Source organism: Manacus candei, unplaced genomic scaffold, assembly GCF_025592945.1.
Source record: "Manacus candei isolate 608988 ecotype Guabito, Panama unplaced genomic scaffold, ASM2559294v1 h1tg000014l, whole genome shotgun sequence".
In the NCBI taxonomy this organism is placed as follows: Eukaryota; Metazoa; Chordata; class Aves; order Passeriformes; family Pipridae; genus Manacus; species Manacus candei.
In genome coordinates, this window is record NW_026138062.1 from 25,552,844 (window position 1) to 25,624,932 (window position 72,089).

The 72,089-nt window shown below is 37.6% G+C and overlaps 1 long non-coding RNA gene across 6 annotated transcripts; it reads left to right on the forward strand.

Annotated features, from left to right (window-relative positions):
* Positions 1-21,394: 21,394 nt before the first annotated feature.
* Positions 21,395-51,292, forward strand: LOC127467201 (uncharacterized). 6 transcript variants are annotated; one of them, XR_007902993.1, is made up of 7 exons: positions 21,395-21,627; positions 21,774-21,861; positions 26,857-26,907; positions 31,497-31,670; positions 46,840-46,927; positions 48,549-48,676; positions 50,543-51,292. It is a non-coding gene; the product is annotated as an uncharacterized LOC127467201 (long non-coding RNA). The 6 variants fall into 6 exon arrangements; XR_007902995.1 differs by lacking the exons at positions 46,840-46,927; positions 48,549-48,676 and adding an exon at positions 48,345-48,487 and having other exon boundaries at positions 21,399-21,627; XR_007902994.1 differs by lacking the exon at positions 46,840-46,927 and having other exon boundaries at positions 21,402-21,627; positions 50,543-51,291.
* The last annotated feature ends 20,797 nt before the right edge of the window (positions 51,293-72,089 follow it).

A 72,089-nucleotide genomic window follows, 5' to 3' on the forward strand; every position in this document is an offset into this window, starting at 1 on the left:
CATAGTTTCTGTAAAACATCTGTAGCTTTATGCTGCAAGATTACTGTGTGTATGTTACATCTAAGGATGATGCTGTCTTGATGGCAGAAAATGTATCTTCTTGAACAGCTACAGTATGCCATAGGTAAGGATAATTTATTTATCTACATTATAGAGAGGACAGGACACAAAGAAGTTGGTGATAAGAAGAAATGAGTGCTGGGAGAAGTAACAGGGTGAGAAACCCATAAATGCTATTCAGCTATTCTTGCTGATGCTGGTGGAGTCTATAAGTAAGTATACAACAGAAACTAGACTACAGTGCTCCGATTAACAGGTATCCTGCTTTCCCCAGAAAGATCACAGAGCAGAGCACATTATTCAGTCTTTTCAACTACAAATCTATGTCTAGCCATTTTTCTTCAGTATAGGTGATCATGCCTATTAGCTTTCTATCAACATTGTGCCATGGCTAGGTTTCTGTGGCCAGATTGTATCCAGAATACCCTCTTGGTGTTACACTTGCGCTAGTACAAGATACATTCATAAACAAAAGGACACAGAAAAAAAAAAAAAAAGGCAGAAAATTGCTTCTGTAACCAGTTGAGGCAAAAAAAATTAAATTTTTAAATTTATCCCTTACTCCATGGTTTGGTCAACATGTCTAAGACTTTCAAAAGTTTCTATTTCTGCTAAGGGACATTGCTCTTTAGATGACATAATTTAAGGAAATACCATTTTTGAGAGCACTGGAGTCAAGTCATTTTAAAAATTCAGTTTTCATTTTCTTAAGTAGGAAAGCAGAGGGTCTGTGATATCCAAATAGCTACTCATTTTGAAAATACTGGACAACACTACTGAATACTGATACTATATATAGAATAGCTACAACATACACTTGCTATTGTGACAATAGACATGAGTATACATTTACAAAGTTTTGTCAAACAAAAAGAAATGCTGTTTATCCAGATTAAAAAAAAAAAAAAAGGCAAAACAAATAAAAACCGAATATTTTTGAGAGCAGAATTCTTTCTACCTATAGAAATTCCTTTTTTTTTAGTATTTTTATCTTAATTTGGAAAAATTCCTTCTTTGTAGACCATATCTTTTCAGTCTTCTTTCACAAATGAAAATGTAAGACAAGTTCTAGATAATTTTCTGGGAAAAAAAAAAAAAAAAAAAGAAAAGAAAAGAAAATTGTGCATACCATAGGACTAATTTAGTATCTAAGTTATTTTCCACAAATTATCAGAATTCAAGTAAATGACCATGTACTAGATTTGTGGATGTGTGTGAGTTGTAACAAAAAGAATATTTATGTTAGTAATTTGCTATAAATTGCTGTGTAGGCATTATGATACTTTTTAAAACTTAAAGTACTGGAGCTAAGGGAAGAAGTTTTCCTTTGTGCCTTATAATGCCTGTTTTACTCTGGACTAGATTGACTCCTGCCCCAGAAGACTTGGCCTTTTCTCAAGAACAACTGAGCAAGTTCCACTGGAAGAAAAATATGAAATACACAGTTGTAATGGGTTGATCCTGGTTGGATGCCAGACACCCACCAAAGCTGTTCTATCACTCCCCTTCTCACCTGGACTGGGGAGAGAAAATATAACAAAGGTTCATGATTTTAGGGCAGAGAGAGATCACTCACCAAATATCGTCACAGGCAAAACAGATTCAAAATGGAAATTGAATTTATTATCAAAAAAATCAGTGCAGGATATTGAGAAGTAAAATAAATCTCAAAAATATCCTCCCCCCACCTCTCCCTTCTTCCCAAGTCAACATCCTCTACCCACAGTAGTGCAGGGAGATGGGGAATGGGAGTTACGGTCAGTTCATTACAGGTTGTTCCTGATACTGCTCAGGGAGAGAAGTCCTTCCCCTGCTCCAGCATGAGGTCCCTCCCACAAGAAACAGTCCTCCATGAACTTCTACGATGTGAGTCCATCCCATGGGCAACAGTTCTCCATGAACTGCTCCGAGGTGGGTTGCTTTTCCACGGCATGCAGTCCTTCAGGCACAGGCTGCTCCGGCGTGGAGCAGCTAGTCCTACCAGTCCACAAGTCCTACCAGGAAATTGTGAGATACTGGAACAGTATTTAATTACTGCATCAGAACCAGCTCAAATGTGTGTGAGTGTGGAAGGGCTAGGCCGTATCCCATATGGCAGCCCTGAGCCCACCCGGCAGGCTCTGCAGTAGCAGCTGTCTGTCAAGGGATCCCTCCCACACCATGCCCCCTGGAACACCCAACTCAGCCTCTGCTTGGCTACGCCACGCCTCACTCTGGCCCGGAGGCACTGCATGGTCAGTGAGCCAGAAATCCCACCTGGGAAGGGTGGCCACAGGTGGCCAAAGCACATAAATACAGGAACACAGGGGTTCTATTTGTTTTTGCTCTCCCGAGACCAGCCTCCACCATGTGAAGCTAAACTACTTGGTGGTAGCTATTTAATAATCTATTTTTCTTTTATTCTCCTGTCTTATCAATCTCTCCTCTTTCTTTACTCCTTTTTCTTCTCTTAATCTCTTTTCTTTATTTATTCTTTTAATCTCTTTTCTTACTTAATATTTTGGCTAACTTAAAACCAGGGGGTTGGATTTCACTAAGTTGTGTGTGTTGGCGAGTCCTGTGTCAGTGCTTCATGGAATGCTCTACCTTGATTGTATGTTACCCCTTTTAAACTTCTGTCAAGATCTCTTATTTTCTCCCTAAAGTTAACAGTAAAAGTATCTCCCGGGAAAATGTGTGCAGCGTTCTCTCTTTATGCTATCTCTAGGTATTAAAGAACCAAAAGCTCTGCACAGTTTCAGTGGATGAAGTTTTGGAGTCTTGAATATCTTTTAAAAGTAATACTCCCAGTTAAGCAGTTGGGCTTCAGGACTGGGGTCTTACAGAAACCTGTTCCAGCATGGGCTTCTCGCTCCATGGCTCAGCAGGTCCCTGCCAGGAGCCTGCTCCAGCACAGGATTCCCATATGTTCACAACCTCCTTCTGGGCATCCACCAGGTCCAGCGTGGGTCTCCTCCACGGCTGCAGGTGGATCTCTGCACTCCTGTTGACCTTCATGAACTGCAGGGCCAAAGTTGGCTCACCATGGTCTGCACCACAGGCTGCAGGGGAACCTCAGCTCCAGCACGTGAAGCATCTCCTACCCTTCCTTCTCCACTGGCCTTGGTATATGCATAGTTGTTCCTTTCACACATTCTCACTCTGCTCTTCTCTGGTTGCAATTACTTTTGCACAATAATGGGTTTTTTCCCTTCGTAAATATGTTATCACAGAAGTGTTACCATCATTCCTGACTGGCTTGGCCTTGGTCAGCAGTGGGTCTATCCTGGAGCTGGCTGGCATTGGCTCTACCAGCCGTGGGGGAACCTTCTGGTAGCTTCTCACAGAAGCCACCCCTGTAGCCCCCCAGCTACCAAAACCTGGCCATGCAAACCCCATACAACAGTGACTCAGGCAGAGAAAGGCACAGAAAATTTAGGATTTTAAATATGAATAGAGCCAAGAGACTTAAAAGAAAAATAAGGAACAAACTTAAAGTGGAGGCGAACAAGTAGGATCCAGACATTATAGAAATTGCTCAATTTAAGTGTTACTGGCTGAAAAGTAAGACCTCGTTTTCTAGTGTGATTTCATTTTGGCATTTTTTGTTTGTTATATTTCTTACAAAACACAGCTTTAAAGACTGAAAGATAAATAGGTTGACTATGCTTTGTTTTAGTTTCCTCTATAGAAAGAATGGACCAGTTCTACTCCATGGCCTTGGCTGCCTAGGGTCCTATCACTTTTGTAAGCTCTTTTTCCAGATACTAAAGCAAGTGCAAAAGAAACTCTGGCATAATATCCACGATCTGATTGTAGACTAAGAAAAAAGAAAAATATAGAAATTATCCACCAGAGAAAAAAATTTGTACTATTTCGTGGTGGTATAAAACAAAAATTGATAACATGGGACAACTCAAAGATACCAAGTAAATGGAAAAAACTACACCTGGTACTAATTCTAGAATTTCTATAGGAAAATTATGGATATGTATTGTTGAATCGTATAATTTAATCAAGAAATAAAATTTATTAGCTGACGAGAAATGTTGAAGAGGTGACAGAATAGCTCTCAGAATAGAACCTGTGTCCTAATCAGATCAGAAACATATATTCTATCAAGCAAATGAGTCAAACTGTAGTTCAATAGCTTTAAAACACCAACCTAGATATTATGAATCACCCTCACAAAAAAAAGGGACATTGTCTACCTCCACATAATAGTGTGGACAGTCTCTTCTATAACTCTTCTTTTGTGTCATAACCCATGTTTTTACAACCTGATGCAATAACAGACTTAAGTCCCTATCTAATGTAGATACACTGTAACATTTAATTTTATGCGTGGTTCCCAGAATGAAATAAAAATCTCAGAGCTAAGCACATACAACCTATGTACAAGGCATGAAGATCATCTCAGAAGGGTAATAAAAATAAACCCCTGTGATGAAAAAGAAGCCAAAAATAAGACCTGAGGAAGTGTTGATCATTAAACTTGCCTGGAATTCAATGCTGTGTCTGGAACTTGAGTCCCAAAAACCTAGGCATCATTCTTCATTTTGGATTCATGTCTGAAATTCATTCCTGGATCTAGACTGCAATAATTGCTTTTTCAAAGAATGAGATATCCCGGATAGGGTTTAAGTTACATTTATATTTTGGAAGAATGAATTGTGCTTTTCATGAGAAAAACATATGGTTAAACCCTCCTACCCCAATGAATTCTCTTTTCTTCATTCAGAATTGTTTGTGGGTTTGCCTGATGACTATTCCACTATGCTGGTTTTGGCTGAGGTAGAGTTAATTTTTTTTTACAGGGGTTAGTATGGGGCTCTGTTTCGGATTTGTGCTGAACACAGTAAGGATAATAGAGATGTTTTTGTTATCTCTGAGCAGCGCTTACACAGAGCCAAGGCCTTTTCCGCTTTTTGTACTGCCATGCTGGCAAGGAAGTTGGAGGTGCATGGGAAACTGGGAAGAGACAGCTGGCCTCAGATGACTGAAGGGATATTCTACACCATATGATATCATGCTCAGTATTTAAGGCTGAGGGAAGAAGGAGGATGGATGGGATGTTTAGATTGATGGCGCTTGTCTTCCCAAGTCGGCGTTGTACATGATGGGCCCTGCTGTCCTGGAAATGGCTGAACACCCGCCTGCCCATGGAAAGAAGTAAATTAATTCCTTGTTTTGCTTTGCTTGCATGCATGGTTTTTACTTTCCCAATTAAACTGTCTTTATGTCAACCTACAAGTTTCCTAGATTTTACCTTTCCAATTCTCTCCTTGATCCTACTGGCAGGGGAGTGAGTGAGTGGCCATGTGGGGCTTAGTTGCCAGCTGGGCTTAAACCACAACATCCACAAATAAACAAGAGCTGGCAGAAAATAATCAGTTATGATCCCCTGGTTCAACAACTGTACTGTGGAGCTATTCTTCCTTAAGAGTGCTTTTCCTGATCCTGCACATCTCCTACAGTTCCACAGTCAACAGGACTGCATCAACAGGATCATGGGTCTATATCTCCATACATCTCCACCTGACTCACCCTTTGTTGCACACTCTGTAAATTGCCAGCAAGTGGCAATACTGGGTTTCATCTCCTTAATGTTAGAAAAATCAGAAAGACTGTGATCCTCTATTTTTTCAGTGATTGCCCTACCTACCAGAGAGAAAAGTGAGGTGGGAAGGAAAAAATTATTCCAGTCAGATTTTAAAAAGAAAGCAGATTCAGCAGCATTTTATTATATTCTTAATTCAACTTCATTGAGTTCCTACATTCTAGATCCCAATAAGGTGTAGGTGGATGATCTTAGCCTGAGCAGTTCTGGGTAAGCACAAAAAGAAGAAATTATAATAATAAGGACATTTCAGGCTGAACATGAACACTGAATTTTAAACATTTTTACATATAGTCAGATACTAAGCAAAGATTTCTTTACATAGTAATCCTGGCTGTAGTGTACATTTGCACTGCTCAGCAGAGAGCAGGTTCACAGGAAGGATAATGCATGTTCCTTGGCGAGCAGCCCATACAGTTTAAATCCATTACACTCTATATGACTTAAAATGAGTCCTAAAGTCCCTACTGATCAGTTCCATATGCATCAAAGCCACCTGCAGCATATGGTATTCAGCTGTACAAAATAGCCCAAACAGACTTATCTGCCCCATATTCACCATAAGGCATCACCCCAAGAACCTTTTGGAATATGCATATAAAACAGACTTTAAACTGGCAAATTCAGGGCCGCATCATCCCCAGGCCCATGACTGCTGCAAGAAGAGGAATGAAATGTCAAGAACACTTCTACTGCTTTTCAGAATCACTCAAAAAATGGAACCATGTGTATTTGGCGAAGGGCCTGGACCCACACTTAAAACCATACACATATTTTTTTGAAACTTCCTGAGTCTTGTTTTGGGTCCCTAGTACCCTTGAAACTGACCTTTGAGGACCCATTTTGAAAGGTTCTCACGGAGAAAAAATCTGTAGCTAAACAGCCATTTAGAATCTACATATAAGCAACACTCAGTTCTTAATTTCATATTCGAGTGGCATTGAAACATTGCTTGAAAAAGCCAGATAAAATTAAAATATTATTTTCATTTAACTGAAATCAGCAAAATTGATCTACAGTTAACTGGATAAAAACAGTTTCACTGTGAAATTACATATTTTTCAATGTATAGCAAATTTACACAGAGCAACAGAAAGGATTAAAAAATTTAAAAACATAATTTAAATGAAACAAATGCAATATAAGTAGATTCACATTCTGAATTATAACAGTTATGTATCATTCAGAAAAAGAAATATATTGACATTACAAAACCAGGTAAAAAATAATTATCCTGGAAAAGTAAGAGTAAAGGAGTTGTGGAGACTGTTAAGTAACATTCTGAAGTTCCTATTACACATAAAATATATTTAAAAATACCTTTACAAAATAATCACAAACTCAGTGAAAGTGCATTTAACAAAATACTGTTAGTCGTCTAGAATCTGCCTGCGGACATGAAATCTACTAATGTAGGAGACCTGTGACTGCTGAATCTCATCCCATGTGCTCACTTGCATTCCCCCCAAAAAATCTGTTCTGATAATAGTTTATGCCTTTTCTGTATGGTTTTTATTTGACTATCATTTGTGTCAAACAATAAAGAATTGGGTCTTGTAACTTCATCAGCTACAGATCATAACCCTTTTTCATTCAAATTAATCTGTTAGACTCAGGAACTGAATAGTGTAGAAATAAGTTTCTTAAATACATCAGTACAATATTAAGGTTTGGATGACAACTAAGGCCCCATTTTGTGTAAAAAGAAAATAATAGTTTTATAAGTGTAATGAGAAGAGAGAGGGATGATTCATTCTAGGATCCTTAGAAAGAAATGAAAAAGAATTATATATTACCAGACAAGAGAATTGTCCACCTCCATGTGATTACTAAGTTAAAAAAGGGAAGAGTAGGGAAAACTATTTTGGACAGAGAAATAACAATGCAAAGTAAAATGACAGATCACTAAATCTTATGGAATGTTTTTAAAGAATATTGAAATATTTTTAAATAATATTGAAATAGAATCATAAGTAGCATCATTTAAAGAAATTAGAAAATAAGCTTTGAGTTTCATTACATATATGTATGTCTATATAAAGGTAAGATACATTAAAAAAATAGTTATGATTAGTTTATTCCTTAGTCAATTGTAAAAAAAAAATCAAAATAGGTGAGTAAATACAACTATGTTACATACTCTATTACCTACCTCATTTGTCAGGAGTCAAACAGAAATGGTCTTCTATAGCAGTAGCAGCAGCCAAACTGTGTGTTTAATATTGAAGCAATCAGATGAGCAACCCACTGAATTAGCCCTGGGAGTCTCAAAACTCACAAGCAATGTTCCAGGTGGATTCATGCACTACTGCTTTATAAAACAGAAGAGGTAAAAATGGAATAGAAAGGACTATTCCTACATGTATAAGGATCAACAGTCATTTTAGGAACCATTTTGAACTGTACTGTTGAGTCCCTTCTGTGCTTTAAACTGGGATAGGTCTGTTAATTCAATTCACTTATTTCATCTGCATTATGCAGGCATCAAAATGAAGAAAACCTGTATTGAGACAGGCAACTATTTCCAAAATTCTTTGGGGATCTCACATATCTATTTACTCCTCTTCCTGTTCCCTCTACTGAACAATCACTGTCATTGTTTTTGTTTTTACTCTTCTCCATCCATGCTTCTGTCTTTGACAAACTCCTTTGGAGTTATACTGCTTCCATTGAGGACAATGCAATGATTTCCATCCATTTTAATGGTCCAATACAAAGGTGCAATGTACTAACTCTTTACAGAATCATAGAATGGTTTGGTTTGGAGGGGATCTTAAAAATCATCTTGTTCCTATCTCCTGTTTTGGGCAGGGACAACTTCCTCTACGCCAGGTTGCTTGGAGGCCCATTCAGCCTGACCTTGAACATTTCTAGGGATGGGGCATTCACAACTTCTCAGGAAAATCTGTTCCAGTGTCTCACTACCCTCACAGTAAAGAATTTCTTCCTAATATCTCATCTAAACCTACCCTCTGTCGGTTTAAAGCCATTAAACTTTAAACAGGTTCATGTTCATCCATACAGGCCTCCTGGTAGTTTTGCCCAGCTTTCTTATTGTTGGGATACATCCCTTCTGAGCTTGGAAGAGGTGACCCCTGAATATTAACCAGTTTTCTCGGGCCTCTGATTCCTCCAGGGCTTTATCCCATGGTAGATCAAGCAGATACCTGGGGAGGCCAAAGTCTGCTCTTCTGAAGTCCAGGGTAGTGAGCTTGCTGTGTACCTTTCTCACTGCCCAAAGGATCTCAAACTCCACCACTTCATGGTCATGGCAGCCCAGGCTGCCCTTGAGCTTCACATTCCCCACCAGCACCTCCTTGTTGGTTAGAATAAGGTCCAGTATAGCACGTCTCCTTAATGGATCCTCTGTCACTTGAAGAAGGAAGTTATTGTTTTTGGAGTAGAAGTTATCATCAATGCATTCCAGGAACCTCCTGGATTACATATGCCCCCTCTTGCTGTCCCTTCAACAGACATGGTTGAAGACCTCCATGAGGACCAGGACTTGTGAACATGCAACTGCTCACGCCTGTCTGTAAAGGCCCTCATCCACTCAGTCTTCCTTATAGGGCAGTCTGTAGCAGACCCCCACTGTGATGACACCTGTCCCTGCCTTCCTTTTAATCCTGACCCAGAGGCTCTCAGTCAGCTCCTCATCGATCCCCAGGCAGAGCTCCATGCACTCCAGCTCATCATTGACATAGGCAGCAACATCCCCACCTTGTTTCCCCTGCCTGTTCTTCCTAAAGAGCCTGTATCCTTCCATTCCAAAATTCAGGTTATAGGAGCCATCCCACCACGCCCTGCAAGTGTGTACATGTTCCCTGACTTCTCTTGTTTATTCCCTGTGCTGCATGTGCTTGCTTAGAGGCTTTTAAATTGGGTTCTGATGAAGCTGACTTGCTGGTTGGAATGGCTGGAATTCCTTTTTGCTGCTCTTCATATGCTCTGCTGACCTGTGATCCCTCTCCAGGCTCTGGGCATCTTTTGCTGGCCCTGGCACCAAACTGGTATAAGTGGAATAGTTTGATGTTCCCATCCCATGGCAACTTTAATTTAAAGCCCTCTTCACCCACTTGCCAAGTTTATGACTGAAGATCCTCTTCTCTGACAAATGGAGCCCATCAGTCCCCAGTAGACCAGGTTTCTCAAACTGAGTCTCATGGTCATCTTTCTCTGAATTTCTAATTTTTTTCACTTTTTGAAATGGCTTATGATTGCGTTCTCTGCCTCCATTAGAAAATTTCTCTATTGCTACTGTATTTCACTTATACTCTATAACATTTATATTATTTAATTATGAGAATAGTTCTGGGAAATAGTATAATGAAAGGCATTATACAAAGCAAATGTACATCCTGTTATAATTTGGTTTGGTTACTGCACTGTGTTTATATGCTTCAAGTCTTTCTTCCCTAATAGTTAAATTCATTTATGTCACAGATGCTTGGTTATTGGTCTCCTGCCTCTTCTTAGAGGTACTGTAATTGAGCACCTGTGTGTGGGGACAGAGGGAATTGGGGGTTCTTGATTAATTTTCTCCAGCTATAAGTTATTTATTGTCTTGTACCAATCTCTTGTCATCCTCTTTGGGACTCCTTTAAACTGTCAGAGATACCTATTTACTTCTAATTGATTGTTACTCTGTGCTCATTGAGTTTTCCTAGATGACAAACACGGAAGAAATATTAAAACTAGCCATATCTATTTGCAATAGGAAGAGGTGGCGTAGTATAAATTATTGCTGACAGTGGAGTCTAATCTTTTGAAGTGCTGAATTCCAGGCAGGAAGATCACACTAGTCTCAAAGAATGGCTAGTGAGTTTAAACTTCCTGGGCAAACTGCTGCAGCTGACCCAGTTTGAGCACAGGGATGGACTATCTGAACTCCAGAGGTCCCTTCCCACCTCAGAAATTCTGTGATTCTGTGGCAGAGCTCGCTAAGCATCGAGTTATCTTTCTCATGAAAAATTAGGAAAGTGAATTTGACTCCTTACCATCTCATGCACAAAACTGGGCAGTCCCACTACTTGTCTGATCTGTTTCTCTGCATGTAAAATGAACCTAATGGTACTTGCCTTCTTCAGTATGGCACTTGATATATATGTTTAAAAAAAATAAATTCTTACTACATTTTATATTAATGTCATATTATAGCTGTCTCTGTTTTAACATACTCTGTCTTCAGAATCTGCCAATCATTTATCTCACAAGATTAATGAGACACTGAAAAAAGAATCCCAGCTCTTCAGATGTTAATTTTGTCATTCTGGCTTACAAAGCCCTTGGATAAGAGGAGGAAAAAAATTATCTTGCTACAGGAAAATATTGTCCACTGTCATGTGGAAAAACACTACCTGAAAATATCCAGAGAACAGCAGTAAGCTGTTGCCTCATGAGAGCAGAATCATTCCCAATCAATAGGAGGTCAAAGGTATGGCACCAGAAAAGTCAGGAAGATGATAACATTTGGAGGAGCCAGTGGAACTGTTAGCAACATAACATTGAACTGAAGGCTCAGTACACTTATAAATGGATTACTGTGAGCCATCATTATTTGTGGAAAACATCAGGATACAGACAACTCGTAACTGGCTACGTAAGTGACTTTAAAAATATTGTAGGGAGCCATGACAGAATCTATAACAATCTACAGGAATATCTTAGTTATACCAAGAGTTGGGGTTTTTTTTAAAGCATTCAAATCAATATAGCTACATTTTACTATATTGAAATTACCAGAGTTGAGAAAAATGTCACCATTCACCATATCATCTCTATTGGAAACTGTGGATCCTCCATCCTGAAAAAATGTTCTTGTTGGAAAGGGAAACTTTGAAAATTAGGACACTCATGTCTGCCTAGAAAATATTTATTTATATAGTACAGGAGGACAACATACTCAAAATACACATTGTCACACAGGATGCGTACAGGGGCTTATCAGCAGGGATCCAAAGCTATACCATCCCATTAGGTTTTAACTGAAAGAAAAAATGATGATACATAACATACTGCTATATCTAAAGCCCCTGTCACAGTGCTGCTGGCATGTCGTTGCTCAGCTTTGATCAAATTACTTTACATCCATATTTTACACATGTGATGAGAGATCCACAAGAAGATAATCAAACTCCTCTTTCCTGAACAGTCAAATAAATCCTTGAATTAAAAAAAGATATCTGCAATGGTATTTGTTCATTCCAATATGTATTCACTCTCTTTTAAGAACAGAACTCTTTCAGAGAGAGATGGCTCTTAATGCCAAACATATTTTTTTAAATTTAAACACAATTACACCAAAAATAAAACCATCATAACAGAGCACTCATGTATACATTGTAATTACTTAAAGGAAGAAGAAGATTCACTCGTTTAAATACAATGCATGAAAGACTGGGGTTTTCATTTTCTAACCAAGTATATTGATAGTATTTTAACTAAGCCATCATCTTTATTACACTTCTGCAAAGACCTTATCATAAACCAGTGGTGCTTAAGGCGTACTAAAATTGTAAGCATTTTCTCTCTCAAAGAATTAGCACAGTGCCCCTCTGGCACTGTTTTGAAATTCTTAATTTGCTCCATAAACATTAAAATGCTGGCAGAGCAGAAGTGTAAAGAGAGAACACCAAATAAGCATTATTTAACAGCATTCAAAATCAGCCTAATTGTTCTAAATGATTTATTGAAGGTTACTATCATGTAAGACAACTAATAATACAAAATAAAAGGACAAGAAGTTTTCAAAATTCATACCAAACTAACAAAAACTGTAGGATAGTAGTGCTTTTGCATCATGACGTAACTACTTTTGATTAGCAAGGCTAAAGTAGCTACAATTCCTATGGATCAGCCCTGTCTTTTCCTCTTCATTTTTCAATTAGTCTGTTGTAGGTAGACAACACGAGTGGTCTTACACCGAGCTGTGCTTGAATCAATGTTGAAGTAAAAAGCACGCCACTTTTCTTCTTATTCAAGTCAGTTTTAGTAATTTCACACCCATCCTTAGAAGGCAGCTTGGAGCTTTTTCAGCAACTTGGTCAAAGGGTATCGAGCTCTTGTTCCAGCTGACTCCCAACTAGGGAGGTTCACACACCATTCAACATAAGTACTGAATCTAGAGTAGATCTCAAAGGGAAAGCATTTTGCACAGATGGGAGCAAGCAAATGTGGAGCAACTATTCCAGCTCAATGGAGACCTCAACCTGGTTGGAACACCTGAGGACGGATGCAACTCTGCAGAACTGGGGACATGATCTTCATAAAATTTTCTTCCCTCTGGCTAATATAAATCTACCCTCCTCCCTCTGGACCTACTCTAAGAGTGTTTTTCCTCTGCTGAGGACTCCAGACCTGGATGCAGTACTCCAGGTGGGGTCTCACAAGAGCAGAACAGAGGAGGAAAATCACCTCCCTCAACCTGCTGGCCACATTTCTTTTGATGCAGCCCAGGATACGGTTAGCTTTCTGGGATGCAAACAAACATTGTCAGCTCACAACCAATTTTTTTTCGCCGATCCTTATCCTCAGGACTTCTCTCAATCCATTCATCCTCAGTTCGTGCTGGTACTAGGGATTGCCCTGACCCAGATGCAGGACCATTCACTTGGCCTTGTTGAGCTCACAAGGTTCACATGGACCCAGTTCTCAATAATGTCAAGGTACCCTGGATGGCATTCTTTATGTATCAACTGCACCACTCAGCTGAGTGTCATCTGTAAACTTGCTGAAGGTGCACTCGACTGCAGTGTGTGACTGCATTGATGAAGATATTATACTTCATTGTCCCAGTACAAACCCTTGAGGGACTCCGTTAATTTTTGATTTCCACCTGGACATTGAGCCCATGATTTTAATTCTTTGCATATGAGCATCCATGTAATTCTTTATGCATATGACAGTTCATCCATTAAATCCTTATCTTCAGTTTAGTGGCAAGAATATTGTGGGAGACCATCTCAAGGGCTTTACAAAAGTCTAGATAAATGACATCTATAGATGACTTCCCTGGTCTACAGATGCAGTTACTCCATCGTAGAAGGCCATTATATTTGTCAGGCGCAATTTGCCCATGATGAAGCCAAACTGGCTGTTTCTAATGACCTCTTTGACTTCCTTATTTTGACACAACTTCCAGGAGATTGTCTTCCATTATCTTAGTAGATACTGAGGTGAAGTTGAGAGGCCAGTAATTCCCAGTGTCCTCCTTTTAACCCTTTTTAAAAATAGGTGTGATATTTCCTTTTTTCCAGTCACTGAGGTCTTTGTCTTTGTAGGATGCACCTACCACAAATTCTGAGGAAACTGTCTGATGTCATCATGATGACAATCTCAATTACTTTCGAAAGGTCATGATGATCAGTGGAGGTTCCTTAGGGGCTTGAAGAAGGCAAAGGTCACTCCTGCCTTCAAGAAAGGCAAGTAGGGTCCAGAGAACTACAATTCAGTCAGCTGCACCTAAGCCTTGGAGAATGTAATGGAGCAAATAGCCCTGGAAACCTTTTCGAAACATGTTAAAGGAAATAAAGTGACTGAACTGGTCAGCATGGATTTACAAAGGGGAGGTCATGCCTGATCAACCTTATAGCCTTCACAACAAAAGGACTAGTTCAGCTGGGCGGGAGTGAGAGAAATGGATGTTGCTTATATCTACTTTGGTAAGGCTCTCAACTGTCTCCCATAATATCTTCATAGACAAACTGAGGAAGGATTGATCAGTGGAAAGTAGTGTAGACTGAAAACTAGCTGAACCACTAGATTCCGAGGGATCTGACCAGTACCATGAAGTCCAGGTGCAAGCCATTCTGCAGTGTGTCCCTAGCTGAATGAAATTTCTATGCCTGAGACACTGGTATGTTTACGTTAAATAATTTCTAATCACAAGTGTTTCAAACACAAGTGTCTCCAAGATCCCTTTAGAAAGAAAAGCACTAGTGCCCAGCAAACATCCATTCAAAACAGTGTAGCTATTTATGTATGGTATTTCTCAGACATTCCTTCAAGTATTTTTTTCAGTTAAAGGTATCTTCATAATAGCATGTAAAAATGAAACTTACACAAAGAGACAGGCATCAGGTTTAGTCTTAAGATTTTCTGTGATTCAGTCTGAAAATAAATGCCATTAGAGAGTCCATATATTTAGAAGTGAGCTTTAACCTTATCTTTTTTATTTGGTTTATCACAAATGGCATAATCCCAAAGGAGGTCTATGTATTATGCTACCCCCAGCAGCATAAATACATGGTTAGTTATAGGAGTTTATACCTACACATAGCTTTCATACATTCTTAAGACATGCAAAGTAAAATAAATTTTAATTTTTTGAAATATAGAGGGTCAAATATGGACCTCTGAGTGAGCTGGTCTAGTGAAAGGTGATTCTATCCACAGCAAGGAGGTTGGAACTACATGATCTTTAAGGTGCCTTCCAACCCAGGCCATTCTATGATTACGATTCTATGAAATAAACCAAAGGCAACTCCCTAGTAACTCCCAGGAAAAGCAGAGTGCATGCTTATGCAAGGCAACTGTAAAATGTAGTTCATTCAAACATTTTCTTTTTTTTAGATACAATTAGGGCAAAAAAATGAGACAAATGCAACCATAAGGAAAAGCAATGCAAAGAATAAGAAGGGTAATACAACTGAGATGCTAAATTGATGAGATCACAAAGACAGGTGGAAAGGAGGAAGAAAGAAAAAGAAAGGGGAAGATGATCTGCATGGGGATTCTGTGAACTAACAGTGTAGAACAGCAACCTAGCAGCTCTGGGCCACTGTCTCTGAGCTCAGCTCTGTCATTCTTCATTAAGGGATTCTGAGATCTGAGTTTCTGCTACAAGTAATTGCTATGTATTTCCAAAATTATGCCAGCCAGTGCTAATTCTCTATGTAGTGAAGATAGCTATTGCCCTTGAGTATGGAATGCTCTGGGAAATGAGTTATCATCATCAGAAGAGGGGACATGATGCTAGTGGAGGAACAGACACTGGTGTATGCAGCAGTCATGGGTAATGCTTCATTTACTTCTATAGCTCTCTTTTTCCCTCTCCTTCTAAGCTCCTTCCCAGTTACTGATTATTGCTGCACTGGGGTGAATTAGTGGTGCTTTGAAAAGAAGGGGGAAATGGCATAATAAAAGAAGATCTGGAATGCAAAATATGTGAGAAACATACTACATTGAAAAATAAAATTCCTAAATTAATAAATAAAGAGCATGAACCTATAATATTACCACTTACTCTTCAGTTACATCTATGACTAGTACTAACAACAGCACATAGCACAGTCCTTGTTTCAAACAAATAATTTAATTAATTACTAATTTAAAAGAATGTCTTGAAAGTGTAAATGTATATATAAAAATAGATTAAGATAGGTAAATTAAAAAAAAATAACATAACCCAAATTAAAGTTTACATTCATAAAATACTTTTGTATCAGTGTGACATCCCTGCCTACAGCAGTGGAGTTGGAACTAGATGATCTTTAAAGTCCCTTCTAATCCAAACCATTCTATGATTCTATAAATGTTTGCATTTATGTAATACCTGCTTTGTTTTGGGTAGAATAGGTACATAAGGGAAATTTGAATATAGAGTGTAAGTCTTAGCCCTGGTGAACAATCTCTTCAAATGGAACTTGACTGCCTTTTCATTTGTTCAAGTATAATTAGGAATAAATTCATTGAAGTTGGAGTTATAATATTACACACACCTTGTGATATATGAAGAATCTACTCTATTGCTATCAACAACAGATTTATTATTTTTTATGAATTTGTTAAATATTAAACAATGATTTTATCAAGTGCTTTGTACTAGAGCAAAATATGTGATTCAGCTCAGAGTAGTTTCAGTCATCTCAAAGCTGATATCTTTAACAGGTATCTAAACACAAAGTGTGACTTCATGTATGCATCAAATGTGTCTCCATGTCATGACAGACAAAAGGATATGAAACACTGACTTGTCCTTTTGACTACTTTGAGCTACACACAGAGCAAAGATGTTCAGTCAAGGAAATCATGCTAAACCCAGTGCAAAGCTAAAACTCCAGACTTCACATATGGCAGACAAAAATGCCAACATGACCTGCTTTGATCTAGTGATCCTTCCCCATTGGATTGCATTACTTATTAATGTAAATTTAGTCCATAACTTCTGGTACTTTACATTCAAATTCCTGCCCTTAATGAGTTTTATATAACTATAACAAGGACTGCTCCACACTAAAATTCTTTCTATCCACAAATTATCCTCCCCCCTAGCTTCCCCAAATCACTTGTTTAACATATCAGATCCACTTTAGAATTTATCTCTGAAAGAATGCGTCTCTTGATTTTTCGTGGCAACAGGCACTAAACACCTTACAATCCTCTGAATGCCAATGTTATATGTCAATAATGTTTACCTCAATGTATCTTCACTGATCCAAGTTGGTTTTGATCAGTCTCACCCTTCAGTGTGTTCTAGGAGATATATCCATTTGTTATACTACCTGGTAGTGCAGTGAATTAATTCCTTAATTTTGACACAACATCCTTGACAGCAGATCCCTTCTATGTGGGGGAATAAGAGAACCTGGGCAGCAGGATCCAGTGCAGTACACTGCAGAGGAATATTTTCCCCAGTTTAGACGGCTTTAGAAATCTAAACTTTTATTTCCTTGCTCTATTAAATCTCCTACAACCATCAGGCTGAATTTGCTGTGTCTGTATACTTCTCCCTAATCTTCTTTGACACAATTCTCTTTCTCTTCCTATCTATTCAATGTTATTCGCCCATCCTTGCTCATATTGTCACCAACAGGTGGGCAAATCAAGTAAGCCTAAGAAACATGTTCAGTGTAGCAGAAAACAAAAGCATCCACATCAAAAAAAGAAAAGGAGAAAAGAAAAAAATGTACATTGATTCACAGTTTCATAAATGCACTCAGCCTTTAGCTGAAATTTCATGAGGTAAATGGCCCAAATCAGGCTACAAAGACATTTGAAAATGCATATATATCTTAGGGCTCTATATGGTATTTGGCTTTAGAACAATTATTGGAGAATTCAATTAATTTTGCAGAGTACTTTATGCTGATCTGTACATGTCATAAAAGAGAACTTCAGGCAAAAATAGTGCTGTCTTTTGGCATGAACATTGCAAAGCAAAGCAACTCCTGGGACACTCTCTATTGCTAGCATTTCCTGTAGGCAGCTTGGGAGATTGGAGAGCAGGCAAAGGAGGGACGGAGTGTGCTGTTAGCACTGAACACCTTTCAGCTTCACAATTACCTTCGGTAATGACTCTTGAGTAGCCATTTTGGGGGGGTGGATCCTTCAGCATAAAGGCAATTTGTGAGCGGTCAGTCTGAAGAAACAAAAAACTGTGTGAGTGCATTCACAAGTCAAAACCATCAAGGCTTTACAATTCAATATTGCAATTTTCTGTATTAGACAAAGTAAAACAACTTTATATAAAATTCCTTTCTGTATGACCTCAGACAAAGGTCATACGGTTCTATTCAAATAATCTGAAGAGAGAGGCAACCTAACTGATATTTCTAAATTACGTTGGTTTGTTCCAGTGAATGCAGTGAAGGAGCAGGGGGTTTGGATCTCAGATTAAAGATATTCTTAAACCTCACTTGTACCCACTGAGTAGAATATAGAGAAGTCCAAGAGCATCAGTAAATCTGCCCAATGGATAAGAGCCTTAACAAGTCCATTCCGCAGCTGGAGGAAGCCATGTCAAAGCAAACCACCAGAACCCAATAATGTCCCTCTTTAAAAAAAAATAACTGCTTGCTTTTCATAAAAAGCAAACCTACAAGGCATTAGTGAGAAGTCTGACTCCATGTTTTTGTGTCTTTCTATAAGCCGTCTTCATTTCAATGTGAGGAGGCATGAGAAAGGAACACTTTGCTCCACAGTTATAAGCATCCCTGATATATGTCTCTTTCTACTTAAGGAATCCATTTTGGGAAGGATACAGTGTCTAATGATTTTTGAGATACCCCAGGGAAGTAAATATGTATATGTAAGGCTGACAGATACCACACAGGACTTAAAAGGGACTTGTACCCTTCAGTAACAACAGCTGGGAGCCAGGAAGCATAACCTACATCATCTCACGAGCAAGAGGTTATTCATACGTGACTCAAGTGCATAGAGCTATCAAGGTATTTATAGATAGCCTGACTCTGTCAGAGACACAGAGCATAATGACAGATCTGATGAGTAGATTTGAAGGACAGTAAGCATGAAATTAGCCCAAAGAAGGAATTTCCTTCCCATCCTTCCTTCTCCTTCATCATTGGGCTGTTGGCACTGTTAAATTCTGTTGATATTTAATAAAAGCTAGCATCTGTGCCTTGCTTGCCTCCAATTACAGAGCTTCATCCTAGGGCTACTTCGGAGCTTCTTGCAGACACTGATGCTTGAAGCACAGCTATAACAAAAGAATGGACTGACAGATTTTTTCTGCCTCTAGCTACTTCTTTGTTCTTTTTGATTTCATTTGCCTCGGTTTTGTTTTTGGTTGGCCACCCTAAATGACCAGCCTGCAGCAATGGCACCCCTGTAGGAGACCATTTGATCAATACTCTCTCTATGCAAGGCCTTCTAGGAACAGAAAATATTAGTGAAGGATGCTTCCATGCCCCAGTTACGTGCAAACACACATCACCACTGCTACAGCACTGTCACAGTTTCTGAACTGACTAGAGAGAATAACAGGGATTCTTTGTGTATAAGCCATGACAGATAATGTGAAAGTACAGTTTATAATTGTTAACAGCGAACTTCATATATGAAGGTTATTTCAGAATTTCCCTATAAAGCTACTTTAGGGATAAAATTCACTTCAGATCATGGTCAGCATCTGTCAGCGAGAAGAAAAAGCTGGAGAAAAAAAACTATTCAATTTTATCCTTACATATCTCACTAAGAGTTTTCTTGGATAGCTAGATGACTAAGAATAACTGGTTTAAAACTTCATATTTATAAAGTAGACAATATGAAATAAGAAAATAGAGGAAAGAAGAGAAAATGTAAAAGGCAAATAACAGTTCAACTGAAATCTGAGTTTTATTGAACCAGGAGTGCCTTCACTATCTTGCACTTGCTACTTACTTAAAGTCAAATGTTACTTGAGTTTTCAGGCTCTAAATATTCCAGTTTTTCTGCAGTGATTATGTTGGCCTTTCTTGAGTCATCACTGCTAGTGCTGATCATTTGTCTAGACCATCAGTAAGTCAGCTATCATGTAAACCACATATTTAGGCCTATTTTCCTACATAATCAATTATACCTATGACATAGAAATTCTTAAAACTGTTGTACATTAAAGGAATCAATATATGTGTCTATTTCTACAACTTTTCTGTGCAATTTGTTAACATACCTATATACTACAGATACTATGTATTTCTTGTAGACATTACATGGGAAATATTAAAATTGGTGTTAACTAAAGTGCAGTTTGGTAGATAAGTTCCTGAAGTTATCTTGAACTGCACTAACACAAACTAAAGAATTTTGTTCTCTCCATTTTTTTCTGTACTATCCAAGATATGATTTTCATAATGCTGTGAAAATTCACATTTTAAAAACAAGGCCTTTCAAAGGTACCCAGGCAGAAAAATAGTGATACATTTGGCAACTCTGAAATTCTTGAATTTGAGTTCTCTTCTATAATCTGGCATGTACAATATCAAGGAGTACTATTGATCCAGCTCAGAAATGTATGTATAATTTTCTGTGCAATCTTACAGATAACTGTTTTTTTTTTTTCTGCTGTACTGCAAAATGTTACTTTGGGGAGATGTTTGATATTCTCATCACACTAGTCAAAGTCAAGTTTAACACAAGGTATTGCAAGAAAGAGAAATAGGCTACTTGCATGCCAAGAATTCAGGTTGAAACCAACACTCTCTTAAACACAGTAGATTTTTCCTCCTTTCCCCTAAGGACCTCCAGGTTATTCAGCAAATGGAGCTGAACCACTCTACCATTTTTCAGTCAGTGTGAAATAGGCCCTAAATGGAAAAGTAGTCTGACTGTGACACACAACTTCAGACACTGATTCATCATCCAGCTCAATGAAATGCTTTACTGGAGAGAACTGAGGAAGTAACTTTCTTTTCATATTCATATCCTCAATTAATTACAGATTCAGTCTCACTACTAAAAAAACCATAATATACAATCACTACTGATGAGCACTGGGTCAAAGAAAAGCTGAGCACACTCTACATTTGTATTATTCTCTTTAATTGAACTTCCTTCTTAATAGCAACAAATAAAATCTCCTTTCTCCGCTCATAAAAAACATATATGTCTGCATCTTCAAACTCTAGTTAGACTCAGAACTACATAAGTAGGTCTACTTTTTATAAATATGAAGTTGATCATAAGATAATTTGGGGGGGAATGCAAAGACTATGAATCCTTGAAAGAATGACTCTAGAAGCGGGTCCATCACAGCAGCAGCTCTCCAGGATCGAGTGGAGTGGAAAAACACCGACTACTTGCATTTTTATTTTACATTTTTCCCCTGAATTATGTAATTCCCCTTACCCATGCGGTCCCCCCGTGCAGTGCCTTGTTGTCTCCCCTCCCTGAACCAGTCCCCGCCCCTGCACAAGCATTATTGGTTGTCTCATCCTCTTCTCCCCAATCCTGGTTTGTTACTGGACTTTGGTCCTCCTGTATCCCCCATTGGTTAGCAGAGCCCTCAAGCCACTCCCTTTCCCCCAGACTTTTGCCCAATCGTGTTCCTTTTTCTAAGCCCTCCCCCTGGAGACCTTAAAAGCCCACGGGAGTTTCAAGTAAACCACTTTTAGCCACTGGAATCCAGAGAAGGAACTTCGTGGCTCTTTTCTCCTAGTGAAGGGGGGTCATGCCACTGAAACTTTCTCTGAGAACCTGCGAGCAAGGAGTCGCTAGCAATCAGCTCTATTAATAATTTATATATCTTTGTGAGTAATTAGTATAGCTTTTATGACCTAGACCGCCTCTTATGAAAATCATAACTATAGAATACCTGTAAAGAACCAATAGGGACTTCTTGTCACTATTTTAAATTGCAACAGGGAGTCATTAATTTTTACTCTTTTTAAACCAGGAATCTTTCTTTAGAAAATATGGCTTCTTCCTAATATACAGAATAAGCTGGACTCAGAAAACCTTTTTTATATCTAAAATGTCAGAAGGTAAGTCCATTTCTTTGAATACTTGTAAGGCTAGAAATTAGAGCTCTATGCTACTGGAAAGAATCAGTTTCCCAGTTTCTAACTGTGGAGTATCCCAAGGTACTGGATGTTAATGTCATGACATTTTAGATATAGAGAAACTCTTTTAAGCTATATTTAGAGATTTCAAAGGCTCCTTCTGAAACTTTCATACAATTGGACCTACAGTAAACAGGGAATCTAACTTTATATTAACACTACAAGAGATAATACATAAACATACTTTAATGCTTTGAAATGCACCTATGTGACATGTATAGAAAATATGATTATACATTAAAGGTTTTCCCACCATAAATATAGGTCATTCAGAACAAACACAACTGACAGCAAAGACTTTGTGAAAAGGTAGCCTAAAGTGAAAAATTTTGGTCCAGGCTCAGAGTTCTAAAGAAGTCAGCCTTTTTATTTATGCAGTTAGTTAGTTAAGTCCACAGAGCCAATATTTGTCTTTAAAGTTGCAGCTTTTTTTCATAGCAAAGAAGAGACTATAAAATGGCATTTGCCATCACCCTCCATCAATCTTTCTTGGTCCTTCCTTCAGCACCAGAGGTTACAGACACACACACACACACGCAAAAAAAAAAGATTGATGAGGGAACATGGAAATTCACATAATTTTTTTATTGTTTCTTCTGCTGTTTAGTTATGTATTTATTCAACAGTATATCTTAAACTGTAAGGAGAAATATACATGCTTTTAGAAGGTGGATAGGCAAGACTCTTGAACACTTTCATGTATAAATTTATTTTTAAAGGCCACTAGTGTTTGATTTTATTTGATAGATAGTCTTCATCATCCTCACCTAACTTATGTAATACCTCTCACCTAGTTATAAAATAATTCCAAGCCACAAACATTGAAATTTAGCCAAATAAAAAAAGTCTAATAGTTAATTTGATTCCAACCTTTCGTAAGGGGATTACATTGACATCAGATTCTCCTGTATTCATCTCCTTATTCCTATGGGACAATCATTTATTCATTTGTCAGACCAGATAGAAACAAATATAATCCTATGCATTTCCCTTAGGCTAATATTATTTCTATGTGATAAATTCTCACCACAAAATATTTGCTCTTAACTTGGTATGCATGGTTCTTTAAAGAATAAACAGTGATCAAATATACCTCTGTTACTGCAGTAAAATCCTGTGCATAGCAGCAGTGCTTTACAGGTGCAATGAAGAGAATTTTCATTAGTTTGAAAGAAAATAGCAAGCATACCTTTTTTTTTTTCGTTTCCCCTACAAATATTATAGGGTCATCAATATGCAAGCCTATCATAAGATACTTGGTAGATTATCCATGTTATTATTCAGCAGAATGCCTAAAATTTAGGAAGCAGACCTCCCAACATGTCAGCAATTTAGAGATTGTCTTACAAAGCACTGTAAAAATAGGTGTTCACACACAGTCAGTTTTCCCATAAATGAGGTTAATTTGTGTTAGCAAACTGTCAAAGAACCTGTCATATTCTATTGTCTTTCCAAGTACAAAAAAGTTAAACAGATTATGAGACTGAAATAATACCCTAAAGGAATCCCAGATAATGAAGAAAATCAGCTGGTTTATAGCTTCTTATTTTGAAATTATACTTACATCTGATTCGAAGGAGTAATTTTTTCCTGATTGTGCATATTGAAGAACACTCTTCTGGATTTCTATTTTCATAATGCTTTCTTTAAAATTTCTGTAATAATAGCAATAGTTCTGGAGAACTATTTGACCTTGTACAAGGGCAGTGTCAAATATTTCACTCCATTATAAACTTGAATAAGTAATTTGATGGTTTTTATTCCCTGCATTTTTAATGAAACAAAAGATAAAATTTCACATTTTTGTGAAAACAACTACATGGTACAATTAGTAATAAGTGTTAATTAAACACAAATTTTAGAACCATAGAAAGAACAACAACGTGTACTGGAAGTGTTCAAGAAAGAATCTATATGTGTTGTAGCTACCACAGGGCTAATACAATTATTGATAATAGTTTTGTGATTTTAGAAGTTTAAAGTATAGACTGTACTTTTAAGAAATTTTAGGAGAAGTTAGCAATGCAAAGACATATTTGGAGTAATTCTAAAGAAATAGGAACCAAAACTAACCTGACACATTAACAAAGGGGAAACAGCTAAAAAAAAGCTTAAGGCCCAAATTCACAATTCACTAGGAAATGCCATACTTAGTGTGATAACATGAAATTCTAAGTATGAGACAAATTCTGGCCTCACACTGGTTTCAGCATGGTTTTCAGAATAATTGCTTTGATTTTCTAGGACTTCAGTGAGCACAGAAACACACAGCACATGGTGAAGTACATACCTGTTCTCTTGAAGGTTAATAAAACCATTCAGTGCATATGTTAAATTTCATATCTATGTTACCTTTTGGCAGATATATATATTATCACAAGTATAAGAAATTGAAGTTTTACCTACTTTTTTCTTTCCCCTTTTTTTTACAAAAAAAAATATTATCCAGTTAAATGCTTGATGGGAATCTAGCACACTGTATAAATAAGTGAATACTTTTCTACTAAAATACTTCAAAATTGCTTCTTTATAAGAAATATCTGAACACAGCAAGTGCATGCTAAAATCATACTGTATTGCTTTTATATCACTGAAAGCAAACAGCTATCTTTATTGTAAAGGTAATGAATCCAAGTAATGAGTCTGTAATACATGGGAGGAGAGACAGCAGAAAATAACACTGAATTCAGCTGGGTTACCACAGGGAAGAAATTGTCTTATAGTGCCTTTAAACTACATTTCTCTCTGATAGCTGCATTACCCAATACTTTAGTTTAGTTCTAGTTTTACAAAAAGACATTTGAAAAGTTTAATAAGAGTGCAGTGTCCTTTCAAGACCAAGTCTTCTAGCATATCAAGCACCAGAAAAATCTTCAAAAATCACAGTGTCTACTGGTTAGCATTCATTAGAGTGACATTTACAATTTCACATGCCCAGGCCTGATTCTTATAATTTCCTATGACGTTCAAGTACCTTGAACTCTTATTGATTACAAGCCATTCAGCATTTTTCAAGAATCAAACAGAGACATGAACATGAAATCAGACGAACTATTTGTCTAGACAATGACTTTAAAGCAGTGCAAACTGTGAATTTGAAATATTTTAGTCATATCTGGAAAACTTCCGCATTTAGAATTTTTCTGAATAAAGTGTGTATATACACATGCATACAGGCACATTCAAATAGAAATCTCCAAGTAGTTTAGAACTGGATTAGGATCATCCTCGGAATAAGAGACTAGATATAAGCCTTTATATTGGTCTGATTCAGCTTACTCGGCCACTGCTATCAGAGCAATAGATCTAAAAAATCTTCAGTGAAAAGAGATCTTTATGATGCAGCAATATTTCTGGAATATTTCTAAATGGTGGAGATGTCAGAAGAAAAAAAATGCAATGTATTATTCCTTCAGTGTGATTACTGTTGAAAAATATAGCCTCTGAATTGAAGTTTTAAGACTTTGATTTGAAAATACAAAATATTTAGCAGATGAACAAATTCAAATGTGTCTGTTATTGAAATTATATTGGGACATATCATTTACCTTTTCCAGTCATTTCATCTACTGAAAAAAAGCAGAAGTGAATGCATCCCTCCCTGTGTACCTAAATGCTGTCCACAAACTCAGACTCATACTCTAGAAAATATTTTCTCTAAAGTACTTTCGTTTTCATTCATTGCACTAAACACAAAAGCAAAAGTATTTTAAATCCCCATTTTTTGTTTTCCTTCTTTTTTGTTTCACAAACTGCTAATTAGAAAAAAATATTTCAGACAAATGATTAACTCGTATCTGCTTTGACACTTGAAAGGTTACAGCAATAGGAAAAGGAAGAGCTTTAATTAAAGAATGAATTATTGACTACTTCATTTTAATTGATGTAGCCTTCTGCTATTATTTTTTGTGTTTATAGATATTTTATGTGATTCTGTAATCAAGATCACACACAAAAACAAGTCTTTAACTACTGAGTTTAAAGAATGAAGGGCTGCTGTATGATCACATTCAGCCATTTAAGTTCAAGAATCATGTGAAGTGCAGTTTCCATGACAACAAGTCACTAATTGCTAACAGAAAATAAAGTAAAAATCAACCTTGACAGAATTTGGCAGTGACATGGAAGCTGAAAAACCTTCAAAACAATTATACGACAATTTTCATGTATGATGAAGAAACACAAGCGATCCCACCTTCTGAGACATGGTGGAAGCACTCAGAGTTCCAGGGTTATTTTGGATTTGGCAAAGCTGGCTGCATACAGTAGTCATTGTGCATAACACTTGATAGTCAACACCTACCTTCAGTAACAGATAAGAAGAGATGTTTGTGATGAGGTGATGAAGGATTTTTGCATCCTTGGGCTACAGATCAGCAAAGGAAAATGCTGTGGAGAATGCATGAAGTAAAGAATGACACAAATAACAAGATTTTAGCATAAATTCACAGGGTAAGAAGAAAAACAAATTAAAGGAGAGCAGAGAGAGAAGAAAAGAGCCATACTCATACATGCCTCTCATGCTAACTTATTAGTGAGCGTTTCAGACACCTCTAGGTTGCAGACAGAAATAGTCTTTTGAGACTAGGGAAAACTACTTGAGAAGCACAATGGTGCCATTCAAAATTTACCAATTTATGAACTGCTGCATATCATTTGTAAAAATTGCTTCAGCCTGAGTTACCTTTCACCAGCTCCGTAAGTCGACTCACTGGGTCACTAGGAGTGAACAAGAACATTTTGATAAATTCAGTTTCCATGACAATGAATTAGCCATGGAAAAGGGGGAGGTGTTGAAAGATCTGTGTTCTGTAGAATACTCTTCAAGTGTTTGCCTGTTTTCATTTTTAGCCATTTAGTTCTCATGGCTCCGTTCCAGGACTCTTTAATTCACCAGTAGCTGTTTTTCCTCCACAGATTAGAGAAGAAATTCATCAGTGAATGTTTCACTCAGTGGCCCCATCTAATGTAAGAGAATATAAAAATGAATTTTTCCAATTATGCTTTTTTGTTTGTTTAGAAAGAATGCATCAGTCTCTTGTTGTTGTTCCACTCTAACCTGACTACAGAATACTTAATCTTTCTTATTTATTGCCCACTATTGTACTTAGGAGTACAACTGTAACTTGCAATTCATTGGGAGTTCATTTTAAATACCCTTGAGCCCCAAAACCAAAACAAAACAATGATTTGGTGCTTTCTTCAAAAGAAACAAGACGATTAAAGTATGCCATATTCCAAAGCCTGCTATAGCCTACATCAATGGGAACGGCTGAGAAAAAGACCTCAAAAACAACTGGCATTTATTTCTGATAGAACTGCTTAATGTTATTTTTCATTTGTCTGCCTTTTGAAAGGTTAAGCCAGTGGGATATTTGTTAGAGTCAGAACTGAAGTCTGCTCAAATTTGGGAATGTCTTTCTGCCATTTTCAGTGGGTCTGGTGTGAGAACCTTATACTAATAAGATTAAGAGTGAAGTTGTTTAACCACTCACAAAAGATACTTATAATTCAGAATAAAAAGTAGCAGGAGATCAGGAAAGCTGTTTCCACTGGCTATTGGGATAGATCATTTTCCATCCCAAGGCAATTGAGACAAATTTGACTCCTTCAGAAAGTAAACCTGTTCTTAGTACCTCCAGCAATATGCTCCCCATTGCCATAAATAAAAATTGAAAGGACTGAACACCTTGTTTCTGCTGTCTGTCTGCTGAACAGCATCATTTCATGTGCTGCACAAGAAATGGAAGGGGGTTTCAACAAGTTATTAAGGTCTGTGACAGCCAAGCACTGGCTAAAGTGTCTGAATGATTTGCAAAAGAAAGAAAACGCTACTAGCAGGAAATAAAAAAAAAAAAAGAAGGGGGAAAAATAGGGAAGAAAAGTAGAGAGAAGGAGAGTAGAGAGGTCCACAGGAAGAGGGAAGGGAGACTGAAATTTAGAGGGGCAGAGGAGGAGGGGAGAGGGAAGGGGCTAAAGAGGGGGGGTGAGCAGGGGAAGAGACAAGAGAATGCAGGGGAGGAGAAGAGGAAGGAGATGATGAAAAAGAGGAAGAGACAGGGTGAGAGAGAGACAGAAAAGGAAAGGAGATATCGCCTTTGTACATACCTCTGCAAATCTCTTTTATGTGTATGTCAGTAAGAAACCAATTTCTATTCACTAATGTATACATATATGATATTTGAATAGCTGGTTTGGTTTATCTTTCCACTGGTAATTCACACGCACAGGAATATTCACAAATAACTGTATATTTTCACTCACAACCATTAACTTATGGTCTCAAAGAGAGAGAGGAAAGGTTATTAATGGGCCACAAAGATGATCTGAGGGACGGGGCACTTCTCCTATGAAAACAGGCTAAGTGAGCTGGAGTTGTTCAGCTCAGGAAAGAGCAGGCTTCAGAGACCTTACCACAGCTTTCCAGCCATCTTCTGGGGGCTTATAAAAAGTAGGGAGAAGGACTTTTTATATAGACAAATACTGACAGGACAAGGGTAAATGGTTTTTAACTGAAAGAGAACAGGTTTAGAACAGATGTTAGGAGGAAATTCTTTACTCAGAGGGTGGTGATGCACTACAACAGGTTGCCCAGAGAATCTGTGGATACCCCATCCCTGGAAACATTCAAGGCCAGGTTGGATGGGACCCTGAGCAGCCTGGTCTAATGAGCAACATCACTGCCCATGGCAGGGGGTTTGGAACTAGATGATCTTTACAGCTCTTTCCAACCCAAGCCTTTCTATGATTTAAAACTGTATTGCATGTGAGGCATCCATTCCACCCTAAAAAACTTCTAATTGAAAAGGTACGACAATTTTTCAAAATGCAAATGCCATTAATACTAGACTTTTGAAAATATTGCAGGGTGGAGATCAAAGTCATTGTTTTAGCCAGTGAGACTTAATTGTTCTGAAGCAGCCCCTCACAGAAGAAAAATAAAAAGAAAAATAAATCCGGGTTGATTGATACTCAGGAAATCAGTAGCCTTGAGTCTCTCAGTCTTTATTTAAAATAGCAGGGGCAGTTGCCATCAGGCACTGGAGTGTATATGGACAAGAACAAACCTAACGACTTCTTTGGTATATCTACCATGTAGAACTGTTTCAACATTCTTAATTCAGATGTGAATGAGGTGTGTTAATAGCTCCACACCTCCACTCCTGGAGCCGAGGAATGCGTGCAGGTAGCATGCGTTCAGGTCCCATTGATATTAATGGTGAGAAATCGCTCAGCCTGCTGTTTTCAGTGAAGCATGGTACAAAGCTCACTGTGAGAGACAGATGTCTGGGGCTTCTTCACTCCATCCATGACCTTCAGTTGGCACCAGACACTGTGGTGCGTCTCGTCTTGTTAACATTTTAACAGGTGAGAGATGGCTAAACAACAGTTCTCTCAGACCTGTAGATTGCTAATAAGTGTCACAAAATACACACCAGAGCTCAGGTGCAGATCATTAAAAGGGAAGCAAGAATGGGAGGAATAATGACATGTCAATCTACCTCAAATCAAGTTTGACACTCCCATGATACTAGTTAGCACCATGCACAGGGAGCTTTGCCTTCTGTTCTTTCGAACTTGAACCAGGAGCACAGCACTGGAACTTATTTCCAGATGCTTTTGGTTAAACTTTGAGCCCCTGCTCAGATTAAGGAAGAAAAGAAGAACATTCAGAATTTCATTTTTTTTCTAATAAAGGTTTAAGTGATCTAGTCAAGCACTGTGAACTTTAACTAATAGTTTCATGCTACAGTAATGGCACCTATTATTTGAATTCATTTCCCATACTGACAGCACAACTCAGGCGTACTCCAGACTATGACATTTTAAGTGACTGGTGATTTTCAGTTGTGCTTCCTACAGTACACTCATATAAACTACAGAGTGGAATATACACACATCTCTGTGCCTATGTGTCTATGTAGACTACAGCTCATGCTACTTTTACTTTTTCTGCTATATAGAGAAATATATACTTTAAAAAGTGCACTATCCTTGGAATATAAGTGTTTTTCCATGCTAAATTTAATCAAAAAAGGAAATACTTGAGATATAAGACAAAAATTCCAAAGCTTTCATTGCTTCAGTAAAGCTGCTGCTATTCTATCCTTTATCCTTATCGACTGCATTTTATAATCTACGGAAATGAAGAATTGAAAATAAATAGGAATGGTACAGAAAATTAGTCAGACTTTTTTTAGACAATCATTCATGTCTCATAGCTACCACACTATTCGTCATCTAGTTTGTATGTGGTAATTCTTACACATAAAAAAACAGGTCACCAACTTCCCCCTCCATTACACTCCAAGCAGAGGTATAACTACAATTTGGAAAGCTATACCTCTGAATGGGAAGAGACTTTTTCTTGCTGCTGCTTATGCAGTGTTACTTGAGGTGCATAAAATTGGAAGCTGATTACAGACAATTCACAGAAAAATGTGACAGGAAATACCTCATGTTTCTTTTCTTCTTTCAGCTCACAAATGCATAGTTGGAAATTTTGATTCAAACTAGGGCAAGGTTAGGAAAAGGAGTCTGAAATTTGTCTGTGTTTCCCACATGGCTTGGAAATCCAGTCCAATTGCCTCCTTTGTATGAGGCAAAGCTTGGCTTCAGCACGTGTTATTCTGATACTTCATTATGCCTTGGCAAGACCACTTCACAAGGATGTTTACTTTGAGTTAATTTTACTTAAGGGATAAAACCTACAACTGAAAAGTTGACAGCTTGTTTCTCCTGAATTTAAGATATGGAATCATGTTAACACTCAAGTATTACCACTGACTTGAAGCTGACCTAGAAACGAGACCGTAGACATTATTTATAACCATGGAACAGAGACCAAAGTAGCTCTTTGGAATGACCAGTCTATCCATTTAGTAATTAATGTCTTTTCTTTTTAATGAGTTTTGCAAAAAATGAAATCCATAAATTTTTAAAAAATTATATTTTCTTTAAAAATACACCTTTTCAGGCAGTGTGATATTAATAATATCTCCATACCTCAGAAGGTGAACTAGCATTATTCATCTGTCCTATTTCCAGTCATGTTATAAAAATAAATTAGATAATGTGAATATGTTTTCCTTTTTCTGTCATGTCTGTTATGAACTCCTATTTATACTCTTCACACAATTGTGGGTGAAGTTTTTATTTTAATTTGAGGTGGAGGTGTTTGTTTGGATTTTTGTTGTTGTTGGCATTTTGAGAATTAGGGGAAGTTCCTGAGAAGTACAAATTAAACCTTTCCTAGATCCACCTTTACAGAAATCTTGTCAATGTTCAAAATCAGCAAAACCTAACTTCAATAAATGGTATTAGGTTCTCTGTAGTGCTGAAGTCAATAGCTCTCTTGTAACAGTGTTATAGTTTAAGCACTGCTGCAGGCCTATACTAGTCTGGAACACAGGATCAAAGAGATAAAAGCACAGTGACAGGATCTCTTTCACTTTATATTCTGCCACTCTAAGGATCTTTACATGAGTTCGATTCTCAGTGACATTTTGTCATTGATTTTTTTTTTTAATATATCTTTTGCATCAATGTTTTTTCAGGAACCTCCTATAAGGAAGATGACATCAGAACAAGTTAAGAGCATGTGTGCCTAATGCATGAAAGACATTGGGACGTTTATCCACCACCTCTATTAAAGATCTGTAAGCAGTGTACTGAAAGAAAGATCTCTATATTCAATCGACTGAATATTTCTGTGTCATCAAGCATTAAAGGTAAAAGTTTTTCATTCAAGAATTACAAAACAGTACCTATCAAAGTACAATCCTCAACCAGATGAATTCTGTGGCAAAACTAACATATCAAAACAAACATTGATCTAACCAGTTCAGACTTCGTTCAGACTTATTCTGACTTATTCAGACCAGTTCAGACTTAGTTCAGTCTACTGTAAGATATTACAAGTCGTATTTTGAAGTGAGTGGGTGACTCTCATTGTAACTTCTTGTCCAAAGCTGCATGATGTACATACTTTTTCCCCAAAGCTCAGCATATTCACTGCTGAATACTTCAGAAATCTGGCTATTTTTTGGGTGAAATAAATAAAAGATGAACTCTCTTTAAAAAGCTCTTCTTACATACCATAATAAAAAAAAAAATTAATACAACTTGTGCTTTTCATTGCTTCCAATCTTATGTAGATGGCTAGGAAACTAAATAAGAGTACAGAACTCAACATAAACAATTGACAAGTTTAAAATATGTTATTATGAAAAATGCTGATGTTCAACTAGTTACTTTTTGCTGTGCTTTAGAAAGGAACTGGGACTTGAAAAAAAAAGTCACAGAATATACAGAATGGATAGAAAGCAGAAATGGACCTGGGGGTGCTGATCAACAGCTGGCTGAACATAAGCCAGCAGTGTGCCCAGGTGGCCAAGAAGGCCAATGGCATCCTGGACTGTATCACAAATAGTATGGCAAGCAGTACTATGGAAGTGTTCTATTGTATTCGGCACTGGTGAGCCTGCACCTCAAGTACTGTGCTCAGTTTTGGGCACTTCAGTTGAGGAAGGACATTGAGGTGCTGGAGCATGTCCAGAGAAGGGCAACAAAGCTGGTAAAGGGTCTAGAGGGTAAGTCCTATAAGGACTAGCTGAGGGAGCCAGGCTTGTTTAGCCTGGAGAAGTGGAGGCTCAGACCTTATCACTCTCTACAACTACCTGAAAGGAGGTCGTAGGCAGGAGGATGTCGGTCTCTTCTCCCAGGCAACTTTCAACAGGACAAGAGGGTGTAATCTTAAACTGAGCCAGGAGTGGTTTATCTTGGATATTAGAAATAATTTCTTCATAGAAAAGGCGATTAGATAGTGGGATAGGCTGCCCAGGGAGGTGGTGGATTCACTGTCCCTGGAGGTGTTTAAGGAAAGACTGGATGTGACACTTAGTGCCATGGTCTAGTTGACAAGGTGGTGTTTGGTCCTAGATTGGACTCAGTGATCTCAGAGGTCTTTTGCAACCTAATTGATACTATGACTCTGTAATATTAAGTCTTCTGATGTCAGGTTGTATATCTGCAAACACATTCAGCTTCTATGTAAGTACAAATCCATCCTACCTATCTACTCAAAAATGAGCAGATGATTTCCAGAAAGAAATTTGGACTTCAGGAGAACTGAATATTCTGTTGGGGGTTTTTACATCACAATGGAAAAATTATGAATAAAGGGACAACTAAATCAGAAATTGGCAGCGTAGATATATTGGTTAAGTGCCTAAAATCAAGAACGAATGAAATGGAGACCAGTCTGGTTCCCTGAACACTTCATTATTCACACAAACAATCTTTACAGGAGAAGCTAAGTCTGGCAACCGACTTAGGCTGTAGCTGACTCTTCCACAGTTCAAGTGAAATCCATGGACACTGAACTACAGACCATTCCGGAAATTCTCTCCCATGGTATAAATTTCATCCACCCACAACATCTAAATTTAAAAAGTACAAGTAATTTAAAATTACATACTTTCACACAAGGTTTTTCTTGAATCACTTTAGATTGAAGGCACATTATTAAAAAAAATTCTGAAATTTCTTTTTCTCATTAAATATTCAGTTACTCTACACAATCAGATCTTGCTTTACAAGCTATAGCCAGAAGCCCCATGACTGGAAAAAGGGAGTAAAGCCGACAGTCTCTAGGAGGACTGAAGTCAGTTAAATATTAGAACCAAGTACATTATGTTGCCAAAGAAAACCATGTCGTACACATGGAACTTTTTCATCCTGAAACATAAAAAAACTCGCCTGATGCAATAATTGAAGAAAGAGCCTCTCTTTAGATACATAAAATCATGATTCATCAAAAAATAACTGGTGAGAACAATGTAAGAAATATAGCTGGGAAATATCAGTAGTAGTATGAACATTGTATTTGGCCCAGACTGAACTGGAAGAAGACCTATTACACTCATTAAAGATGATTGCCAATAATTTTTTAACAAGTTGATGAAAGAATTAGAGTTAGTAAAATTAGCTGACAGTTAAGTCTGGATGTCCTAAGCCCAAGTAATAATGCACTGGAAAGTAATTATATAAAGACAAATACAAAAATTTGTCATTATTATTTGTCATATATTTGTCATTAGATCTAAGCCAATGTCTTGTGCCTCAACTGCTGTGCATACTATATATTTCTATTACAAGTTTGTCTGTACAGAGTTCTCACTCAGCTCTGAAAATGTAGTTTTCTTGCCACTTTTTTTTTTTTTATTCAAGGATAAATGTATTTGTTATGATCAGTTCAAGGAAAGTCCTATTTCTTACAGAGATAGTATACCAACATGTCTCAGCAGAAAAATACAAGCCTTCCTTACCTCACGAGCCATTTTTTATTTATTAATTTGAGTTTGTGCTTGTACCATTTGTACTACCATTTGTATGGTGGTGATATCTCACAGCTTTCTATATCAGTAGGCGGGTCCCTTTGGCACCACAATCCACTATTTTCTTTCAGAAGACAAGTAGTAATATGAAGCAATATAATCTTTTTTTTTTCAATAAACAAAATATTGGCAATGTAACCAAACTACTATATGTGAAACCTGCTGTGTAAGTGGACAGCAGAAGCGGCTTTTGTAGATCCCATAAAATCCTTTCAGATGCCTTATTTACAATAACATTATAAGCAAGAATGTTGCAGATGTGGTGGTTTCAGCATGTAAGAGACAGGAGGATAGGGATTCATGTCATTGTAACATACAGAATGTAAACATTTAAGTCTTTAGCCTTCCTTCCTTAAAGTTAAAGGTGAAAAAAGGCCTCCAGAAGTAATTCCTCCCATCTGCCCTAAATGCCTCCTTTAGGATAAGGTAAATTCCCCTTTGGAGTTGTTTACTTTTACAAATGCAATTTACAGAGGGTAATACAGATATTGTAACCTAATCATGAAATCCTTATCAGAGAAGAAAGGGTTCTTAATCAATGCTAGTTGGGAGAAGTCACATATATATCTTCCAGTAAAATTAGAAAAAGCAGATGTCTAACCCTGTAAATGGACTTTGTGCCTGGAAGTGGACCTACATTTTTTTTGCTCCATAAACTGGCCTGAAAAGAGGTCTCTCCTTATAGACGTTGTGCTTTTACAGACCTTTATTCAGCTTCATAACACTTTCAGTTTCCACTGGATCTCTGGGTTCCTCTCTGTGTTGGCCAGGTGTCATGGTTAGGGCTTTGAACCCTGTACACTATGCAGGCTATGGTTAGTGTCAGAGTCTTCGTACTAAGCTTAAAGCCTTCTTTCTTTGCAGCACTTTTGCTTCCTTTCAGACAGGTTGTTTTGCAATGAAGAGTATTTTATGATTTTATATCTTACATTTGCATGTCTTTCCTGCTCAAGGAGATAATTCCAATACAACTTAGGCATATTTTACTGAAGGATCCAAGAGCATTTATACTGGATCAGCCCAGATTTAATATTCTTCAGTGACTTTTTTCTTTTTCTGACTCAAAAGAACCAACAGCTTCATCATATGTTTACTTTAAATGCAAATGGAGGGGACAGGAGGAGGGAATTGAAAACAGTTTTCCAGTCCCTTGGGGATGTGTGATTATTACTGCTCTACAGCAGCCCCTGCTGGAAAAGGACACATGTCAACCCCACACTCTGCCTGCTTCATAGCTGGTTAGTTGTGTTCCAGCACAGTAAGCAATGACATCGAGGTACACCAAAACCTGGAACCGGTTCTCTTGCCATCTGCATTGGGGTAGCAACTGCTCACTCTTATCACAATGAGGCCTGGATGCCAGAAGAATAAATAATGCTTATGATCCTTGTCTGACATATTCATAGCCTCAAACAATAAGGAAACTGAAAAATATTAGTGTAAGAGAAGCAAAGTGTAAGATAAAGCACTTGAGAAAAGCGTTACTTAAAGTACATGTCATGACTTAGCATCCAAGGAACATTTTTCACCAAGTGAAAGCATGATAAATTATGCTAGTACTGTTTTCTCTTCCATGTGGTTGCTGACAGATGTTTGGAAAAGAAAATCTTCCTTTCTGCTTGACCTTAAAAGCTGTATATTGTAGATTTATAATGCTAAACAGTAAAACAGTGCAACAAAAAAGGGAGTTCTTTTGTGATAGAAACAAAACACTTTTGCTTTGTTGCTCAGATTACATCGAAAAATATTACAAGTTGTTTGTCCTAATAATATTAATAACAATAACAATAAAAATTACAATAATAATAATAATACCACTTATCATTTGAAATGCATAACTAGAGTGGTAAAAAAAGCCATTGATTCCAACTTGTTTTGCCATACATCTGCAATGGAAAGAGGATTCTGCAGGCAGGTTGTGGTAAAAACATATCTATTTTCTCATATTTATCACCACATTTAATCCATTCTTCCCAAATAGCGGTGTAAAATGTGTACATTTCTAATAGGGGTAATATTCTCTCAGGGTTAGGCTGAGTGAAAAACAGTAGTAATAATTTACATGAAAGTGATTCATGTAATGGGGAAAGCTGAAGGAGGTGGGTGTGGGGAAGAGAAGGGATGGAACAAAGGAATACATGAAACATAACACAGGAAACAAACTGATCTAAAGGCATGTAATGACTGATTATTTTTGCACTAGGAAAACTTTCTTAAAGAGGAGGAGTGATTAAGTTTTAAACAATGGCAGACACAAAAATACAAGTAGCCTCAACAGGAAGAGCACCCTGCAATAAAAGACAAGTGCCTCTGGGTTACATCCATAGGGAGTTTCATGTCTTGGAGTTGTTGGAGAAGCAAACAGTATTTTTGTGTAATTTCTCAAGTTTAAGTGGACAATCAGATTTTTCTACATTTTAGGAGAAAATCACAGAGACGTCAGTTTTTTCACATTGATATGTAGTACACAGGCAACAGAGGCTTAGACAATAACTACACTGAGTAACACAAACAAAAAAACCAGTAGTAAGCTCAGGAAAAGTAGAACTACAGAATATGTGGAGTTTGTCAAAATACAAATAATTTCCAGTGGAAAATATTTTCCTTTTTCCTTTTTTTTTTAAATATAAATTTCAAAGAACAAATTGCTTCATTATGTTGCCAATAGTCACATCCTTATTTGAAGAGAATTACTTCTTGAATTTAAACAGTCTGGAAAGTAATTCTGTCCAAAGACTCCTTAAATAATCTAATTCCATTACAACCAAACAGGGCAGAATAATTTCATCAAAGTATTTTTACTCCATGTATCTTGCAGCAAATATTTGATATGGAGTTCAGTAAGCATCACACTGAGAAGTTATACTGTTAACAGACTGTCTGATCCTGAATGTAAGTACTGACTAGAAAATTTTGGGAAATTATGCCCTAAATGTTAGGTAAGAAATGAGAGGAAGAAGCATAAATGGAAGAGGAATGAGAAGGCAAAGATCTCTGAAGTTGGACACTGAGTCTGTAAATATGACAGGTAAAGTTTACATCTGGTGGCATAAAATGTTGCAGTTATTAAGGAATTTTCTGTGATTATCTTTCCGAAGTCAAAAATCCAGTGAGAAATTAAAGTTTACATTTATTTTCCTTCCTTGTAACAGCAATATTCAATAGATAAGGATAGGTAACTAGCCTATATAAACAAAATCTGTCAACTTTAAAAGTCACCTTGGGTGTTTGATCTATATCCATCTTTTTAATTAAAGGACATATAATTTGTTATGCTGCTTTGAATAGAAATCACAATACTAGGATAAAAAGATAATTTGCTTAAAAATGTAATGGGAACTTAGCATTGAAAGGCACACCTGGGTGAAACAGGGAACTATTCTTCATGCAATACTCTTTTTAAAAGAAGTAGGCTACAAATGAGACAGTGTAAATCCTTCCTCCCTGTGCTTGCCCTCCAGCTGCCAGCAGCTTACCGCACTGCTACCCAAGAAATATCACTGCCACAAAGCAGCGCTGGAAAAATCACTAATGTATTACCATGGCCAGCCAGCAGAGCTCTCTAGAATTTTTTCATTGTTAATGAATTAGTAATACTTGGAAATGTTTATATGGCTTTTCACAAAAAAAAAAATAAATAAAAATAAAGGTTTCATTATACCAATGGGTATTTGTACCTTTGACGGCCTTCTTGGCAACTGCTATAAAAGCTATGTCTTTGAAAAAAATATTGTAAGGGGGTAGCTTATTAAATTTTGTAAATCATAAGGCCGTCTGCAAATGCAGAGCACTGCAGCTGATTTAGTTGTTGGCCTAGAAACTCTGCTGTTAGGACCATTAAACAGGTCCAGAGTTTAAGTTGCACAGTAAATTACACACAGAAGAAACAGGCACAGCGTCTTGCCTTGAGTTTCCTCCTGTTAAAACCCTGGACTGGCTGTGTTGCAGCATCCAGAGACTCTGACTCTATACACTGTTGTTTGGCTACACTTTAAACAGTGATACATTACTTTCCACAGCCTTGGTTAGTCCAGACAACTGAAAGTTACCACACTTTTCCTGAAACCAACAACAAAGATAAAAAGGAATAAACTGGACTAAGAGCAAAGCTGGTGAAATGCCAGTGAGGGGCCCCAAGCCAATGCCCTACTATGGGTCTTCCTTTTCTTACATCATAAATTACTTAAAATGCTATCTAAATCAGCCTTGTGTGTCGTTATCATCTTGATCTCTGCAAATTCTTTAGCTGTTATTCCTTAACACCAGATGCAACTTTACAAATAAACCACACTGACTGCTCAGTTTGCAAAATACTAAAACACAAGGTAATTACTGGAGAGAGTAAGATAGCAATGCAAACTTTAACTGAAGACAAAGGAAACATTGCTTCTCTATTTTTTCTACAATGTTAAAGGTCAGTATGCAGTAACCAGAATATAATTAATAAAGTTACCTACTCTCTTTTGATGAGTACTGACCTAGATGCACATCAGCCAGTAGCCTCAAACAAAAGAATGCTAATTCAACTGAAGTGCAATATGGATTGTTGTGGTTCATAGTCCTTAACCAGCTGATTTCTCCCTCTACTCTGACTTACCGTGCCTTGTGCTGAACTGCAGCATGATTAGAAACTGTCTAAGACTGTGGGCTTTTGTGAGCAATGGAAGCAAAAACAGTCACTCAAAGAGGTTTGGTTTACATTGACTCAGCAGCTGTCTTGGAGTTCAGTTTTCTAATATCTAGCAAGTAATTTTTTTCATAATAGCTGATACAGGACTCAAGATTTTTACATTCAGCATTGGGCAGGTTATCCTTTCATATTTAGGTTAATAACTGAAATACAAATCTTCCATATTTTGAATAAATAAATGAAAATCTGACTATAAGCTGAAAAATGTAAATCACTGTATATGAACTGTCACCAGGGGGAACTATTAATTCATGTAGCAACTTTCAAGGTTGGAGTGATAAGGACTGGCACATCATAGAAGTACACAAATGTTTAGAAAACAGAGAACTGGCAGCTGTGTAATGACTAATCAAAGATTAAAAGCACAGAGACATGTAACACAACTTAAGCTAACATAGCAATTAAAAACAGGCAAAGAGTATCTTCTGAAATATTTTATAGATTTTGTATGAAAAAACATTTACAGTATATGACCCTGACATATTTAAAAGATTACTTTTGTTGAAAGGAAATAAAATGTGATTCAATAAAGACAAGTCCACTATAGGATGGCATAAACAAATGAACCCATCAGTGACCCATTATAGATTTCCACCAAAAATCCCCCAGTCTGAAACAACAGTATTTTGATGTTTCTTTGGCATTATTCCTACCTGTCTTGGCAGAAGGTTCTGCTACTGGTCATGCAGAAAAAAAAAAAAAAAAAAAGAAGGAACATTCCCCAGAAACATTTTCGCCAAAGCTTCTCAGAGTAATTGGTTTTGTTAAAAAAAAAAAAAAAAAAAAAGCCAAGGAATTGTTATCTCTATAGCAAACACATTTGAAATGAGAACATAACAATGGGTTTGAAAGCAGAGATCTCAATTGAGTAATATGCTACTGAAACAGTAGTAGTTTGACAAATTCCACCAAACTTCTCTCTTCCATCCTCTCACATTTGCTCTCTAGTCCATCTGAATCTCAATGAATCCTACCCACCAGTAGCTGACAAGACTTACTCCAATTCAGATTAGTCAGAGACAGCAAACACTAACAGTAATAGGAAGAATAAGGGAAATATACTTACAGTGTCAGTCAGTACAGAAAATAATAGCACGTTAGCAAGAATAATATTATATGAAAAATATTGACTTTGTTGTAAATGAAAAACTAAATGCAATTTCACAACAGCACACTGTCAAAAAGACAAATATTATATTGAATTGTGATAATAAACATACATATAAAACAAGCAAGGTAATTATTTTTCATAGAATTATAGAAATATAGAATGGTTTGGTTTGGAAGGGACCTCAAAGATCATCTAGTTCCAGTTCCCCAGCCAAGTGCAGGGACACCTTCCACTACACCACGTTGCTCATGGCCCCATCCAATCTGGCCTTGAACACTCCTAGAGATGGGGCATCCACAACTTCTCTGGACAACCTGTTCCAGTGTCTCACCACCCTCACAATAAAGAATTTATTGCGAATATCTAATCAAAACCTACTCTCAGTTTGAAGACATTCCCCCTCTTCCTGTCACTACACATCTCTCTTGTAGGCTCCCTTCAGGTGCTGGAAGGCTACAATTAGGTCACCACAAAGCCTTCTCTTTTCCACACTGAACAATCCCAGCTTGGTGGCCCTTGGTGGCCCTGCTCGGTACTCACTCCAACAGGTCAAGGTCTTTCCTGTGCTGGGGACCCCAGAGCTGGATGCGGTACTCCAGGTGGGGTCTCATGAGAGTAGGGTAGAGGGGCAGAATCACCTCTCTCAACCTGCTGGTCACACTCCTTTAGATGCAGCTCAGGAGATGATTGGTTTTTCCGGGCTGCAAGTGCACATTGATGGGTTATGTCCAGCCTCTCATCTACTAGCACCCTCAAGTCCTTCTCATCAGAGCTGCTCTCAATCTGTTCATCCCCCAGCCTGTATTGGTGCTGGGGGTTACCCCAACCCAGGTGCAGCACCTTGCATTTGACCTTTTTGAACGTCATGAGATTCCCAAAGGACCACTTCTGGAGCTTGTCCAGGTCCCTCTGGATGGCATCCCATCCTTCAGGTGTGTCAACCCCATCACTGAGCTTGATGTCATCTGCAAATTTGCACTCGGGCTCTTTGTCTATGACATTCATGAAGATATTACATAACCCTGTTCCCCGTATGGATCCCTGAGGGCCACCACTTCTCACTGATGTCCATTGGGACTCTGAGCCATTGACTGCTATCCTCTGGATGTGACCCTAGTCTACGATGAGACTCTGGTTAACCACTCTGGATAACCACTTTCTTATCCATCATACGATACACCCATCGAGTGCACCTCTCTCTGCAGTTTAGAGAAGTATGTTCTGAGGGACCATGTCAAAGGCTTTACAGAAGTCCAGAATAAATGAAGTCAGTAGCCCTTCCCTTGTCCACTGATGTACTCACTCCATTGTGTAAGGCCACAGGACCTGCCCTTGGTGAAGGTCTCGAATCACCTCCCTGTGTGATGTGCTTTAGCATATCTTCTAGGAGGATCTGTTCCATGATCTTCATAGGCACAGAGGTGAGGTTGACAGGTTACTAGTTCCTGGGGTCCTTATTTCTATTTTTTTTTTAAACATGGGACAACGTTTCTCTTTTTCCAGTCACCTGGTATGGTTTCATTAATATAATAAATAAATAAACCCATGTAGATCCGGCTAGTCGAGGGTTCAACCACCAAATCCATTTATTGGAAGCAAACAACACCTTTTATATGCATTTTAAAATAGCACGTGATTCTCTTAACCAATCACCATGTGGTACCCCAGTGCTTATGTGTGTGGGAGTACATTCAAGACTTCATTTCCCAGGGTGCCTCGTCTAGCATCCCTACAACACGCCCCCCACAACCTGGGACTTCACCTGACTGCCATGACTTTTCATATGTCATAGAGAGTGGCTTGGCAACTACGTCAGCAAATTCCCTCAGGACTCTTGAATGCATTTCATTAGGTCATGTAGACTTATGTATGTTCAGGTTCTTCAGGTGGTCGTGAACCTGATCTTTACTTGAAGTGGGAAGGACTTTGCTCTCCCAGTCCCCATCCTGCTGTCCATCCACTGGAAAGGTGTGGGAAGAGACACTGCCATTGAAGATTGAGGCAAAAAAAGTTTTTGAGTACCTCAGTCTTCTCCTCATCTATTGTTACCAGTTCACCAGCAATGTTTATCAGGGGAGTACCCATTCTTTGACATTCCTTTTCTGGCCGATATACCTGTAAAAGCCCTTCTTGTTATTCTTTGTGTCCCTTGCCGGGTTCACTTGCAGCTTCACCTGGGCCTTCCTCACCCTATTCCTACACAACTAAACTTCATCTCTATACTCTTTCCAGGTTACCTGTCCTTGTTTTCACTGCCTGTGCATTTGCTTCTTTGCCTTTAATTTGACTTGCAGTTCCCTACCAAGCCATGCCAGTCTCTTACCTTCCTTACCTGATTTATTGTTCCTGGGATTTCTGGGGATTGCAGTTTTCTTGACAGTGATTAGGCCTCTAATTTAGTCAGGTTACTGAATTCAGTTTTAGGCACAACTTTTTCAAAAAGGCAGACAAATTGGAAAGAGTTCAGAGGAGAACAACATAAATGATAAAAGGTTTGGGAAATAAGATCTATGGAAAAGGTTAAGTGAACTGGGCATGTTCAGACTAAAGAAAAGAACACTGAAGTGAGGCATGACATGTCTACAAATACATCGAGTTGCTATAAAGAGGATAGGGACAAATTATTCTCATTAGTCAGTGAGGACAGAACAAGAGCTAATGGGCTTATACTGCAGCAGAGAACATCTAGGTTAAATGTAAAGGAAAAACTTTAACTAATAGAACAGTTAGAAATACAACATGATGTCAAAGCATCCTGAAAAACTCCCTCTGACGTTCAGGTTTTAGCTTACTCTTGCTTCATATCTGGTAGAGGGAGGATCACACGGTGGTTAGGGCTCTAGCCAGCTTTCTTCTGCACTGCAGATTTCTTATGTGACCTTGGGCAAGCCAGTGAGCTTGCATTTCAGCTCCCTAGCTGTAAAACAGTGAGAAAAGCAATTCCCTAGCTCTCAGAGATGCTGTAAGGATAAATAGTTAAGGATTCTCAGACACACTATGAGCCATCCAAGCAACTATACAAATTAAACATTCAAACCAGCCACAGTGCAAACATACCTGTAGGTCCCTTCCCATCCAGAAGGCTTCTGTGAGTGCTGCAATGGGCTTTAGCTAGCACATCCAGACTAGGATGTATTAGGATGATCCAATCTAAGCTGTACCTGAGAAAAGAAAAAGTACAGCATTAACAATAAATCAGTGGCTGATATGACAGCTCACTAGCAGCTCAGCCCAACTACCTCCTGAAATCAGTGGACTCTGCTGTCACAGTGGAAGAAGGATCACGACTGAGTACTAGTCATTAAGCATGAAGAGGAACCTCCTGTCCTAGTCATCTGCATAAGTTCTACCACAATGATGTTGCTGAGATCACTCCTGGAAAGCAGATTAAAATCAAGTTAGAAAGGCAGAGAATATTAAAAGTAAAAATAAAAATATTAAATAAACAAGTTTTTTTTTTGGTTATACTTTTAGTCAAAGGTTTATTCCTATTTTTTGCTTGATTTCATGAGGGTAGTTTTGATAGCTAGAAGGGAGTTGCATTTCCTATCTAAAAGTAATTATCAATAATAAATTCTATTAAAATATCCTATGAAAAGAATTGAGGTTTTGTGATACTAAAAGTAGATGAGATTATGAAAGCTAAAATACCATAAATAAATGTAGTCAGTTTAAATTTGTGATTTATTTACTGTATTTTACCCAGCAAAGAGTTTAACTGCATTATTGTTGTTGTTGTTGTTTTGTTGTTGTTGTTGTGATATTCCTGTACAATAATTATGCATTTTCATCTTACTTATTTGGCTTTACAGACAGACAGAATACACATCTCCCTGCTGTCAGTACAGTGAGACTCACAATAACAAAATACTGTATTTTCCAAGCTGTTTTGTCCTGTGCCTTCTTCAGCTATAGACCAACTATTCCTGCTCCCATTAGCTCAGCTGAGACATCAGACTGCAGTTACCTATAATACATGGAGGTACAAGAATCACTTTTCCAAACATGTCTCACAAATCCAGGTTTTGCTACTGTAGTAGAAACATTCTCTTTGAAGAGTTTGTACTTAAACTATGCAGTGTAAAAAAAATTAAGCATCCTCTAACTCCTCCATTGCAATAGAAAACCCTGAATAAACATGTAAATAAAAGAAACTGATTTGCTATTAGTGTGTAGAACTCAAGAGGCAACAAAATAAGTAAAAAAAATGCAACCTAAAACATTTATGTAAAAATAAACTGAATTTCAAGAGCTGATTTCAAGAGCTGAAACATAAAATGGGACACATTTCAAGAAAAGAATAAATGTGTATCCCCATGGGACAAGTGGTTTCACTGACTAGCAGCTATGCAGAAAAAAGTGATGTAAATGACAGAATAACTGGGAAGTAACTCATGAGCCCAGTTGGAGCAAATGAAAAGCATGACACAAGATCTCAGAAGACCTTGATGAGCTACATTAACCCAAATGCTATAGGCATTTCATCTAGGAAGTTAAATGTTTACTGCATGAGTTATGTGCTATATGCTTATTCATATGCATCTCTACACTCACTACAAAAGCCTTTCAAGTAGAATTGTGTGAACTGTGGATGGTGGGTTTTTTTATTCAGTTGAGAAACCTACAACAAAAATTCAGCTTAATATTTGGCTTTATTTTCAAGCTATTTCAGCCATCTTCTAATCCTCTGGGGGGAAATGTAAAGCAGAATGTGAAATGAAAAATTTGTTTGAAATAAAGAGCTGTAACTTTTTTTTTCAAAAAAAATAAAAAGTAGAGATAAGAAAAAGACTGATAAGGAAGAAAAAAAATCTCCAAAGGGAAAACAGATATGCAAGTCTAACTTTGAACTTAGACACTTCCCACAACGTAATCAAACGACTTGCCAGCCAACCACACATGTATACCAGAGAAACAAGTCAGAATGAGACTGTGGGAAGTGTGGTAACAATTCTGCACTCATAGTACTTTCTTTTGTCTCGTAATACATATATTTGTGCAGCTGATACATTAACCAGCTGTATTTTTTCATGTTGCAGACAACAGTTTGCCCAATAGTTTGTAGACAGTGCTCGGCTAATAAATAAAAAAAAATTTTAAAAAAAACCCCAAAACTAAAAAACCAAAGTAATTAAAGAGTTTAATAACATAGAAGCAGATTTTGTGCACACGCTATACAGAAGATGATCTATGAGGGTTTTCACACATGTACTCCTCAGTGACTCAGTTTTAGTCAAATTATTTTCTGGATTTAGATCAAAAAAGGAAGTAATTAAATCCTTACTTTTCTTTTTGAAATATTTTTTAAAGATTATTATTCTTTAAAAGTTATTTATCTTAGCTCCTATGGAATAATACAGATATTCTACTTCAGACTTCAAGGAACACTGGATGTTATAAAAAATAGGATGTTTCAAAGTATTTCCTGGCATTGTTTAATATTCAATCATATTGCAATACATAGAATCATATAATTGTTTAGGTTGGAAGATCACCAAGTTCAACCATAAACTTAATGCTGCCAAGTCTACCACTAAACCATGTCCCTAAGTGACACATGTACACATCTTTTAAATACCTCCAGGGATCATGATGCAGCAACTCCCTGGGCAACCTGTTCCAGTTGATATCCCTTTCAGTGAAGAACTGTTTCCTAATGTCCAAACTAAATCTCCCCTGGATTAACTTGAGGCCATTTCTTCTTATCCTATCACTTATTACCTGTGAGAAGAGTCTGGCTACCACCTCCTTTCAGGTAGTTGTAGAGAGTGATAGTCTCCCCTCAGTCTCCTTTTCTCCAGGCTAAACAACCCCAACTCCCTCAGCTGTTCATCATAGGACTTACTCTCTAGACTCTTCACTAGATCCATTGCCCTTCTCTGGACTCACTCCAGCACCTCAATGTCTTTCTTGTAATAAAGGACTCAAAACTGGACATAGCATTTTTGCCTTAGAGTTTTTGATTTTTTAATTTTTATAGATTTTAAAGTAGCTGTATTATATCCCTACACCTTTAGCACAGTAGTTTACACATTTACCCAACACTGTTCCCCATTCCCTATCACTCCCTCAAAATTCCGTTAATTCCATTAGTTGTTTAGTCTTCTTTTCAATGTAGATTTGCAGAAAGCACCTTAATACCTGCCCCAAAGAATGTAAACATGGGCACAAAGACCTTCAGGCCCAGAACTTTGGAAGGCCTCCAAGGGCTGCACGTGCTGATGAAGAGGAAGATGATGAAAGAGGGGTCCCAAACTCCCCCCGACTTAATTCCCAAAGGGGTGCGCCGAGGGGCGGAACGGGGCAGAACCGGGGGGGTGGACGAATGGAGATTGGATGAACATCATTATAAAATTGTAACAACTGAGTTGAAAGCACGCACGCAACAATTATATTCCTGGAACCTGGTGGCTCATTAAAGCTTTCTGCTTTCTTATCTCCTACCTAATTGGGCCTGGAGTTTTTTTTTTCTCGGTCTTTTAGGCATCAGTATTCAAGATGTGGCCTCACCAGTGCCAAGTACAGAGAGACAATCACTGTCCTGCTGGCCACACTATTTCTGATACAAGCCAGGATGCCTTTGGCATTCTTGGCCTCCTGGGAGTACTGCTGGCTCATATTCAGCTGGTATCTTAGGCTAAAGCCATAGTTAAATATTTCAGTAAGTTTCATGTATTTATTTGTATTTGCTTTCCTTCAAGCTTTATGACTTGAATGATGCCAGTAATAGAGGGGAAACATATTTGTCTTTCTTCACTGTCACTGATGACACAGATAAGTAAAATGGACGTAGGTATTTCTGTTTTCTTTCTTACTAGTGAGGTTTTTCAAGTGTTTCAATAATGAAGAGTTTGACATTCAAAATGTTTGCATCTTTTGCCCTCAGCAGGATATACCATGAAGAAGAATCCCAAAGTTTTGTGCTGATAAGAAATACAGGGGTAATCCAACAAAGTCAACAAGAGCTAGGGAAAAAAAAGATGATGAAATGTAATCCCTCATGTTTAGTGCACCAAAATACATGTAGAGTGTCCCTTTGACCTACAAATAATGTATTGCCACCAGTGCAGCTAGAGAGTGGTTAGACATTGGAATGACAGCAGAGCCCACAGGTCTCTCAAGAGGTAAAATGAGAGAATAAAGAGGCAAAAACTCAGTATTTGCTGTTAACTACTGTTTTAATCTGTTCACTTAGGGCAATGTCAACTATTCTACTCCCCTGTGTACTATTAGATTATTTGACTTGATCAATTAATATAATTTTACACTGCTTTTGGGGAAGGGTAGATCAGTTATAGGAACATATTGATTGTTCAGATATGTTTGATTCAATCTTCTCTATCTACAACTGTCTCAGTTTAATAAGACTGAAAATGTTTTGCTAAGGAGGGTGAGGTAGACCAAACTCCTCTCTCCCAGCAATTGTAAATCCGAAATTAAGAGGCTCCAATCAAGGAAATATGGAAAAAAAGAAAATAACAAATCCTTATTAAAGGATATATGTATATTGGCAAAAAAAAAACCCAAAAAAACCAGCGAAAGAACACAAAACCAACTAAACAATAATCCTGTGCCCAAAAGTCCCCTTCAAAAAGGAAACAGTTTGATACTTCTCTGTCCTCTAGCGCGATTCTAATCCCGGTTGGCAGGAGCGCTGTTGGATCACTGGAGGAGCAGAGCCTGCAGTGCTCGGTGTTGGTCAGCGGGGGCGCTGTTGGGCTCTGGCGGTCGCCATGTGGGGCCCCAGATTGTGGGAGAAGCCAAAATGGAGATCTCCCCCCCACTGAGGAGGGGAAGGGCAAAAGGGGAAAGAAAGGCAGTTTCTTTCCCACGAAACTCACGCTGTCTGTGGCTGGCTACAGTCAGGACTCCCCCCTTTCCTTGACGAGCACAAACTCTCCGATGAAAACCAAGCAGGTCCAGCTGTTGACAGAGCAGACCACAGGCAAGCCGTGGCTGGAGAACAGACAGATGACCAGGTTGAGAGCAAAAATGGCCTCAGAACTTTTTTCAACACACATCTTGCCCCTGTTAAATCAAAAAGGTGAAGTGACCCCCATTTGCAAGTAGAGGAGGAGAAAAAACTCCTCCCCCTTCCTGCAGTTTTTTAGAAGGGCTATTAGCTGGGAGTGCATGTCTGCCAGCTAGTTCTTTTGTACAGTCAATCACCCCTTTCCCCTCCTCGTTCAACATCCTTCTCTTACAGCGGAACAGGGGAAAGGAAAATTTCTACTTGGATTTTTAGAACAAGTAAGCTTATGACAACAATGAAATGCATACAGCACAGTTTCCTTGAGCTCAACAAGAATCAGACAAGGCAGTTTCCTTGCTAACTGCTTCAAGCTCTTGGTAGGTAACATTTAGCTTCAAAAATAACTGTTTCAGCTTTTTCTCTACTTTGTGTTACCAGGTACTGAAAACATGTATGTTCTTTCCTTGTTGGCATGTTTCTTTCCTCTTTTCTCTGAGCTTTTGCTTCTCTGTCACAAGGTTTCAGATCCGTAGGAACAAAAAACCCAAGAAAATCCTTCCACAGTGGTAAGTATTTCAAATGTCCTGTTGGTGACTGCTATTGTTTCAGTTGTCTGGTTCCACTGGGGCATTTCACAGGTTCCCACCTTTATGCCCAAATGAAACAATGCTGTTTACATTCCCTAATGGAAATAGAAGGCATAACCAACATTAAACATATCATGAACAATTGCTGTGCATTAAGAATCCTGATGAAAATAACACAGCCCCAAGCTAAGCTACAAGAAGAGGGTTGTTTAGAAACAGCATCTTAAATAATAGATCAGAAGGTCACTTTTGCTAGGACTGGAAAAGAAACCTGGCATATGAAGACATGGAAAGGCACTGTCAGAAATAACATTGCTTAGACCTCCAACCTTCTAGCTGTAGCATTGGCTTAAGAAGGTAAGAAAATCTGTTTAAAATGTTGACTTATAACCCTTCTTCTCTGATAAAAAAAAAAAGGAGTGCAAGCAGAACAAGGACAACTGACTTAAAAATAAAAAGAAATCCTAGCTCAACTTCACTGTCCCTAATTGTTCCCATCTCACTTGAGTTTTAGTACAAAAATGGTTATTTCTTTCCAAGTGGAGAGCCAAAGCAAAAAAGAAAAAATTCTCACCAAAATTTGTTCAGTTCAAATGCATTTGTTCTCTCAAAACCTGAGTAAAAGTTATGTACTGAGCTGTATTTGTTCTCTTCCTTCATCACTAGACAATACTGATATCCCTCCCTGCACCTGCACAAAAAGGAAATGCAGCAGCTCCTTTAAAAAATCCAACTCCTAGAAAGCCAAGTGATACTTGGCAAGAGCAGCCTTCCCTATGGCAGACATTGAGCTTGCATCAACACCATTCGTGGAAATAATACTACATAAGACAGTAGATAACAAAATGGGTTTCCTGTCACTTCCTTTTAGATGCCTATACTACTTTTTGACTTCTGCTATTAGGCACATACCTTTTTATTATTCATCCTGTTCACTTTTTACAGTCAATAGAGAGGAATAGGCATCTTTGAAGTGTTTCTTCTGACCTGTTTTAAATGTTTACATTAGGATGAGATAAACTGTGCTCCAGTAGTGTCTTACTTTCTCTAGGGTGAGTCATAGGAGTTCAGACATGGACATCTACATTGTACACCTTCACTGTAGATATCTGTATTTTGTTATATAAATCCCAGCCAAAAAGAAAACAAGATCAAGGAAGAAAAAGAGCTAGAAAGACTAAGGAGATGCAGTAATACCAGAGTCCCCAATATGTAATGTAGCCTAGAATTTAAAAGCCAAGAAATAACAAATTTAAAGTTAAAAAAGTTAAAAAGTCAAGCAGCAACTCAAAAAGAACTCAAATATTTAAGTTCATCTTCATTAAATGGGTCAGAAGAAGCATGTAGTCTTTTCCCCTTAATTTGAGACTGAAAGGTCACCCAGCTCAACACCCCATCTGTGGTACATCTGTTAGTGTCCTCATAGGTTTCAAAATATATGAACTCAAGGAATGTTACTCTTTTCCTAATGAAAAAAAGTGAAACCATTTTCTAAAAACATCTTCATATTATTCTTTATTTCTGAAATTACTGTGAATATTCTTTTTCCTGTTTTGGTTCCATTTCCTTCTAACACCTTCCAAATAATTCTATTTGTTTTCACATACATTAAGCTACTTGCAAGCATTAATTCTGGAGGAAAGAAAAGGGGTTAAACTTAATTACAATACTGCTATAGTTGGACTCAAAGCCATCAACTCAGCAAGGGGGTTAAAGTGCAATTAACAGATTTATAGATTAAATCATATCATGACAATGAATTACAATTACTACAGGGGATTTTTTAATTTTCAAATTACCATATCATACAAACTCAACAATTTGAAACATTTTCTTTTTTTTCAGAATAGAAAGGAAATCAAACAATGGAGAGTGCAAAATAATGCCAAATAAAGAATAAAGAATAAATAAAGAAAGAATATTAAGAAAAGAAACAATGCAGAAAATTTTCACTCTGTCAGTAGAGAAGACTACTTTTTTCATGCAATTACGGAAAAAGGCACATATGAAAATTTGTCTTTTTCAGATTTATTCATGTTACACTTTTTCTCATTTTGCAAATAACAAGAAGTATGTAGTACTTTGTAAAAGATCACTGCTTAAAAGATCACAGTTTTTGAGCACTATTTTTTAAGTTTGTAAAGTTTTGTAACAGCAGCAGAGGTTGATAGCAAGAGTATTAGTGGGAAGAAGAACTGAATATGACAGGGAAGTTTGTAGAGTCTTTTGTCTCCTTTAGACTTGATATATTTCAGTACTTCAACTGTTTCTAAATACTTTTTTTCTCTAAGAGTTTTAGTATTCAGTTATGCAATATTGCACTTCAGGTAATCTTATGTGTAAATGAATCTGTAACATTGATGCTAATATGTAGTTTAATTTGTTAGACACAATCTTGGAAAGTCATAAACTCACTTTGCATCTTTATCTACTCATATATTAAAGAAGTATAATTTATAATAAACATCTGCTTTACAATACCGATGTGACAGAAGGCATTAGACAAGGAAAATTGACTGTAGGTGCGAGACACCAAACACAAATATGCATGTATATAAGTAAGTCATTAAATATAGCTGACTGATTTTCTTATGCAAGTCCAAGGATTATTAATATACATGTCAATGTCAAATTTAATAAAGCTGTTCTGTTAATTGTGACTACGGTGTCTTGTACTAACACCTGTCAAGGTGTTTCTGGTGCAGAAAATCTTTGTCATGAATGAGCTAGATAACATAAATTCTAAGGGAACTAGCCTTTTACCTCGGAAGATCCAAATTCAAATACTGCTTTTAGTCTCAAATGAGTTGTTTGTCACACACCACTGAACCTCCAAATATGGCACAGTTTTGCATGGCTGGAAATCTGGGCTCAGGAGACATGAAGGATTGGAATATCAGGCTGTATCACTAATCAAGATTATGGTGTACTGGCAGAGACAAGTAGGAAAGTGTCTATGTGTGTATAGCAAATGCCAGCTCCTTCCCTCAGAAGCCAGCACTATTCATGTCTTAAATTCCATAAGTAGGATGTTTGTCAGCAAATTTTGGACAGAAAAATAAGATGCTGTTACTAATGACAGCTTTTGCAAATCAACCTCATACAACTGGCGATGATATTCTCCCATCAGAAGCAACGGCATCCATGTGTATGCCAGTCGGTGCTACTTATCTCTTAAAATGCTGAATATTAGTTTTGAAGCCTGAAAGCAAAGATCTATAAAGACTGCAGTCTTATAAGTTTCAGTTTTCTACAGTTCTACAGAACAGCTCTCAAATAAAATAACATTATAGGGAAGCACCTCATTAATGAAAAAAAAAGGGAGAAATTCCCAGTGGGAAGTCAGTAAAAAGTATTTTTAAGCCAATAACATCATATACTAATATCTCTCTGCAGAAATTGTACCCATTTAAAATTAATCCATCCAATATTCACTTGAGGTAAGTGTCATGGTTTGAGATAGCCCAAAATTCTAATTCCCTAGTCCTAACCCCCTGTCACATCTCAATCCAATGTGAGATGGGTTTTTTCCAGACAAAACACACTAGACTCCAAATGAGGGAAAGGGAATATATTACAATGACTATACAAATAAATACTACAATACATTATACACACGATCACAGCTATCTCTGCCATGACATAAGTATTTACAGATCTCTTCTCCCTTCCAAATAAAAGTCCAGGAGGGAAGAAGGACAGATCCCTTCTAGTTTCTAAGCAGGAGTATCTTCTACAGCAGCAATCTGTCTTCTTCACATGCATGCAGCAGCTGATAGCTGGATTTCTGCCAGCACTCACGAGGGGGTATCCCCCTCGGCCACCTGTCTTCAATGAGGGTCTTCCTCCGTGGGCTACGTTACCCCAGACAAGGTCGTTCCACCACGGTCATATCACAAGACGCAGGGGGATCTTCGTGACAGTCTGGTATCTTCAGGAGATTCAAGCTCCTTGCAGGGCCTCTGTGCCCTGCCTCAGGTTGGCTGCGAGCTTCTTTGTAGTTTGCAGCAAGGCAGGGCTTCAAGGTCAACCTCCCACACAGTGTCTTGGCTAAGCTCTCAGGACAACGGAGCTTCTTAGCTCCTCTCTCTCTCTGGTGTTGCATGTTCAAGACTCTACTCCTTAACAGGAGTCCATGTCCCTCCTTTGCCGGAGGTCTCAAAGTAGTTTTGGGGGGTCTGGTTCAGTTCTTACCCCCAAAAACTCTGTCTCTCTGCTGTTGACTCCCTTTTTCTCGGCTCTTCTTCCAGGAGTCCTCTCTACAGTGCATGCCATTTCTGCTGTTTCTCTGGTTCAGTTCTTATCTGTCCTGGCTCTTAGCCAGAGTCTCTGGACGCTGCGTCTCTGCTTTCTGCTCTGTCTCCGCTGCCCACGGTGAAGAAAACATCTCCCGGCTTAACTACAGACACTTAGTCCAGTCTAACACTATTCCAAGTCTCTGCAGTCCCCCCAGCCGGGGCTGGGAGGGGCAGAGCCCTCCAAGGGGCTCCGAACCCCTTCCTCGTGGCTCTACAACATGGCCACCTCTCCTACCACAACCCAACTACAACTCTTCTCTTCTGTTTGCTTGTGGAATGTTTACATTTTGCAGGAGTGCCCATTGGACAAAACTTAAAAACTTCCAGGGGTTACCACCCCTTGGGGGTTACCACTTTTCTTAACCTCTGGGGGAAAACAAGGTCCAAACCACTACAGTAAGACACCATACAAAAAGACTGTCATGGTGATAGATCTGTGCAAACTCACAAATCATGTTCATTTGTACAAACATACAATGCCAGCTAAAGGCACCTCCCGACATGTTCTTGCAAACAATACACAGCAACCATGGGAGGATAGCACCACCTTTACTGAGTAAGTAGAAGAGAGAAGAAGAGGGTCCTGGCAGCATGCTATACTACACAGACTTTAGTATAGGCTATGGTAAGCCACATTTCAACTTCAATATCTCATCATTCCATGTTCTCTTTTTTACACATCTAACTAGACTTAAGCAATACATTATTAAGAGTCTCTAGGCTGAACACAGAGATGCAAATCTCCAACTTAGGAGTAAAATGTTTATATTTGTAGAATAAATCACAGAAAACCCTTATTAGCACAGGGCCAAGTTGTTAATTTGCAAAGCACTAGGTTAGCTTTCAGCATCCCAAACACGGACTTGCTGTACTACCTCAAAGAAAGTAAGAAGGAAACAACATCCTTACTTGCAGCCTTGGCTATCTGCTTCTCTGGAATTGCATCTCTCTCACACAAATGCACACATCTTCAAAAACAGTAACTAACAAAACTGTTGCATCCATATGGGCACATGAACATGCTCTCAGTGCTTTGGATAGTGACAGGTGGCTGAATTTGGGGTGGAGGGTGCTGTTGTTTCAACTATCTGGTGACATAAAGTATCGTAACTATCGATTATAATTGTCTTAAATGATCTGAAAGTCAATTTTGTCCAATGAATAAAAGATGCAGATTTAAAAGTATAATTTAAAAAAATTCATGCAGAACCCAAACATTACTGCATTGATTAGAGGTATGAGAGACCAAAACAATTTTAGAAGTTTAACATTCTCTTTCAAAGAACAAAGAAAATCTCAAAATTAATAAAGACCAGTCAAGAATGAATCCAACTCATTGCTCTAAGATCACAGAGTTACTAGAATGACCACCAAGTGAGTACACTCAGTAGTCATTGAAGTGAAAAAGAGCCCACAAGTTTTTTACTGAAATATAGGTAAAAAGAATTAAGCGAGCCTTTTAGAAAAGTAAAAAGAAAACCTTAAGAGAAATACTGAAGCAGTTAGACAATCCAAATATTATTTTGTACTATATATATAAAAAGATTTCTGGCAGATTTTTTTAAGTAAAAAGCCTACCTTAGTCCATTTACTTTGTCTTTTGATTCTGATGGCACAGAAATTTCTAAGAGTGAGAAAGCTTATGTTTTGATCTGGAGGAAAAAAAGGCACAAGAATATCACCCATATCTCTGGAAAGCTTTGGAGAAAAACAGAGCAACTGTTTCAAATTAAACAATCAAGTAGGCAGATTCTTGGGACTAATGAAACTGGAAAACATGGCAAGACAGAAGAGGTTATGAGTGTGCTTTTGGTGTGGTTAAGGCTGATCATCATGCCAGCCCAAAAGGACAGAGAAGAAATACAAGGAGTCCTCAAAATGGTAAAGCGTGGAAGAACATTTATAATGAGAACAGGAGTGTCTCTGTGAAAAGAAAGCTGAAGACAGATGTTTGCAAATCTTCATAAACACTTTCAAAGACTTTAAGAAAAGAATACCTAGTCCAAAGAGGCCTTGGCAATGAAAAGGAAATTGTCTCCAGATTCACGCCCAGTCCAGTAAGGGCAGTCTGGTCCCCATCGGACAATGAGTCATAACTGTTAATGAAACCTGCGTGTCAGTACAGTGAGACACAGAGGGAGATTGTGTACCCTTAGTAATAGGATATGGCATGGCTCATGTCTTTAACTGCAAGAAACCAGCACTATTTGAAAATGAATTGTTTGTTTTAACATATACTGTTAAAACTTAGGCATGTGAAACTCCAGCAGACAGGATCTCCCTCTGGAGGCGTTCACAGCTACTGTTCTCTCTTCACTGTTTTTTAGTGACTTCAGAAGGATTCATTTTTAGAAAACCAGTTCACTAGTTGATAAAATGTAGTTGCTGGTTAAATGACTAAGCTGGAACAAGTGGATCTCATTCCCTAAAAATAAAAAATGTATTTTTTTTATTACAGTTATCAGATCTGCAAATCAAACACAAGTCTAGGAAAGATTCGAGAGCTGCAGACTCTCTTGCTGGAACATTTGACAGGAGTGAGGTAGAACAGATTAAAGTGAGAGATATTGGTACATCAAACTGAATTTTTAACAAGTAGCCTAGAAAAGTATGGAAATCATGATTCTCAGAATAATTGTGGCACAAAGTGGTCCCAGCTCTTGAGATAGGAATGATCATCACCTGTCGCTAGTCTTATCTGAAGCCAGAGCTCTCAGGTTTATGTGAAATTCTTTAAAGATACCACACATAGTGAACTCGGGAGTAATATATGAAAAAATGTTGAAAAATTTACAGTAAGACCATTTAGGACTACCAAAACAGAAGACAATGTTTGGAAACAATATCTGTAAGGTAAATATCAGTGTTTGCCTCATACAGCAAGAACAAAAACCAAGCTAGATAAAGAACTCATGTTTGTGACAAGAGGAACTGCATGTAGAGCACAAATCAGGCACATATTTTTTTATGTTAACTGAAGAAATTCATTGCTCCTATGCTTACAGTTTTATTTCCCTCAGCCAGCTTTGCAGATGGATATTACAGCTGACTACATGGTTATGTATATTGTACCCATTCCTGCCAAACATACTATGTTTAACACAGTAGCATCTAAATATGGATGTGAGGATTTTGGTTACAGACAACAAAAAAACTTGCAGAGGAGTTTGACATAGCCATACATGAGGGCAAGCAATTTGTGACCTCTAGATCTAGAGGTGTTACATCCCACTTTTAACTGTCTTTCCTTTTAAAAGTTTAGACAAGGCTTTTTTCACCAGTTGTTGGAATATGTTGTCTGAATATATAGCTCAATCTCAGAAAGCTTGTGAAATCAGCCCCTGATCATCTTACAACATAATTAAGTTGAAGGATAACATCAGTGAAGCATGAGATCATTACATCTTGACAATTTATTTTTTTATGAGAATTAATTATAAAAATCTGAAAACAAAACTGTCTTTCATGTAAGAAACTTATATTAAAAAAAAACAAAAACAAAAACAAAAACAAAAAAAAAATTTGCATAAGGATATAAGGGCAAATTCAAATAAAGAAGTGATAAGAATGGCAAGTTGCCAACAATTAATGTAAAAATTAAATGAATCCAGCACATAACATCTTTTGCACCTAAATAGTTTTCCAATTAATTGTTGTTCATCAGACAGGATGATAGAATGGGTGAAACTTTTTCAACTTTTCTGAGAAGAGGGAAATAAGGAATGCTGGTTGCCATCTTGTCTTACATGCTTTCAGCAAGGGAACAATTTCATCAGAATAAGTCAAATAAGAGATCACGCTATCTATATGAACAGGATAACCGGTTTTTGCCAACAGCACTTTCATCTCTCCAGAGAAACTTGCAAGTACAAATTATGATTGAGCAGATCCTGTAAGGCAAAAAATTAAGATGAAAAATGAAGTTATAAGGAAATTTAAACTACACATAACTATTGCTCAAATGAATATGTTGAATTTAGAAAAACTAAGACACTTGAATGTATTTTTAAATGGAAATTGCATTAAAAAAGTTGATTTTATAAAATCTCTCGAAAAGACAAAGAGGCTAATTTTCAGGATATAAATTATTTTTTTTTTCATTAAAAGAAATTTGTGGAACTTTTCATTTTTCTCAGACCAAAACATTTTCCTTAGAATGAAACCAAATGCAATTTTTCCAGTGTTGTGATTTAGCCACAAAACTAAAAGAAAAAGAAATAGTCTGAGCTTTTCATGATGATCCTTCTTTTATTTAAGTGGAGAAGGAATATGTAGCCATTATACTTTCAGATGCTCACATCATGTAATGAGAGACATTACTCAAGCTGAAGTACTATAGACACACAACACAAGTGAAACAACTCTCTGCTGACCACCCCGTTTTAAGATGACCAGTATGTACTTCATGAATACATCAGCATTAGCACTCAGCAGATAATGCTTCCTGATATTCCAGTATTTCAGCAAAAATACTAGCAGAAATATTAGCAGAATATTAGCTGTTTCATTATGGAAGGAAAATTTAGAGGCCATTGGTCAATAGCGTGAGTATGAGTCAGCTAATGAAAGACTCTTTCTAAATCCCCTTTCAGTTCTCTAAAATAGAGAGGTTGCTTTTGTACGAAACCTTTCACCCTGAGTTTCATAACTTTACAAGTATAGAGAGACTGATAGACTTATACAGTATTTGGGTGTGTGAACAACAATATGCAGTGCATAATTAAGTAAAAATGTGGGTAGTAAGTACAGGATCATTGATAGGACTATATGCATCACAAAAAACATGCCTAGCCTACAGACTGAGATTTTAGAAGTAATATTACTTCAGTCCTTTTAATAATAGGTATTCTTTTTCACAGAATTTATCAGCACATGAAAATGTAACGGTATGTTTTTATACAGCCTATAGAATGTAGACTGACTCTATCTGGAGCTGAACCTAAAGGTATAAATCCGCAGATCCCTGCTAGTGTGATCAAGAGCCTATCTTTCGAAAATACCAGGAAAGTGAAGGCCCCCATACAAAGAAACACTATTCACAACTCTCCATCAGTGCTACAGACACTGCTTCCCAAGGCTCCATCAGATTTTAAACAAAAATAAGGGCAAGTCAATAACATAATGATCAGAAAATTGAAAGAGTTCCTCTCTACAAAAATAAATCCCAACACATTATCTTGTTGTTGCTATTTCAGTTGTGATTAAAGATTGTGGATATTGTTTTTATAATGGATTCTGTAGGGTTAACACTGCAGTTAACACTGCAACACTTACCTAGTCCATCACCAAACAATGGGTACAGCTGAAACCTTAATGAAAGTCTGTTTTGATTTACCCAACAAAGTTTAATTTCCAACTGTGTCAAACCTTAAATGATGTATTTAACGGGTGTGGGGGAGGGTAATATTATTGTAATGAGCACGTGTATACTTTCATGACTGCAAACCTAAACCTCACACAGATTACACGTGTTCATGTATTTATGACAGAAGTGCACACCCAGGCCCCTGGTGGTCTAGTGGTTAGGGTGCAGCACTCTCACCGCTGCAACCCGGGTTCAATTCCCAGTCAGGGAAAAACTCCCCCGGGCAGATGGAGCTTGTCAGCCCTGTAAGGCCATCCAGCTAAGAGAAGGTCACTCTAAACAAACCTATGTCCTGAGGACCTCACTGCCACTGTCCAAGCTTGCTCGGCCCCGGCAGATGAACCTCAGGATTAAAGGGTGGACTCAGTTCAGTGCACACTGTGTCTCACCTAAAAAATCCACTGCGCAGGCTCGAAGGGTAATGACCTTTCCCAAATCTTCGCTCATGAAGACTTGCCATACACACACATCTGTCTAAATAGATACAATCTTTCTGTATGTTTATGTCACTTTCAAGATATCAGTTAGCCCAACAAATAACAAAAAAAATCATAGGTGGCATTTTCCTCTGAGACATTGAACAACTTTCAATAATGTCAGTTTGAAAATAAAGACTAGTCTAATGAAGTAATCAATAGCAAATCAAGACATTTCAGGCATGTCTACAACAAGCAATGGAGTGTGATATGTAAACCCTGGAACCTATCACTGTTATCTCCTGAGCAAGAAGGGGTAGAGATCAACAGAACATATTTTAAAACCAGCTAGCTCTGCTGAGAAGTTGGGATTGCTAGCTCGGTTACAGCTGTTACTTGCAGCACTGCTTTGGGTATCTGAGCTCATTCCTTGGCAAATCTCTGCTCTTCAGGATGGCACACCAACTAGATGAGCTCTAGTGAAGGGTATCTCCAAAGCCAATGTGGTGGGTTCACCTTGGCTGTATGCCAGGTGCCCACCCAGCCACTCTATCCCTCCCATTCCCAGCCGGACAGGGCAGATAGTAAGGTGGGAAAAGAAAACAACACAAATCGTGGGTTGTGATAAGGCAGTTTATATTGATGCAAAAAAGAAAGCAGAAGCCGGGTGCACGCACACAAAGCAGAAGCCAGCGGTTAATCTCTACTTCCCATCAGCAGCGATGGTCGGCCACTTCTCTGAGAAGCAGGGCTCCAGCACACGTGGCGGTTGTCAGCAGGCAGCCATCAGAGACAGGGAATGCTTCTGGTCCTGCTCCTTGCCTCAGCTTTTACATCTGGTTTGATGTCATATGGTGTGGAACATCCCCTTGGTCAGGGTGGGTCAGTTGACCTACTTGTGTCCTCTCCCAGGATCTCGCCCTCAATTGAAGAAGGAATGTTACAGTGCTGTGCTCAGCAGCAGCCAAAATATGGGTGTGTTATCAACACTCCTCTGGCTACCAATGCAGAGCACTGCACTGTGACAGCTACTACAGGGAAATAAATTCCAGCTCAGCCATACCCACCACAGCCAACATGTAGAAATGTTGGCTGTTTTTATACTTGACCCTGTGAGCAATCTTGAGTGTGCTCTCCAGTCACTGTCATATGCTGCATCATATAATATTTTCCTTGTGTTTTTTTCCTTGAGACCACCACACACATGAACCCTAACCCACTTTTCTTGCAGTGTAAAGCAATTGACAGATTATCTCTTCAACTGGTAGCCCTTCTATACAGAACACAATTGCTGATTTCTCTGAAAATTACGATGCATATAGAAAAAAGGTTAAAATCTATGCTTAGATTTTTTTCTTGCTTGCTTTATAGCTTTAGCTGGGAAAAACACAGTATCTACATGCCTGGACTTTAGAAATAGGGAGGCATTCAGAACTATCCCTTTCTTCCACGTTTCCTTATGGATTGCCTCTAGACAGCACCTGCACACTATGCTACTTACCGTGAATACATTCTTCAGGTGTTTGTCTCTTCCTGCACACTGCACAGAGTGCAGATGCCTTAGAGAATCCTGGACTGCAATCCAGGGTCTGGGGCATAAAAATTGGGCATTGTAGAGCTTAACATCATGTCTCCTTTTTTTTTTTTTTTGGATTGAGTTTTCTAGCCTCAGGCATGTTCAGTCTGCATTGACATCTAACATATAAGCCATTGCAGCACCTCACGCAAGACCCTTACAGCATTTCCCCCCCACAGCTTTTATTTCCTGCCTACAGCATTCCTGTTCTGCAACCCCATCACATAACCCTATACAGAGTACTGTCTGACCTCAGTCACCAAGAATTCAACAGGACACTTGCACTGCACTCTGCAATGCCCTTTTGACTTACTTCTTGTGTTTTTGAAAGATAAAAGATAGCACATAATTAGCAGGAAGGCCACAAAAAATTAAAATCTCATAGGTGCTTTTTCCTCTCTCTAAAATGTCATCAGGAATGGGACAGAATTTTACCTTTCACTTCTGCACTTGCTGTTGCCTGCACTAAAAGAACCACATGTATGCCATTACAAAATCTCTGCCTCGCTGTTGTTTCCCAGGACTGTGAAAGCAATACAAACTTTCTGAAGCAATAGTTTTGAAGTCTAAAATGTGAATTTCTTAGTTTTTATATTTTCCCAGGTTACAGATTTTCTTTTACCTATGCTTCTGTGGTTTGTATGTTGTTAAATGGAAACAAACAAAGGAATCTTCAGATTTTTGAGAGCAATAGATCATAATAATTCTAATCTGTTATTATTGAAGAGAAACTATGGGAGTTTTAATATGCAGTGTATCAATATCATACATCAAACTACTTCCTTCAGAGCAGTTGCAGTCTATCATCACAAAATAATCTGCAATCAGTATCCTACACCATACACAGGTAAGAAACCTGAATATTAAAGCTTTTTGTAATGCAGTCACATTGTATACAAGGCTGCTTCTTGATAGGTCTCAGTATCCAGTGCATTTACTTTTCCAATAAAAATATTCAAACTTTCATCATATGGTTTAGTACAAAGAACATTTTGTCTTAACACAGAAATCTGAGCTTTAAAAATACATGAAAAAAAATTGTTTACTTCTTTACAACTTCTGTACACATTTCAGACAAGTATATTAATGTTATTTACAAGCACTAATGAAAACTTTCAACACTTCTGTAATACAGTAACATTAACTACTGTTAATGCATAGACAGGGGCTGCAAGCTGCAAGACCAACAAGCCATAGTAGATATTGAATTATTGTTGTTGCTGTTGTTGTCATTATTATTATTATTATTATTATTATTATTATTATTATTATTGAATCCAGATCCAGATAAGTTCATTATCCAGATTACCCAATTTTTGTTGAATTCAGATTCATATTGGTCCAGATTATTAAATTATTGTTACCATTAAATTCAGATCTTGGATACATATTTCTTTTTGCTAAGACAATGTTCTGATGGGATAGCCATATACTGTGATCAGTAGGACCTTACAGAGTTATTATTCCAGGAGGTTATTGATAACAAACAACAACTGAAGTAAAGGAAGAAATAAGATCTGGGGGCATCATTGTCTTTCTGCTCTGCTCCTCTGTTCCCTCCACTACCACTCCCTGCCTCCTCTCTGTCTCCTTCTTGATCACTTTGTACAAGAAATTAATTTCAATAGAAATGTAAAATTTGAAGCAAAAACAACCAGGAAAAAAGAAAGAAAAACAAACCAAAAAAAAAAAAAACACAAAACAAAAAACAAACAAACAAACAAAACCTAAGAGAAATAAAAGGTCACAATTCAGCTGCATAAGGAGATGAGCACGAGAAGAGCACTGCATGACTAAGTAAGCAATCTTTAGCTCACAATGGAAAATCTGCAAGGTAATCAATTTAAAAAGGATGCAAACTAAAACTGTCTCAAGATTGGAAGCCAAGACTATGCCACTTTGTCCTTTCCCTTGATTGCTCAAGCTGAAAGACAAAACTGAAGCAAACCATGGCCCTCCTGCAAATTCAGATTTTTTTCAAATGAAAGCAAGAGCATGGAGAAGAAGGGGAGGAAATGTCATTCCCAAATTGGAATGACAGTGCAACAGACAGATTCATCAGGGCCTGAATTTGTGAAGCATTGGTATACTGCTCAGTGTAGAAAAGCCCAAGATGATGGGCTTTGCAATGCATCGTCCAAGACCTAATGGGACTTACGCATCTCAATGAAAATCCTAAACAATCAAACAAATCCTCTGAGAAAGTTTATGTGGTCCCAGAAATGACACAAGAATTTTCTCAGTAATTTAAAATGAAGACTGATAAAAAAATGTGTTGCTAAATTTCACAAGATGGCTGGTGTGTGATTCAGAGATTTTAGGAATGGCCTAGGTCTGGTTGGGATGGAGTTAAGTATCCTTGTAACAACCCATAGAGTTCCATGTTTTAGATTTGTGACAAAAAGAGCGTCAATAGAACACCAATGTTTTATCTGTTGTTGAAAAGTGCTTGCACAATGTCAAGATCTCTTCTGTTTCTCACTCTGATACCTCCACAGCAAGTGAGGTGGTGTGTGGGCAAGAAGCTGGAACAGCACACAGCTGGTCAAAACTGACCAAGAACTTACCGCATACCATACAATGTCGTGTTCAGTAATAAAACTGTGGAGGAAGGGAGTTTTTCCAGTGTAGCCATTGCTCAGAGACTAACTGGGTATCAAATTCCTGGTAGGAGGTAGTGAGTAATTGCCTTTGCATCACCTCATGTTTTCCTTGGGTTTTTTTCCCTTCATTTATTAATTTGTGTTTACCTTGACCCACATGGTTTTTTTGCTCTCTGTTTCTCACCCCTATTCCATTGAGGTTGGGAGTGAGTGAATGCCTGGCTGGTGCCAGGTGGGGTCAACTCAACACAAGAAGATTACTTAACCTATGATAAACCAGTAATAGAGATGAAAGATAGAGCAGCTGAAATGTAAATGCTCAGGAATCCCAAAGAGGCTCTACAGAAAGCAACGGGTACATGTAATCCAAAGACTAAGCACAACCACATGCAGAGCTTTAGTGGAGCAGACAGATGAGTAATTTACTGATATGCATGGAGAAATCATAGAAATAAGGAAGAAACACCAAAAACTTCCCAAATAATCAAACAAACATAACTCATAGAAGTATTAAGACTACAAGGAAGACTTGAAAGCTTGGTGGTGGAAATGCTTTGCATATGATGACATATACAACTGTTGTCATAAAGAGAAATCAGTCTCCTAAGTCAAAAAAGTAAGTATCAATACAAAGGATTTTTTTTTTTTTGCATATTTATCACAGTAATGCAGTGGAAATTAGGAAAATAAATGGTTTACATAATGTCGACTATCATCAACTGCAAAAACAAGATCATAGAAAACAGAGGCAATTTAAGGGCAGATAGCAAGTTCTCTACATGAAGATTTCCTTAGCATTACATAAGCAAAAGAGCCTGCAGTCAAGCTAACCTATTTTAAATTTTATGGTGATATTTTCAATAACAACTGGAAGCACAAAACCAAAGAAAACTATTAATGTTGGAATTTCAAGCATCTTGTTTAACAGAGGAACAATGTTTTCAGATAAAAGGAGTTAATTAAAAAATTTGCTAGAGCTCAGACAGAGAGCAGTGATTCACAGTCTAATCAAAATTTAAAAACAAAGAAACCCCAAACACATGGAGCAGGCAAACTCACTGTGGTACTTGTTTGCTAAAGGTTAGCATGATGTTTTAGAAAAGCTGAAATGGCTTCTTCTATGCTACATATGAAGGTAGGTGAAGCAGTGTTGAAACAGCATCTGTCTTTTAAAATGTCCAGTGCATTAGAAGAAAAAAATATATACAAAGAAGAGGAGCAAATAAGGATGTGATAGATAAAGACATCTTTGTGAAAGTCAGAGAAAGTATTGGCTAAGAAATGTGGTAGATATTGAAATGTCAGGCAAAATGCATGTTTGTGTAGACTCAAACTATTTGAATAAAACACAAAATGTGCTCACTGCCAAATGTCTACAGTCATGATATATTGCCTGTCTTGGCAAAAGCAAAAATTGAAAATTACAGGAAAAAGACCTGGTGCCAAACTCTAAAATGCAAAAGATAGATATTGGCAAGTATTCCTGAGTAGCAGAAGTGGCTACCTCACCACATTCTGCACAGCAGAAGTGCATCCAAATTGTCTGCGGATGTTCCCCAGAATGAAAATTAATCCGACTATATCATAGCTGATATTAGACAGACACACTATTGTAGAGGGTATAGCAGACCCCAATCGTAAGTTCCTTTTTGTGACACAAGAATCAGGGAAATCAGCCACAAATTGCATAAGTACAAGAGGACTTCATGATGAACAATGCTCAGTGCAGTACAGGTCACATAAAACCGTCCTTTTTTTCCCGACACCCTGCATTCTAAGAAAGTAAATACAAAGTGAGAAATGCCTTTACTTGAGATACTAATTACTCAAATGCTACTAGTAATTACAAAATGCATTTATTGGGAGGGGAAAACAACCTGTGTGTGCAAATCTTTGAAGCTACCGCTAAAAGATGTCATATGACAAATACTTCAATAAAACACAGCCATTAAATGTGTCAATACAGGGATGTGAACAAAGAAACTGCTGGCACTGGATGCCAGTGAGATGGGACACAGGGCAGTACTCTTACAGAAGAGACCATCTGAAGTTGTTAAGTCTGGGATTACTAACATCACCCAAATCCAAATAAGTCAAAATATAAAAGCAATTTCTTGTAACTGTGTTTGCATGCAAAAGGTTTGAACAATATAGTCAAAGACAGAAAACCTATTCCAGTAGGAAGTACCCATAAATCACTTGGGAGTGTTTTTAAAAATCACTGTCCGTCACAGAAAGCCTTTAGTGTATGCTACTGAAACTGCAAAGTATAAGCATGAGATAGACTGACAAATACATTGCTGATTTCTTATCCAGAGCAGCCTTGCAGTGCATAACTACAGCAACTTAGCAGGAACATGAAATCCCTAGCCTGATATTAATGCAGAAAATGCAGAGAGACAGAAGCATCAGCCAAGTCTGCTATATGCAGTTTCAAGGTAGAGGCTACAACATATCTAAGAACAAATGATACAAGACACAGATTTACAAGTTCTTGCATCTATCATTCTGTCACACTCTGTCAGGACAGCCAGATGCTGTGGGAGAAGCCTTGTCTGCTTCCCAACAATACAAGAACTGCCCAGATGAGCTGAGTATCCAAGATAGCATCATATATAAAGTCAATTGAATCATAAACCCAAGGTCAGTAGAAATAAATTCCCTCAGGTATACCTTGAAGCCCTACAGGAATAACATCCTGTTCCTCCATAATGCAATGACATTGCATGCTCTGCAGCAGTGCTGCACTAAGCCAAGATATTTGAAATTTCAGGAGTAGCTTTGTAATGCTTATGATGAAAAAGAAGTTAGACTACAGGACACCATGCTGGCTAAAGGTTCTTATTTAATGACATTACTTGATAAAGGGCAATGAAATCACACAACATCCCAACAGGCTTTGGAACAGACCTCAGTCACACCTATAACTGGGTATTTTGTTCACAAGTCAACACATATTATTTCTGCATTGAAGCCTGCTATATGAGAGGCAAAATTCAGATTCTCTAAATTCTGTTGTCTGAAAATGTAGGCACCTATATGTGAAGTAGAAGCACAAAATCCTGTTACAGTTACTTGTAATATTACTGACATAGACAAGGAAGCCCTTAGGACTGTTCATCTGAAGAAATATTTCTGTCTATTTTACAGAGGATAATTATTCTTCAGTCTCCAGACTGATGGTTGACAGGCCACTACCAACTATTTTGGAAGTTTAGACACCTGGTGCACATATACGTGCATAGATACATTACATATAATTTAAATATTTTAACCTTGATCTGAATTGCACACTAATGGCATATTCACATCACTTAAATTCAATTTTCTAGAATTCAGCATACAGCTTCTTTCTGGTGAGTTCTTTCTTTCTGTAGTCACCAGAAGCTAGAGAGCTAAGCCATTCCAGAGGCTGACTCATCAAACCTACTAAGGTACCTCTCTTAAGATATCATATGCCTATTAAGAGATGTACTCTTTCTCCCTACCGACTACAGAGGCAGTCTACTAAAGGAGACTAGGAAGGACTAATGTGGAGTGAGACAAATCCCACCCCAAGACAATACCATAGCCACTACAGCCAATGCTGTAGTGACACATTTTAACAGGCATAGTGTCTTATATCATATCTAAATACATTAGAGCAAGAGCAGAACAATTTGGGTTTCCTGCTACCTGTTGTGCTCACACACTCTCCTGGTCAGACCTGAGGGCTTTCCCCCATGCATTACATCTTTGTAAGCAGCAGAAGGAAGAGTACCCTTAAATGGTTCCTAGAAAAGAAACTAATGAAAGCACAAGAAGGAGAGGAGAGTGTTGTACTGAGCCCTGATGGCATGGATTGTCAAACTCACTAGTGAGAGAGATGTAGAGCAAAATGTTCAGGGAAACCACATCAAAGAGAATCTAACATTCCATTCTGGGAATCAGACACTTAGAATTCACTTATTGAAACATTCTTTCATTCATTAGAAATGGATAAATGGTTTGCAAAGGTTTATTAAATAAAATGGTTAGTCATTTTTTAAAGATTCTAATGGAATAGTAGACAGCTTGTATCTATCTGTAATAACTTCTAATGAACAGATTATTGCCATCTATACAGTATTTATTAATAGTTTACCACTGTATTATGGACATTAGTACCATCTGCTGCAGATAATTAGAACCATGTTGATAGGTGTTTGAACTGATTATAAGACACATATGACTCAGTTAGACTTCATTATAAATGATTAACCATTTTAAAGAATAATTTTGTAAACTTATTACAAACTATTCATAAATTAATTTTTATTTAAAAGATCATCAGTTTCAACTGTTTTTTCAAGATCAGATGATACACATCTAAATGCATGTTTTGCAGTGAAGAAAGACTACCAGGTTAAACAATAAGCATTTAAAATATATATTAGGGTCACACATTAAATAAAAATTACCACAAATACACATAAAAAGATTGAATTATGGAGTACCCGTTTATGATATGTGCAATCTGGTATGCCGCTCATTTAAGTGATTGCCATGACTAATTTATGTTCACATTTAGCTTTTGTTGGCATTCTGAAAAATAAGCTATTAAAATTACACAAACCAAGGGCATAAAAAGGTGTCTAGGTTGAGACCATTTATGCCAAGTTTTGTTCTAGATTGAAAAAAAAAGTTAAATTAGAAGCTTTAGTTCAATTACATCATGAAAGCAGTAAGAAAATTGAGGTTTATGACAAAAACACTGACAACAATGGCAGTATAAATGAGTACCTCTAAAATATACTTATCGTTGAAAGAAAATGTTCACATACAACACAGACTTGTACTACAGATGGACACAGCTTAGCTGAGACATTCTCAGTGCTTTAGCTGTTTACTTAGGCAGCAAGAGTTCTAAGAAATAGTTGCTATGCCAACCCATCACAGTACTATATATATACATTCATGACCAGGGCTTATTTTGAGAGCTCTGTTACCCTTTCTTCCAAAAGTTTAAACATGCTACTGCTACACAGCTTCCATTAAGACAAAACTCTGTAGTCTGTGGATTACAATTCACAACCCTGATTTTTTCTAAGATAGGGTGTGGGGTATCTAGAATAACGTGAAGACATTTCAAATAAGAAGCAGAACAGCCCTTTGACGTCACATTTCTACAATCACTGAACAGACTGTTCTATTTGCAAGCCTCTAAAGATTTGGTGTTCAGATGATAAAGGGCACTGCTTTTTATAATCTATTATTAACTGTCATGTGTGTATTACTGCAGGAGTTCTCTGAAGAGAAAGCAAAGCATGTTTTGGTGATGTGATGATGAAGTGCTTTTTTGTACCATTTATTAGAACAATTTTCCATATTAACTCCATCCAGTCAGTCTTCTTTTTGTAATGCAGGAACAAGGCATAATAACTTACCTCTAGAGCTTAAAAGGGATGTATTCAGATAAACCATGCCTTTAAAAAGAATTAAAAATCATAGACTGAGCTCTTTAATTACCTTATTCTGTTTATATTACTGTAGGTGCTTTTTTTTCCAATGAGTTTGAAATTTCCATCTGTTTATTTCATAATTATTGGATGACTACATGCAGCATTGCCATTTCAATTAGATTTTGATGGCTGATAAAACCACTGTTGACAGCAAGTACGCAAATGAATGAAGGGAAACCAAATTAGTAATGTTTGTGTCATTTAAATTAAACTAAATGTTCTGTTAGAAATGTGATAAAATCTGAAGAGAGAAGAAAAACGGTAAATGGCATGGGAGGGATGGGATCAGATCAGAGATAATAATCTTTCTTTAGACATCTTAGTTTTCTGAAGAAAACTATTCCCTTTTGAGACATAATTTTAATTTCCAGAGAGTGTAGCCTCTTCTCTTTCATACTAGAAACCCACAAACATTTATATATGTCTTCTAACAAGTATTTTGAAACTAGACAGACTTCTTGAAATGTGAGAAAAGCAAGAAGATAGGAAAGATCTTAATGCCGATGCAGAGAGCTCAACCCACTAGAATTGATAAAGGCAAGAAAAGCCATTGTGATAAATTCGAAAGGTTAAGACATTCTGTCTATTCTAAAGATCAGTGTGAAGGGGAGAGGAGAAGATGAGTGTGATAACACCGTTTAAGAATGAGGATACACTTGCCAGATGAGAATCTGCATCAGACAGTTGTTCTTTTTAAGAGGAAAAGAGAGCAGCACTGGAGCAACTGTCTCTTGTATCTCTCTGACTGAAATGAATGACATATTTTGTATTCATTCAAATGTCTATAGAGAAGATACATGAAACTAGGGGACAGGGAAAAAATATATATATTAAATGCTCTGAATTAAATTTGATACAGTCGGTCTACCAGAGGCTGAATGCAGTTCTCTGCTCAGTCTCAAAGCCTGATTCAATTCAGTGTTTTTTTGGTTATTACAGGATTGATTTTTTTTTTTAATATTTCTCTAGGAAGCAACAACTTAGGATCATTTTTCAGTGAACTAACTTTATTTTTAAAATTTGCACGTTTTGATTGTTAGAAAAATCATACATTTTTTGCTAAAAGTCTATAGATAATTCTGAGACTTCTTAGAATTAATTTGTTTTGCTTAATCTCACAAAATTTCATTAATTCTTTGTCTTTTAGACTTTTTTCTTCACACATTTTCTACACATCATTATCCTGTTTCTTGCTCTCCTTCATGAGACAACACCATCTCTTTGCAGTTCCCATCCAAAAGGGATCTTACTCTTTGTCCTAGCTAAGTCCCCACTGCATTTCACAAATCAAGCCAAACCCAGTTCACAATCTTTATATGATCCTACTCTCTTAGAAGGCATTGTAACACAACTTTGAGGAGCATTAAAGAGAAAATACGCTGACTTATGCCTCTCACTAGCACAAAGTGTGAGCTTACTTGTGCAATATAAGGACCAAGATTCTTGAAATTGCCTGCAGTTCCACCACAAAATTCAGTCTCATTAGAGAACCATGGATGTAGTCCATTAAAAGGCAAACAGGAAGGACTATTGAAACCTTGCTGTTCAAAATCCACATACCAAGTCTGTTGTAGCTACAGATGTTCCAACAGTAGCAATACAGAGAAAGAAGAGCTAGCTCAAGGACCACATCACATCTCTCTGGCCTGCTAGAGCCAGTTCAGACTGTGCCACAGTAACCAGCCATCCTCCAAACGTGCAACCAACACGCTGTCAACAGTGTCGTGGTACTTGAGCTCAGAGCAGAATTTCTATTGCAGAAGCTTTATATGTCTTCGAGGCAAAGAACAAAGCGTAGATACTGAAGCAGTGCAGAGGGATAAGGTGGTTGGGATTAGCTTTGACCTTGCAAAGAGTCTTGAAATCTGGATGACTCCCAGGGTAACTGCAGAGAAGGATGGAAAAGAGGGGGGACCAGTTCTGAAGGACATCACAATCCACTTTATAAAATGAAAATAGAATAAATATGTACAATTTAGACAAAATCATCAGAATGTATATATCCATCCTTACTTTCTGCTTGACCTTTGAATTGCTGTTAAAGACAGAAACTTCTAAATAAATTTGGAAATTTTAATTGTGATTTTAAATAAATTTTATCTGCTGTGTTTACCACTACAACTTTATTAGTTTTAAAATTATGAAAAACTTTTTATATATTTTTTACATGCAAAGGAAAAAAAAGTCCTTTCTACTGTACATTCCATCAAATGGTCACATTCAAAATAGTGTGCAGGACTCATCCTAAAGCCACAATATAGTAAATCAGCAATGGAGTAGAATTACTGCAACACAGGGAGCATTGGGTTTTTTCTCCCCTCCTTTTTAAATGTAATATAACTGACTTTCCTAAATGATTTATGGGTCTGGGAGTCCTGCCTCTCTTATCCTTTCAGGAACAATCACAGAAGGCTGGAATAATTTGAAAGTCTGAGCTAAGGGAGAATCTACATCCTTATCCTTATAGTACTCTGGTGCTCACTGAACTGTTTTCTCAGACTTCTATTTGAAACAAAACTGCTGATCTCAAAACAGTTGCATTATTTCTGTTTTAGTGCTCAGTCTGTAAAGGGAGAAAACACGAGAGATTAATGAGATCTTTTTCTTCTCATGTTACTCCGTTTATCTCATAAAATCTATTTCTCGAGTCTTTCTTTCCAGATCTGTTTGATGTCTCTTTGTATCCTCCAGCACCCCTCTTCAATTTCTCTTTTTTTTTCAGTTCTCCCTCAGCAGCTTCTCAAATTACCATGTTCTGAGAGAAAAGGTAATAATTAGTTTCACATTTCTTGATAGATACCTCATAGTCACAAACATCTAACTACAAACTAAAGATGAAGTAAAAAAAATAAAAAAATTCTGCTGGCACTAAGGAAATTTTTATAATTAACCATTCTATTCCAGTAAATTAAGGGCTTTTTTAGTTACTCATAGAAACAGTGTAAGTCAATATGGTTGAATATGAAAGTCTCTTCAAAAACTCTTAGATCCATAAAGAACATTGTAACATGAACCTAAAAATAAGAAAAGTAGTAATATACAGTCATTCTAGTCTCTTTTTTATTTTTATTCTGTTATAATCAAAATTGATAGCATTGCTGAATTCTGCTAACCGCCGTGATTATCCATAGTTTGTATATTCCTATGGAGTAAATACCAATGAATCTTATTGCATTGTTGCACAGCGAAACTCCTATGCTACTGCAAAGGAAATAGTACATAAAAACAACACACATACACACAAAACAAACACAAAACCAAATCAACCAGCAAACAAAACAGTAGCTCTACTCTGGAACACAATATGTTTGTGTAAAGCGGTCTGTGGTTCCCTCTCAAAGCACAGGGATACTATGATCTGGAATACAGATACATGAATTTCAGCAGCTGCCATTTCAAATCCAGTAAGAGCTACCTTGATCTTACTTTCAGTCACAAATATCCATGGTATCTCAGGCATGAATTATACAAGTATGTGCATCCTCCTAGATCAAAAAACTTCAGAGAATTTTCCACTTGAGAGTTAGAATAAGATGTGACAAATGATAGTCACATCAATTAACGATCTTCTGGGATATACTCACCTATTGCCCAGGTGAGGGCTGTATAAGAACCTGGGTAGAATACAGCAGAAAATTCCAATATAAGTAATTA